Raw genomic sequence first — 71,861 nt, forward strand, 5'->3', positions numbered from 1 at the left:
AAGTAGTTCGGTGATTAGTAATAAACTCGGGAAACAGAGTTAACAAACTTATTATCCCACTATCTATGGACCTGCGAAACAGCAGTTGAAACTGACGATGAATATGCAGGGTAAGTTTGGTCAGCGATGACGATAATAAGTATAATGTAGCTGAAGGCCTGATTGAACAAAAGGACAAAAGGGTCATCTTGTTCAACGAATTGCCACGGGAACTTAAAAAAAATACACCATCTCCCGCTAAAGGGAACCATGTGTGGATGCGAAGCAGCGGGGGGATGGTTCGCTTGAGCGGGAAATAATGTAATTTTTTTAGGAGCTGCCTCGCCAGGTTCTTAAGCTGGAGCGATGTCCCGCGCCGTAAGCTGCATCCATCCATCGAAGCGTCGTGGAACGCGAACAGGAACGCTACGCGCGTCGTGTGTTCCTTCTAGCCTAGCCGCTAATTCTGACAGCGAGAGCGGGGAGTGCGGTCGACAGGCGCGCGAGAGGGGGGGAGCGTAGGAGAATAGAAGAGAGAGAGTAAGCGCGTGTGCAGTGGAGCGGGCACGCCACCGCCGGACACAGCCCCGAGCAAAAGCTGCTTAGCATCTAAAAAAGACGTCTCACATTTCAAGGAAGCTCGACGTGTTCCCAAAGACTCATAACAGAGGTTCCCTGGAACTTCGACGCTATTTTTTCCTTCATTCGCTTGATTTGGTCACAACTGAAATGATTTTTCCAGTCGCCAACGATCGCTTTACGCACAAAGTCTCCATTCATTGGTTTCGTCACCTTATCGTTGACCTCGTCCACCCGCGATGACGTCATTTCCGCAGCCTTTTCCGTCCACTTTCTAAACTCATCGTTGAACGCCGCCATGCTCTTAGCACTTATCGTGTCCAGGATCCTCTCCAGTATCTTCGGTTGATTTCGCAGTTTCTCGCCGTACTTGCTCCCCAGAAAGTCGGCGACCTTGATCACTTCCTCGCTGGTGTGTGATTTCAGTTTCTCGTACGTCACGAAGAGGACGTTGTCGTCGTGGATGTGGTCGTACCACGAGAGCAGCTCATCGAAGTAGTCGCCACAGTCTACTTTTCCCCGCAGAAACGCGTTTAAAAACGCGTCGAAGGATCCCTCGGCGAAGCGGTACTCCGGAAACGCCCTGGTATGGTGGTAGAAGGAAACGCAGCAGTCGTATGGGTTTCGGGCCACGAAGATGTACTTCGCTTGCGGAGAGTAAGGTACGCGGTTGAAAGGCAGGTGAGTCTTGATTGCGCCAGGTCGCGGCATGTTCTCCATCGCTTCGAGTCCAACGAGCTCTAGGAACGGCGACTTCTGCAGGAAGTCTCGAAGATTCTGTAATGTGTGCGAACTGCGTGTTATGAATCATCACTTTTTGTGTTTTTTTTTGCAATCCCCTCAGCAGCGTTCGAATCATCACCTCCACATTTTGGTACTTACTGGTAGTGCGAATGCAACAGTAACTACCTTGGTGTTATAAACTGCAAGATGACAAAAAATTACATTCGAGAATATCGGACAACACAAAAATCAGCTTCACCGCAAGGGCGAAGCAATGAATGTAGTAGCAGCAAGTTGTAATGTTATACGAAGTAAGGCTGGCAGCTAACTCTTTCAATCCAGTCTCGCGAAGCTCAACAAAACGCTTGTGTACGAGAATACGGCCGGTCCAGGGAGAGAACTGGATTTCGCAAAGTCTTTTAGCGTAGAGATCGTACCTCGTAGAAGGGTATACGAGCCGGACGCTGATGCCTGCTGAGAGAGCGCGCGCGCAAGCGATCGCGACCGCGCCCTTAGAAAGAAAGTTCGAAGTTGCTGCTCGAATGACGCACCCTCCCTTCCCTCCCTCCCTCGCGTCCGTTCATGCTCCTCCAAGACGGGCGACTTGCCCGTCTTGCAGCCATCTTTCGAAAGCGCAGCTTCGATGTATAAGGCGACGCATACGATGCTTGGAATCAAAGCACAAGCCGGCAGTCAAAACATTGCACTCAGAGAAGTTTGACACCTATATTCGTATCAAAAGGTTGCGATGGTATTTGCCTCACCTTTTATTATTCAGGACACTGATTCGGTGCACTCTGTATGCAAGCAAAACGGTAGCCTTTTGCTTGTAATGCTATGCGTACATGTTCGGCTGTACGCGAAAGTTGGTAAGGGTGACCGCTACACCTACCCTATCAGGGTCTGTCGTGGCGGATGAGCGGCTATGAGAGTGCTCTGATGAGCACGAAGGTACCTGTTTATTTGCGTGCTACTGTGCCCACATTTTCAAGGAAATCAAGGAACGCCGGTGCGTTTCGATTTAGATTGACATTATGTGAGCACACGTGGTTCAAATTAATGCGCCATTGCGCACAAAAGAGGGCTTCGAAAATTTTCGTTCTTTTGGTGCTTGAAATCTCAGAAATCTTGGATTGGCTAGTGTTTTGTGATACTTATGTGCCTCTAGGACACGAATAGTATAAAATTCGGCAGTATGTTTCGAGATGTGCCATGGTTTTTTATACCGATACACATCGGTATCCCTTCGTCTGCAACTCGAAATATGTTCTGTTCTCTTCCACTTAACTGCTGCTGCCTTGATAACCTAACGGAGTATGGGAATATTTAGACTAGCTTGAGAGCACGTGTTTTCTGTTTAGAAAAGAGAAATATACGAAAAAGCAGTATATCACACATTGGCCATTTAAGTTGTGAGTACAAGTACATTGCGCTCTGAGCGCCTCTTCATTCTCTCTGCTTGGTCTTAAATCCCTGCCTTCTACGGCCCGTCATACGAAACCAGAAACAGTGTGTCTTTACATCGCACTCGGGCAATAAAAGCAGCCAGGTTCCGTACACACCTATATAGTGAGCAAGAAGACTAAAGGGAACCAAGATGCCTTTTTTTTTTGGTAGTTGCCACTACACCGCTATCAATACAGCTTCAACGATGACTGACTTAACGTCATCAGCTAAAATACGAGACTTTAATGGCTTGTCCTGTGCGATTCTTAGCCGACGTTCTTCTTTATGCATGCGTATTGATTAATATACCAAATCAGCGGTCGTTGCAATCAGTGACACCGGCTATCAATTGAAGCGCTCGTACAAAAGCACACCACTGAATAAACCTGGAGTCTATGTTGCCACAACCACATTTGCAAAGAATCGCAAGCGCAATACGAGGCATGTGGGTTCAGTTCCAACCGAATGCAAGCGGTGTTTTCTTTCTCAGTTTTATTCTCGGTTTCTTTGTTATTGCTGTGCTCCTCTAAACGAACAATCAATATCGCACTATAATTTCGAGCCTCATTGTATGGGAGCGTTATGTATTCGGAAACTATGAACGTTGTGTAACATCATTTATGAGATAGCTCGACATTTTTAGCGCACTAGTAACATGTCGAAGGCAATGTTATATCTTCGTATATTATTTAGCCAAACTTATCTTTATTCCTTAAATATGTGTCCCCAGGGAACAGGTCTATTACATACTGGTGCTGTCCCACACCTTCAGCATGTGTTAATGGCAGGGGCGATCAAATGCCCTTTCCCGCCAGGTCTTTATAAATGAAGAAATATGTGCTTTCTCAACAACTTGAGTTTCTTAGTAACCACTTTGTCAATTATCTGCGCCATACGAAGACTTAATTTGCCGTCAACTTCCTCACATCCTTCTTTCGACATTCTACTGAACTCCATAGTTGTCGTTTGCCCATCCTGAAAACCTTTTGCCTGGACGAACATTCTGAAGAGCACTATATTTATTAACGAAAAAAGGTGTAATATTTGAATGCTAATTAAGAGGTGCATAACATGAGGTTATCACAACAATTTACGTGATGTACACCAACAGCTTTCTGGTCTTTTTAGGTGAAGTTGTCTTTTTTAGAAAATGTATTGAGACAGAGCAGTTTCGATTTGACGGCGAGACTTGCAGTAGCGTGTGAAATAACTTCTATGATAAATCAAAACATCCCGAGGTAGCTGATTCAGAGCATAGCTGAATGGCTTCCTTGATATTACGTGCATGCTGAAGTTTAAACCCGATAACTGTGACCAGCAGACACCGCTTTACAACAATTCGAATACATTTACTAACTTGAAACCTACGCCATAATGTGAATAACTGTAAGTTAGTTTATGGGTTCTTATAACTAGGGCACTCGGCAATGCGATATCTGTCATAGAAGGGCTACATCAATTCCCTAATACTCAGATATTCAAATTACACGACATGCCTCATGACCTCTTCTTAATGGTCGGACTTTAACATGTTGTGTTGTGGCGCAGATACATTATTCGAGCAAATTATTGGTGTGGGTGGAGATATAAGAACATCTAAAGTCATATGTAAGTACGAAACGCCATGCAGCAGGGCACCAGTGTACGCGATGAAAACAATCGCTAAGGAACAGGGTATCTCGACCGTTATGGAAATTGTTGTACGGCTGTCGCGGCATCAATACAACACAATACTGGCACCGTCGTTTCTCACACACTTAAAGGGACGCACTTTGATGAGGGCTAGCACTTTCACAAACAAGCCTGTACCTTAGGTTTCGCTCCATCGTTGTATATCGCATAGACGATTTGCTGCATCCACGTGCTCCCGCTCTTGGGAAAAGACACTACGAAAACGTCACCGGGCTTTGGCTTGTATTTGAGGGCTTCTCTGACGACTGGTTCCTGGAATATGTAGCTCAGGTGGAGTCCGCAGACATCTCGATAGACATTTTCACAGGCCATGGCCGGAAACACCTGTGTTGAGAACAGTCGATGATAAAAGCATAAGAAGCTTCGCAGAAAATTGTGGTAATGCCAACCTCGAAAATAGTAAAGTTAAAATCACTAGGAATAGGAATATCCCATGTTTTCTTTAGTATTTCATTGAACTGGGGTAAATTGAATGGTTATTTCATCTCGAATACAATTCAGGAAGGGGACAGGAGCTGAAGGCGGGCAAAGCTTGACAGAAGCACCTATAACTGCAACATACAGGTCTGCATCATTGAATAGTGGCACTTGTCTTTGTACTGAACAAACGCACGCGACCATGTATCCTGGAACGTACTATATTAAAACTAAACAGAAAACTTAGAACATAATAATCTCATAGAATAATAGTGTTACACTTATTTCTTTTAAAAGGTGTTTGATAATGCAAAGACATTCATAAGTAGTAAGTAAAAATTAAGAAAAAAACACACAAATGTAGCCATAATAAAACAATCTACACAATACTAACACATTGGTTGCGAATGTATATTGCCTTAATACACCCAAGTGTAGTACGTATGCATCTATATATAGGCATAGAAAACATTGGCACACATTCTTTCTCTCTCTCTCTCTCTCGGCACACATTCAATATTTTCTCCTAACAGTCACCTATTTCTCCAGGCACTCTGCAAGTAACACTTCGTACACATGACTTGTGAGTGCCTTTTAAATTACATTGAGTTTCATACTGCTTTTCTGCTTTAGTTAGAACTGCAAATACACGTAGTAACAAGTTATTTGTTCGTAATTGTACAACTAATCAAATAGGTGAATTGATGTTAAAAAGACAGCGCTCGCAAACACGCAAACAAAAGAGAGGTCAAGACACCCAAATTGCGTAAGTTTGCTTACACTAAGTTGCACGAATATTTGTTGGCTCACCGATTCGCAGAATTGTAAACTGAAAAGCATCTTTTGTGCAATCTTCTTGGTTTTTACGTAATACTACAGGTAAAATTTGTTCACAGCCGACTAATGCTGTTGTTTATGCGTGTACGAAGTGACCATAAAAATTCCGGGTAATGCTTAGAACGTTTTAGGATTGTGAAAGCCTACGCCTAGCTGGACCCATGGAAATGTGGAATGAAGCTCTGAGCCTACGCGGTGACGTATAGGCACGGTGCAAAAAGATTTTTCGAAAAGCGACAGCAGCGCAAGTACCCACAGCCCAACGAGGAGAAGCGGCCAACTTGGGCCCAGCCCCGAGTAGCAGCGAAAGTGACTCGCGTGCCTCCCCCCGTCTCCCCCTATCGTGCATGCTTGGCAGGGCTAACGCCGCAGGACCGGTTTGGAGCTCGCGCCTCACCCTTCGCGACACTTCGAACAATGCAGCAGCCATAGAGAATGAGTGCGTGAGAAAGGCTCAGTGAGGGGCTCAGTGAGAACGGTTATTTTTGTGCACGATATATTCGATGACATCTATCTGCATCTTAATCGACCTGGCAATATTTTTGAGAGTTATTTGTTGATTAAAGGCACCTTCCTCTGAATTATAATGGCGTTTCAGGTAACTAGGGTATAGCTTCAAAACATCCACGTTCGATTTTCAAGGATACAATCAACTACTATACTACTTTACAACTTTAGAAGATTGAGGCGCTTGCTCTTCGAAATGGAATGCACCGAAGCCTACCCCAGTGGGCGCACACTACAGACTGATTTCATGAACCTCCCGGTCACTGACCCTGCCTTCAGAGAAAATTGCCAAGTCTTTGAGAGGGACCTTTTTTTTTTTTTTTGAGGCGCAGAGGCGATTGGCTGCTGTGCTTAGGTCATCTGGCCGCGGCCTCGCAGGAGTTCTTAAGTTGTATCCCACTGTACTACTTTTCACTCTCCCTCTTATCAGCAATTAGGCAGCCAACATTGCAGCAATGATGAATGGAAAAGTGGCAGATTCTATTATTTTTATCTAAATAAATTCCTTTCATGACAATGGCTACCGCGGGTTTCATTCTTGTGCGCTGCGTAGAAAGGGCGCAAGCTTTGAAAACTTACCACTTTATAGCCGCTAGCCAGTTGCTTGCCGCAAAATTGACTCTGAAGCACGCTACCGTAGAAATTTACACGCTGCACGCCGAGCGATGGCATAAACAGGCGCCGGTCAACGAAGACGGATCGGACACGGTGAGATATCTTGTTTGTGGAAAGTAACCAATCGACTGACGCTGTGGGATATCCGATAAATAATGCGTTTCAGTACTTCAGGCTGTGTCGGCGTTCTTGCTGCTTAAACAATGCGTAGAGGGCGAGGAGAGCTTATCGTAGCGATGACAATATATCGATCATGAAGAGCGACGCCTAGAAAGATAAGGCTTGGCATCACGAAGGGTGACGCCAAGTCTTATCGTATCCACTTGTTCTGTTCATGCGTTTTGTCTGCGTGCACCGTCGGTCATTAATCGGCAGCACGTTTAAGGTCGTTTATGGCTCTGCGGGCGAGGGTCTTTTCACCTGATACTTTTATTTAACAAACTGCTGTTTTTTGTTGCAGCCTCCAATAAAATAATAATATGTGGGGTTTAACGTCTCAAAACCAGGATATGATTATGAGAAACGCCGTAGTGACGGGCTCCGGAAATTTCGACCACCTGGGGTTTTCTTATACGTGTACCTAAATCTAAGTACACGGGCCTCAAACGTTTTCGCCTCCATCGAAAAATGCAGCCGCCGCGGCCGGGATTCGATCCCGCGACCTTCGGGTCAGCAGTCGAGCGCCATAACCACTAGACCACCGTGGCGGTGCTTCTAAAAAAATTGTCACAGTGGCCGTTATCAATGAAGATGATTATTTCGATAATTATTAAGCTATACAACATTCACTTAGCACGTTTTTTTCCCCTTAGCAATTGAGCACCGAACACTTTAAATCCAGGCTAATTGGTCATTGATAATAAATTGCCTTAGACGATTTCAAAAAAATAACCTGACTTATTCAAGAGAACGGTGACTAATACTATTTCGGTTGCATTCTCGTAACACATACATCAGCTTTTTAAAAATCTTGCCCCCAATTAGCTGGAAGATCCTGTATAGCATCGACTATTTTTTATATAAAATAGAACACTAAAACCGAGTTGTAGCTCATTCACACGTCTATATAGACAGAGAAAGTAGGGAGAGGGCAAGCTGACCACTGCCACCTAGAGGGGCACAACGCCTGTCTACTCTTTCGGGAGGAGGGAAGAGACAGAGGAAAGAAAAATAGGAGGATAGAAAGAGGAAAGAAGACATGAAAGTAAACAAAAAAGGACGAGCTTTGGACAAAAATAAGTAAACACACGAAGTAAAGACACCTTAGAGGGATACGGAACGATAAATTTGCGGGCAGTGTTCTGTCGCAGAACAAGCGTTTAACTTTTAAAATGACATATACAACAAATATATTCGAAAAAAAGTACGAGAGACATCATTTTTGAGCGATTTTCGGTTGTGCCTAGCAGCCTCCGTAGCAGCTGCCATACATCATGATAGCCGACGGGCGCGCGACCGCAGCAGCCGCGGGGGCCGCGGTGCCTGTTCATTACTATCGGGGCTACTCGCTTGCAATTGTGGTATACATCTGAAACGCCAGAGAAACATATCTTTGTATGGCACATGCTTTCCAGGGGTCGGTCTTCGGTTTTAAATCATGCGTTGTGATGGAAGGAAAATTGGGGGACCCTTAAGCTTCGCCTCTAAGAGTTGAACGCGATAGCGATATCCGGCCCCTGGTGCGCACTTCAACCGCTAAGTGGATACTTATTAATGTGTGTTGTTACACAGACACACACGCACACAGACACACACACGCACGCGCGCGTTGTATATATATAGTTACGGTACAGGTTTTCGATCCAAAGCACTTCCGTGTGCTAGAACGGCGGAACCATGTGGGCTCTGCTGTAGTCGAGACATGTTTCTCACAATGCTTCACAGATGGCAGCACAATATCTAATGTTTGCTGCTTGTTTGATATGTTTTCCGCTATATGGACATAGTTGTCCATTTTTGGTGCTGTTTGCTAGTTTGTGTGTGTTTGTTTTTATCGGCGATGGGTGCACTATCTCGGCTTAGCGTCGCAAGGCGTCGCGCAAGAAACGTATTTTGATGGCCTCGCAGGTCGCTGAATGAGCTCATTTTCTTCGTAACAGCTGCCGAACAAAATGCGTTAAGGAGACTCCTTCCACTACATGGCATTTATGTAGTGTTTTTTTTTTTCGAAGCAGTTGCAAGTAACATCGTGGCTTTGTGGTAGGACACCTGCTTGCCACGCAAACGGCCCGGGTTCGATCCTCAATGGGACCGAAAGTTTTATTTTAATTGCATCTTTCTCGATTTTTCGGTTACGTACGATTTTTGGCTCACAAACGACGCCGTCACCGACGCCGACGGCGGAATTTCTGCGAAACGAGCTGTCTAACGCTATCGCGTTAAAATGCCTAGCTAATGCTGCCATAGAGAAAGGGAAACAAGACAAGATGGGTCGCTCAGCGACAAGCGGATCGATCTCTTCCCGCCACCTTCTCGCCCAATAGCCTTCGAGATTTTCGTGTCAAATAACAGGGACCTCGATCCAGGATAACGTAAGCGGAGTTCAGGTGGCGCAAGTAGCACAAGCAGAAAAAGAAAGAGGTGGGCAACATAAATGTGTAGCTTTTCCTTTTTTCTTTTTATTTGTTTCGTGCGCTTGTAAAGACATTTTCTTACACGATAAGTTGAAAATTCCTGAAGGAACATATTTTTTTATTTGCGACATAGACTTGCCCTTAAGGTATAACATTTGTTATGTATATTTGTGTTAAATGTGCGCCGTAAGGCCGGTGTTGTGTATGAAGTGAAGAAGTGCCTTGTGGAATTTGTTGTCATGTATCCATCGGTCATAACTGTTTGTGTCACTGTAGCGAAGACCAGCTTGCAGGAGATGACGGGAGCGTTCCGACTGTAATCCTTGGCATGTCCATATAAGGTTGTATGCATCTGCTTGCATCACTGGAACAGAACAGTACGGGCATGTAGCACCAACTGGTAAATGCGACCAGTTCCATGTTGAGATAACAGCTCAACATGAAAGAACATTCTGCCACCACGCGACATCGGCGATACGAAGTCATCGCCAGACCATCATGGCGCTTATTGAAGCAGGGTCGCTCTCATGCGCGTTTCTGCGGCATCGGTTTTTGCTAATCCACTCTGAAATGTAGTGGTATTCAGCGATATCTTGTGTGACAGTGGCGCTTTCCATCACGACAATACCGTGTCGTCTGATGTAGATGGCGAAAGCAAGGGGAGAACCCTCACTTTTGTGTCACTTGATGTACTGCGTAGTAATGTTGTTACCCGCGCTAATAGGCTGAGGGTACGTTAGATGTTGTAACTACAGCGTAGTTAGGAATCGGGCTCTTCGACGTAAACTTATGAAATGTACGTGACGATTTTCATATTCCCGAGATACGCATTTATTTTGGCACTCGCGTGATCAGATGACGGACAGTTCGGTGTAAACAAATTGACTAGCGTGTCGAAAACACAACTACACTGTAAACCTTTTCACACCCATATGGGTGTTTTAATCATTGAAACACCCTTGGTACACCCTTAATTGTGACAATTTTTTATTCAAAGGGTGTAAATGCAACACAAACGCCCTTTGCACGCCCTTATTTGAAATAAGGGTGGATGAAGGGGCTATGTTCAAATATAACACCCTAAATAACTGGTAGGGTGTGGGGGTGTTTCTTGAAATGTTACACCTATACAGTTTTGTGAAGGTGGTCGTTTTCACATGAACTTAATCAAATCTGTAATTATAACATTCAATATTATGCAACTTTAGACTAAAAAATGTGCTTGGCCAAGTGATAGCTACAATATGACAATGTCTGCGTACCTTGTGATGCAGCCATGAAATGTGAAGAGTTGAAGAAAAATGACGCATCGCTTGACCCACAAGGGTTGTTCGTAACTCACTGACTATATAAGCGCCACGCTTTCTATTAGGGTATGTGTTAACGGGTCTGTATATATACGCAGCTGTAGTGACTTGTTCATCTTATGGGTTGTATGCGTATGAGTGAATTCTGTATTGAATTGAGTGAGTGTGTACTATGGGTTGTATATGTATGAATGAATTGTGTACTGAATTAAGTGAGTGTGTGCTATGTGTCTCGCATACCAGTTAACGTGCGCTATCAATATAATGTACGTAAATCCTCTGCATTAGCCTTCTGTTGTCGCCGTTTCTCTCTTAATGGAGCGAGGGTCACGCGATTTTTTTAAGAGTGTGAATTATAGCTATAGTTCTACCCTGGAAGAACTAGCTATGTGATTTGATTTATAGTGCTTCAGAAGAAAAGGAGGAAAGGGGGCGGGTGTAACCGCTTTATTTATATTTTTGAAAGCGACCCGCCATGGTGGCCTAGTTATGATGCTCGAATGCTGACCCGCAGTTCGCGGGATCGAATCCCGGCCGCGGAGGCCGCATTTTCGATGAAAGCAAGAATGTTTGAGGCCCGTGTACTTTGATTTAGGTGCACCCCAGGTGGTCGAAATTTCCGGAGCCCTCCACTACGGCGTCTCTCATAATCATATTGTGGTTTTGGGACGTTAAATCCCAACAATCATTATTATTAAATTATTTTTGGAAGGGTGTTAGGGTGTATGTTGGCTTAAACACCCCATTTCACTTTTGCCACAAGGGTGTAGTTTTCATATTACACCCTTGAAAATTGATGCATAAAGGGTGTAAGTCCGTGAAGAACGCCCTTAAGGAGGGTGTAATCCTGCCTGCTACGCCCTTTCCGTGGGGTGTAAGGGTGTGCGTTATAGACACCAGAAAACACCTATATGGGTGTAATATGGTTTACAGTGTAGTGTTTGAAGCGATCAAGTGATAACGCGCGTCGCTCGCGTTTCTCAAACGCCTGGCGCAAGATAACTTGCAGTAGCAGGAAGATAAGTACCGCGTGCTTCGAAAATTCTCGCTTCGGCACGATCGAAAAAGGTTTAGCCCCGCGCATTTACTTCAAGCTCTTATAAAATATTTTCCCCTGTGATAACGTGCCTGTTGGGGCTGTACTACACGGCATTCTTTCGCAGAGGCCGGAACTTAGATATGCGTGCTCGTGGTTTTGAACGCGCATAGAATAAGGTCGTGTAATGTAACGCATTATATTAAGAGAACGTACAACAATCCTCACAATGAGATGTTCGTAAAATTAAATTGCGTTTGTTTCTAATTCCGCGCGTTAAACGGTTGTGCCCTATCGCATCTCCTCGTAGTATTTGCCCCGCCACGGTGTTCTAGTGGCCATGGTGCTCGACTGCTGGCCCGAAGGTCGCGGGATTGAATCCTGGCCGCGGCTGCTGCATTTTCGATGGATGCGAAAATGTTTGAGGCCCGTGTACATAGCTTTAGGTTGCACGTTAAAGAACCCCAGGTGGTCGAAATTTCCGGAGACCTCCGCTATGGCGTCCCTCATATTGATATCTTGGTTTTGGGACAATAAACGCCAGATATTGTTATTATCCGCATAGTTTTACCATAGATATTTTTTTCAGCTGACGCAGACTTAGAGCTTCGCGTGGCTACAACGGTTACGTTTTTTCGTGTGACTACAATGCAAAAGGACAGACTGCATTCAGTAAGTATTGACTGGGCGTTTTTTTTCTCGTTTTTTTTACCGTGGAAAATAAACATCGCAGGGCGTCTTCCGTCTATTTTAAGGAATTTCGCGCAGCCAAGAGATCAGCTGCAATGACGGTTATTGGAGCCGCTCGATTCGATAGTCATACCCAGAACCCGGAGGGAGTCCACCCTGTGAATGAAGGAGCCCTCACCTGTCCAAAGAGTGATGCTGATATCCTCTACTGGCTTCCAACTTTTCGGTTTGGGGCTCCTGAGCTTGGGCCTGTACAGCACGAGTTATGATTTACGCGACGAGCACCGAAGACCAGTCGGTTTTAGGTAGTTCTCCGTGACCTCAATAGCTTCCTGTAGCACAGCCTCTATTCATTCATCAATGCCTCCAGTACACCATATGGTAATGTCGTTGGCATAGATTGTGTGGTTAATTCCGTCGACTTTGGAGAGTCTTCTAGACAGGCCGATCATGGCGAGATTAAAGAGGGTCGGGGATAAGACGGACCGTTGTGGCGTCCCTCTGAAGCCGAGCCCGAGCGGGTCCGAAGCGAGGTCGCCCGTTTTGAAAATAGCCTCTCTGTCTGTCAGGAATGATTTCATGTAGTCCTGGAAGCGCTTGCCAAGCCCGAGGCACGAGATCTGACTCAGCACGAAGTGGTGGAGAACATTGTCGAATACCCTCTCCACATCCAGTCCCAGTATGGCTCTTCCATGCCTGGAAGCGCTTGCCAAGCCCGAGGCACGAGATCTGACTCAGCACGAAGTGGTGGAGAACGTTGTCGAATACCCTCTCCAAGTCCAGTCCCAGTATGGCTCTTACATTCCTTGTGTTGCGATCGATGACCTGGTCTTTGATGAGCTTCATGGCGTATTGCGTCGAGAGGCCCGGGCTGAAGCCTATCAGGTTGTGGGGGTAAACGTCGCGGTCCTCCAGGTATCCCAAAACCCTGTTCAGGATGGCGTGTTCGGCCACCTTACCCACGCAAGAGGTCAGCAAGATGGGCCGTAGGTTGTCGAGGCTGGGAGGTTTGCCCGTTTTGGGAATGGGGATAGTGGCGGCCGTCTTCCGGATCTCCGGGACTCTACCACTCCTCAGCGCCTGGTTGATGGCATCCGCCAGGTACTCCACCGACTTGTCATCCAAGTTTCTGAAGGCCTTGTTTGTGATCTTATCTGGACCCGGGGCCGACCTGCCGTTTAGGTCGCACATGGCCTGTCGGATCTCCTCGATTCCAAATTCCGCATCCAGTTCTGGGTTAGCGCCCCCCCACATAGTCGGGGCGGGAGGTGGCAGGCCGGAGGCGATTGGTAAGTACTTCCCCAGTTCTGCCAGTACCTAATTTTCCGAGGATCCTTGCCTAGCTGCATGCAATATGCGAGTCAATGTACATCTCTGGTTTGATTTGGTGGTGTTCTCGTTCAGCAGGTGATTTAGGAGGTTCCAAGGGCCACTCCTCCACATCTGCCCGTCTACCGAATAGCAAACCTCGTCCCATTGCTTCTTAGAAAGGACCTTACAGTGTTCTTCAATGCTTCTGTTGACCTCGGCTATCTTCTTGCGAAGCCTGCGATTGAGGCGCTGTCCCTTCCACCTGGCCAGAATGTACTGTTTGGCCTCAAGAAGAAGAGCTAGTCTGCTGTGATGATAAAAAAAATTCTCACCTTGGCGATTCAAAAATGTAACGCACAGACTGGCTGTAGCGATAAAAAAACGAAGAAAAAACGACTGGACACTCCAAAATTTCAAACTGCGCGCGCACGCAAACAAAACCGAAACTTGCGAACTATCATAAGCGACCACTTGGTCTCACAATGCATTTCACGAGAAGGGGAAGCCCTCTCACGATTCCATTGCTCTCTAATTCGGCCACATGGCCCCATGGCAGTGTCCACTCTTTACGTAGTTTCCCTTTCCCTATGCTGCTGCGCTAAAGGCTGTCATAGCAGCATCGTCGGTCGCGACACAACGTCGCATACCTTTCCTAGAGATGACAAGCAGCGTAGACTTTGGATACGTACTACTCAGCCATCCCGCGAAACCTGGACACATTTAAAACTGACTTCATTTGCTAGCTCGGACCACATCGTCGCTTGACTTAGCTGCGTCTGAAAAAAAAAACGAAAACAGCAAAATCACGAAACGGGGGCATCCTCTAGCCGTAATGCGCGCAAACGAGGTTTGCTTTCGAATATTCCGCGCTCTCAATCGTGAGGAAGTCAACCGATCTCGATTAATTCAACCAGTAAATGGCTTGTAGTGTGTGTATGTGACAGTAGCTGCGGTATGCGCAGTGCTATTCCACACACGCGAAATTCCGCACACGCGGTGCCTCGTCGCGCAAAAACGAACTGCGCAGCGCTCGAACATCCACCGCAGAGGCAAACACAAAGAGATGAACTGCGATGCCTCTATTCAGCGGTAATAACTACCCCCCTGCCTCAACGAAGGAGATGAAACCACGCATTTTACATTCTCGGTAACATTAATTTATCTTCTGCTTCCGCTGCACGTTGGACCGTGTTGCTGGCTCGGACTGCCTGACTGGCACGTCCGCGGCCTACTGCTCCTCTTCGCCGCTTGGTGCAGAATGCTCGTAAATGTAAGCGGTTAGGTTGAAATGGTGTGCATCATCGGAGGTGAATTCATCGCTGGTACAGTGACCACGACACGAATACATACTGTGCAGTTATGCGACGGCACGCCCTTCGAAAGGCAGCGGCTGGCCGGCTGGCTGTCCAACGAGGGCGTCGTGACGTCACGCCTTCCAACTCGCGTCGGCCGAGTGCCTTGGCGCACTCTCACAAAAACGTCGAAAATAAGACGAACCGCTCGAAAGTTTGCTAAGTGGTGACTTCTTTTCGATGTAAGCGCACACTGAGATTTCAATTTGAGCTTTTCCGTAAAATTTTAAGATTTTGGTTTAGTGTACCTTTGAGCTGCTCCATAGGCCCGGTCACGTCGAGTATTACGCCCTCTCAGAAAGAGGCATAGGCGTGCGTGCGCAGGATTCTTCATTAGCGGGCCCAAGTTTCACAGCTGATCCACTTGCCCCCCTCGCCCCCCCCCCTCACCCCGTTTGCCGAGTCCGACAGAGAATGAGGTTCGCAATGAATGCAAAAATGAAAATGAAGTGAAGACAGGGCTTCTCACAAGGGTCTGCCATTGGCCCCCGGCATTCCGTGAAAAGGTGCAAAGTAAACGGTTCTCTGCATGGAAGATCAAGGGTCCTTAGTCGACATTTTCGTCAAAAAAAATAATAAAACATGCGCAACCGTAACCCTGCGCATAAAAAATGACGTGAAAGGTCCTACTGAGTAATGGCATGGTGTAGAATTCACGCCCCCCTTTAGATGTTTAGGGGGGCTTCCGCCCACCCTAATCATCTAAAGGGGGTTGCCTATTTCGCTCTTTAACGAGCTCGTTAACGCTATTCAGTTGAAACTTAACGCAGAACCTCCATTGGGATTTGTTTGTGATGTGCAAGCATAGTTGGATATTTTCAGTAATTTTTTTGTACGAGACTGCGATTTCATCTTTTCTTGGCAAATTGTGGTCGCGCGGCGTAAGCACGTTTTTCATCATGGGTCTAGCGCTCGCCACCGTCTGGAACGGCCCAGTGCAAGGGCCGTTTCGCGACTGCGGAAACGCGCGTTGGCTGTACGTCTTCGCCAAGTCGGATTTTTTCTGACCCGTAAAAACGCTCATGCCAGCTTTACATATTGCTCTACAGATGGCTTTTATTCAACCACCACGCAATATTTGAACAGGCACTTACAAGAAAAACCTCACGTTTTATTTTTCAGTATTTATACAACGTATTCATGCGGCTCAGGTACATTTACATTCTGCAAGCGCCAGTGGTTAAAGACACTAGCCTACTGAGAGTGGGGATTCGGGTTAGAAAGACAGCACCGCATAAGAGTTTGTATTTTTCATGCCTTTAGTTCTTTACGGTAATTCGTCTTACATCGCATACGGACGGAATTTTACGTCCCAGAACCACGATTTGATTATGACAGACGCCGTAGTGGAGAGCTCCGCAAATTTTAACCATCTGGTGTTCTTTAACGTGCACCTATGTTTAGGTACACGGGAATCTAGCATTCTCACGTCCATCAAAGATGCGACCCCAGCGGCCGGGATTCGATCCCGCGACCTACGGGTCAGCAGCCGAGCACCATAACCACTAGACCGCCGTGGCGTGTCTATAGGGATGGACGAACAAATAATCTTTAGTTGAGTTGGTGTATAAATGCTTGCGCGCTTAAAAGCTCGTTGATAGTCTTGATTGTGCACTTGCTGAGGTATTGGAAGCTTATATTCAGACTCTGTGGGTGCGCTCAGATTACGTTTACATCACATGAAGTACATTAAAGGGAAGCTGAAGTTGTTTTAGAATTCGGTAAAACTTTATTGTTAACAAGGAACCACATTATTGTCGAAGATGGCGCAATTTTTTTCGCCGTTGTGGCAGCAGGAGCTTTAACATACGCGAAAGAAAAGTTCGTCTTGCTCCGCCCTCGCGAACGCGCCGAAAGTGTGGGCGTGGCCGGAACTACGTCATCGTCGGTAGCTTTAGCAGAGCCGCGCAGCACTGTCGTATCTTAAACCGTGGCCTCCGTTACGAGTTCCGGCTGCGCGCGTTGGTGGAACTGATCGCAAAGGCCATGCTTTAACAGTGATAATGGTGCCGATGACGTAGCATACCGAAGATGACGTCACCGCGTTCGCTCAGCATCTCAAGAAGCCCTGCGGCTGCACCGCTGTTTTTTGCCAAGAAATGCTATTTCCGTTCACTTCTGTGAACTCTTACATTGGTTTTCGAGTTCAGCAGGGATAAAACTACGATTTTACACTCCAAAGTCATATTTTTTAAAAGTGCTTCAGCTTCCCTTTAATGTTACGAGGCTTTGCAATATAAAGCTTCGGAATCCTGTCAACTTTTTTGTATCACTACTTATAACTTCGGTTTCTAGACGCGGAATGAAACAGCCCCTTGTGCGACGAGCATCGATCACAGAGGTGGACCTTACAAAGTACAGACGTGAGCGCGCTTAGTGTGAACACGAAAGCGTGCGCCATTGTACTCTCAGACACGCACACCTATACCAACAAGAGGCTTGGTACTTGCACAGTTCGTCTGTGGAGTGGTTATCTTACTCTCCTGTACATCGTGTCAACGGTGCTCGACGAACGTGCCCTCAGATGACGTGGTGCGCGCGATCATGCTCTAGTATTGACGCTAACGCACTGCGCGTGTGGCGATCCTCGCGCTGGGGCAGCTGGGCGGGGCCAACATCGTTGCGCGGCATGCGCTCCCATTTTCGCGGTAGAGCACTGCACGGGCTCCGGCTTAACCGTAAACCTGGGCCCGGCCCGGCCCACGGGCCGGGCAGGGTAAAATAGTTTTCACGGTGGGCCCAGGCCGGGTTCGGGCCTGAAGCTCGGGGCTTAGGGTCGGGCCCGAGTTTGAGGTGGCTGGCTCGGGTCGGTCTGGACTAAAACTTCGCCCAGTTATTAAGATTCCTAGCTCCACATACGTTGTGCATACATATATGTTCGACATATTTTGTCTAAGAAAACGCTCTTTTTATTTGGGTCAAACTACTCGGAGAAGTTTTATGAGGGACAGGTACTGGACTTCTTTCGCTTCTTGCATATGGGGCTACTTGATTTATCTGAAACGGGCGAGCTAAAAGTAAATAGACCTGGCGCTTATATAGATAACATCTCACTATTCTGTGCTTTATTAAATGCATACCTATATTTTCTATCCCAAACGTTATTTTGTAATCGGAGTAATAAAACTTATATAATAAATTTGTATGTATAACTTGTCATCGGAACAGCGATCACAGAGCTCCAAAGCGAGGCAAGTTTCTTGAAAGTTTCAGCACTGCACGAAAACGAAAGGTCCGCGCGGACACTCGTGACATGTAAATCCTATAAAGACATTCTTTTTCCGTGTCTCCGTCACGGCTCCCAGTGGTCAGGGGACGCGACATGGACATGCACAGCCTGCTTTGTGTGCCCACATTGTTAACGTCTCAGCTTTCTTCTTGTTCCACTATGTGGCGCGAGAGCTACATGATAACTACCGCAACAGCGCTGGAATGTGCACAAATAGCAAGGATCTATTAAACAAGGTGTAGGTCAGACTATACTCACTTGATGAAATATCTGGCCTGAAAAACGACCATTACGATATTCGTAACTAAACTGGAAGGAGCCCTGAAAATAGATCGAAATCTCTTCGTCCACTTCCTGCCGATCCTACCCGCGTTCTGCAATCGCCACCTTCTACAGATACAACATCGTTAGCGAGGCATGCACTATTATAATAAGAACAGAAAAAAAAGGAACAGAGTACAAACCATGCGTGACATACACTCCTGAAACGTGCAAGAAGAAGCCCTCAAAGAGGGCTTTTATAGGTTATACTGAAGAGTGGCACCACGTGCGGGAACAAGAGAAATGAAGCGATCAGCTGGACAACTATATTCATTCTTCAGTGTTCCAAAGAGACGTGCGAAATTTGCTTCAGTGAGAGGAGTCTGAGCACGACTGCCGACGCCTTCACAATTCACAAGGCAGATTTTGTGCGCCCCTGCGAATAGCGCAAGCAGTTCAAGAAACTTTAGTGTAACAGGATATCTGATGCAACAGCACATGGCGCCCTCAGAGCAGGAATATCTTGATAATTTGACTTTTCACACAATAACATGTCAAGAAATGAACTGTAAACTATGCTACAAAAAACGTATAGATTGTATATACCTGCAGGGGTGTGATAAATGGAAAGAATGGTATCACAAATAGTTTTTTTTTTGCTTTCGGCTGTTTATTCGTATTTGGAACAGTATACGTGGTGCTCGCAGTTCGTTGTAATTTTTATCTAGGTGTGCGTATTTCCAACAAAGGCAATAAACTTGCTTTTTCTCCTGTGTTTATCTTGATGTGGCAAGGTGCTACTATGATGAAGACAGGTGCTGCATATCCAGAAGGGTGCACGATTGGGTTGGTTGGTAGAGCATGCTTTAAATTTTAATAGGTAGCACAATAAAAGCAGAGTGAAGATAGCGTTCTGTTCTCTGTCTCCTGTGTTCTTGTTGCGCCCCCTGTTCAAACTGAACTCATTGCAAATCAATTTCCTTTCTACAGTATCTGCTACCTAATGCTCTTGATGATTCCCTTTGTATTTTCAGAAAAATAGTTGCAGTATACAGCTGCCGAATAACGGTTCACCGTACGCGGTATGTCCACTCAACTGTTACCACAGTGAGGCCCTCTTGTACGTTGAATTGTCATAGAATACAGCACGTTTGTTAGCGTAGCATGCTCCAACAAAACCTAGGTATTTGCTACTTTAAACGATTTGCTGTCGATTCCATTTTCGCGCAACACCACCTAGATTATTGGCTCTGGCCCCTGTCGGGCCCGATCTGCGGTCGGGCCGGGTAGGTGAAAATTTTTCCTGGGGTAAAGACGGGCCCGGGTTTCGCTTTAAGTCACCTGGCCGAGTTCGGCTGGGTAAACTTCAACGAGTGCCTGGCTCGGGCCGGGTCCGGGCCTAGAATGACGGCCCGTGCATAGCTCAAGTTCGCGCTAAGCGTGCTCACGTAGAGTCGAAAAGATGGCTCTTATATGCAGCGAAAAATGGCTTGACTCGATACGCAGGTATGAAATTTGAGCACAAAATTGTTGTTCATTACGAGTGCAAATTTACTCTCTAGAACATTTCAGTTCGCACTGAAATTTTAACAGCAAAGCTGCTTAAGTTCGCCGCAATTTGTCTGTCGCAAACATTAATAATAATCATCATGAACCGGCGCTCTCTCTACATTACAGTGAACTAGAACTTATAGCGAACGGGAGGTTTCAGGCGTTCCTCTTGGCAAAGAAAAATCCAGGTGGCGCCAGTTCAACTTTTTCTAGTCGCACCCCCCCCTCCTTCTGCTGTAGGCGCTGGGCCCGCGTTTCTTGTGTGCATTTCTCCGCGTTCCGCGTCATTGAGCGGTGCCGTGCATTAATAGACAGCTTTAGTTGAGCGCCCGCTACATATATGTGGACGCAGCCTGTCATTGAGAATGGCTGGCTGGCTGCGTCCGCAGAGCTGCTGCGGATGCATCCCGAATAGACGATTTTCCGCAGCTGGTTTATTAAATCAAACTAGATGGCGCCACTGGCGCCACCACACCGTGGCCGTCCCCCAACCATGGCCGTCTCCATGGCCATCCCCCTGCCGTGGCCTTTGGCAGCGCTGCTCAATATGTCTCCATCCGCGTCGCGTCGTCTGCTCGGCGTTCCCATAGCGTCTGCGCGCACACGAGTAAAAGCGAGCAGACGGCGCAGACGGCAGCGCCGGAAAAGTAAACATGGCGGCACCTGTGGATGTAGTTTCCTTCCGCCTCGAATTTATCACGTCGTCGTCCTGCGCTGTGTGTCCCGTAAGTACAAAACCTCCGCATTTATTTGCTTTATATTCGCGTCCTGAAGCTTCGAGAGCGATGTACTCGTCGGTATTTTGCAGTATTTCCAAGATTCATTCTCATATTGTCCGAGACAAGGCTTAGCAGGCATGGCTGAACAAACACAGCTGATCGCAATAATAAAGACAAAGCATACCTGACGTTTCTTCTCCAGCGTGAGCTGACACAAAGCGATGGCCGATTTTGCCATTTATTTATTGCTGTGAGGACAGTGGGTGAGTAGCAAGCGCGAGTTTGGATCGAAGCGGGCTGTCGCGTCTGCATGGGTGCTGCCATGTTGGCTTGTAACCCCAGCTACTGGCGGTTGCTAATACAACAATTAAAGACATACACCATAAATACGACGCAGATTAAACCTATCCCTTATCGTTGTGGCATGGTACGTACCAAACAAACGCAAATGTCTCAACGTTTTCAACTCTGAGGCGATTACATGTAGAACTATGTTTTGCTGCGCAAGCATGTGACTTGCTTACACCGTGCAGCAACCGGCTTGTGTAGTACGGCCAATGTAGTACGTGTTCACAATTGCGGTCGAACACACGGCTTGTGTAGTACGGCCAATGCGTTGGCTGGGGCAAATGGCTGGGGGAAGGCCAGTTATGATCACGTGATCAAACATGGCAGCGCCCGTGCGCCGCTGCGGAAAATCGTCTATAAAGCTGTCTAACGCGTGTAACAGAGAACGTGTACGCCGTTCGCTTCGACTAACATCCAAGGAATATCGTACTCAGCTCTTTCAGCAGCTACCATATTTGAGACGCCAGTGATACATCAGCTCACGGCGTCTCACCGTTCTTCAACGGACGCGCCGAGCAGTGCTGTCAACACTGGACGCTTGTAAAAAAAAATAATAATAATAATAGCTGCGGGGTGGCAACAATAAGAGCAACGCATAGTGAGTCCACTATAGGCGAACGCATCGGAGCGCTAGAAAAAAGTGCAGCCGCTATCCTTGCGGCGAGGAGACGCGTTCAGTTTCAGCCGCTGCATTGCCAGGCTCCTCCGATCGCACCACTAGGATACATGTTCTAGTTCACTATACTCTACATCCTTTTTCTAATCTTCATCTTCTTCTACTTCGCTCCCATGCGCCGATTTTTCTGGCGGGCTTGAATTAGCCGTGATGGGCGATAGAACGAGTATAGAGAAAGAAAGGAAGAGAGGGAAAGGAAGAAATACAAAGAAAGAGAAATAAATTAGTGGAGAACAATATTCTTCAGGAGACGGGATTCGAACCCACGTACCCTTCATCCGAAGGCGAGCGTCCTAACCTCATGGTTACCCAGGCATAGCATAGTGAATATAGCGTAGTACAGTGTAGCAAGGGGTTCGGAAGGGGACGTGAGCGTGAGGAGGAGGGAAAGGAGGAGGGGAGAGAGTAACGTATACTATAAAAAGAATAGAGAGAGAGCTAAATAAATAGAAATAAACAGAGAAATAAAGACATAGAAGAAACAGAGAGAAGAGAGAAGAAAGAAATAGAGGAAGAGAGAAGGAAAAAAATTGGAGAACATAGCAAAACAGCAACAGCCATGACTACCTAGGCGCCCTAGAGCTCCACTTTCTCTTTAGCATTGCACTTCCACTGAAAACTACGCTAATTTTTTTTTCAGATTGTCCACAGTATTTTACCAGTGACACGAGTGCACTTTGAAAGAGCGTGCACATGTTATGTTGGTTTTTATGACGCTCAAAGAACAGTGGCTGGAACGAGCGCAAGTGCGTCGGCTTGCTATGAATTTCGTAGACTAGTAGTTCATGCGCACAATTTAACAACATTGCTGAAGATTCACGTGTATGATTGCAACAATTCAGAAAATTATGCTATGCTCTAGGTTGTTGCTTGATAAGTTTCTTATTGAAAGAAAATAGCCTTAGGCTCAGGCAGCCGATTTTTTAATTGCGTGTTCGACGACCGAGCTAGCGCAGATTTCACCTGCGCTCGCTCAGTCTTCTAAATAAGGAAGACTGCTTCTCGTCGCTATAGTGACACTAGGTTCGAGACATACAAAGATATACAGACATACGAGATATGCACAGGCAAAGATGCACACAAGAGTAGAAAATGTCGTAGTTTCGCCGCAAGGGCGAAGTAATGAATGCGATAGCAGGAAATTGAAATATCGCACGAAGAACCAGAAGCAGCTCTACATTTGCAGCGCGCCGCTGAAACACAAAGGACGCCCTAAAAGAACGCACAGGCATGCGTGAACTAACAACTGTTACAGCTGTTACGTCTGTGTGTTTGAGCAACGTGCTACAAGTGTCGACAATGGAGAATCAGACGCTATTTGATATTTCTTCTTCTTTGAAACTGCGACGCGTGGAGTGAACCCCTGCATTTCGTGACACAAGGGGGCGTCTGATGCAAGGTGTGCATAAAGCTTTTCGTGTGCACGGTGTTCTTTGTTTTTTTTTTCCTTCCACATCACGAGTGGGTACAGAAAGTGGCCACTTTGTTGTGAGCGTCTGAAGGGCAGTATTCAAATTGAAAGAAAATTAGGAGCGCTGCGTCTGCAAGTGTCGACAATGGAGAATGAGACGCTCTTAGATATTTTCTTTTTCTTTTAAACTGTGGCGAGTTGAGTGACCCCCTATGTCTCCAGCCACACGGGGGTGTCTGACGAAAGCTGCGCCCGGTGTTCTTTGTTCTTTTTTTAGGAGCGAAGCTCCTTATAGCATCACCTGGTCGCTTGTCGCTCCGTCCGGCGTTCCCCCGCCGTCGCGACTCCCATATCATTCAATAGATGGCGCTGTCCCCTAGAGATGCATGCAAACTGCAGTTGGGTGACGATATACTAGATGGCGCTGTCCCATAGAGATAGAAAAAAATAAATAAGAATAATAAAAAAAATTAAAAATAAGAAATAAGATAAATAAAAAAAAGAAAAGAGATTATTTTGTCGAGCCAGGTGGCCCACTTGTCACCGCCCCGTTATAAAGGGGATGCTCATAGCAACCATTCATGTGCAATATGGCGTTTGGGTGAATGCATGCTAGATGGCGTTATAGGTGCCGCTGCTCTCAGATTGGCTACTGCGCCCGTTATCTCTCTTTCTCCTTGATCGTCGCCGTACGTGGAGGAGTGCGCTTGCCGAATCGTGCTGCTTGGCGCACCATGGACGACGCTGAGCGCCTGGTGCGGAAGGCCTCTGCGTCTCCTGCTCGTCGGAGGATCCCGATGTGTGAGCTCGAGAGGCTGCCGGCAAGCGCGCTTGGCGGCGGCATCGCGGGCGCTCACCGCCTCGAGATCGGCCTGGCGCCGCGCTCGCTTGGCGACAGCCTCTCGATCCCGAGAGGCTCGCTTGCTTGGCGCTCGCTTGGCGGCAGCCAGGCGGATCCCGAGGGTGCGAGCCAAGGACGCCGCTGCGAAACGGGCTCAACGAAAAGCGGATCCCCAGACCATGATTGCTTCAGGAGCTTCACCCAAGCTCGTCATCATTCACCCGTGGATATGCAGTAATTTTTTCCTTCCACATCACTAGTGGGTACAGAAAAGGGCCACTTTGTCGTGCGCGTCTCAAGGGCAGTTTTCAAATTAAAGAAAATTAGGAGCGTTGCGTGATAGAAAACACGCTCACGCTTCTCCGAGATTTGCTTACCACCAGCGCTACATGATGTATATAAATAGCTCGCCGTTATTTCGTTGGCGCACCAATGGCGTGTGGCTGAGTTGTCTCATGCAGCGCGCTGGGGAGCGAGGGGTTGCTGGTTCGGATCCGCGGTAGGGTCCTTCAGAATTTTTTTTCTTCTGCTTTTATTTTCTTTGTGCCTTATATATATATATATATATCCGGGCATGACGACGACGGTGCCGGCAAAATCAGCGGAGAGTGTGCATATAGGTGCTATCGCAATAAAACGGTACATAACAAAGGCAAAGAGCAGAAATTTTGTTAGTTTTTTTAGGGGGGGGGTTCAACCATACTTTAAGTATGTTCGTGCGGGCGTTTGTATGCGTGCGCGTATATATGTAAGCGAGCAAAATCGAATTTTTTTTGGGGGGGGTAGTTAGGTTAGGGGGACATTTCACCAGTACGGATCAACGGTGACTAATCGCAGACGGCGCCCGACGGAAAAGGGGCGCTCAGAACGGCCATTAGGCCGTTCGCCTCTACCCGCGCCTTTGTAGCCGAACCCCGCGACCTTTTGTCGACCGCTCCTTTCGCGGCTGAGTCACCTGTGCGGCGGAAGCGATCTCACGGAGACTGACAACGTAAACAATGTGTCGCCGTCGCGACGGTCCTCACTGAATGAGCACCGATGTGGCTTTGCGGCGGCATCTTGCCGCAGACAAGGCCCGAGACGGCATTGTAAACTGGGCACGTTGGCGTGGTGTATTTTAGTGTAATTTGACTGTGTATGTGACTGATGGCGTGCTTAGTTGGCTTGCCACATGTGAGGAGCAAAGCGTGAGAACGTGGAGGCGGAGATGCGTCTCTGAGAGAAACAAAGTTCTCTCCTTCATTGATGGAGTATCGAAAAGGGTTGGTCCCGCAAGGCGGTCTCAGACGAGACAGGGTGGATTTAAAGGAAGAAATAGGAGAGGAGAGGAGAGCTGGGTGCTCGACGGAGAGATCGCGGAGGGGACAGAGGTCGTGCTTGGCGCCGACTCTGATCCAGGGACGAAGGACTTAGAGATTTTCTCTTAAGGGCTTGAACGCTTGGTGCGGGCCCAGCCCAGTTGTTGTCGCGAGAGCTGTTCAGTGGCCGCCGCGGCCTTTGTGTTGTCATACAGTGTAACAGTGTGTAAATAAACTCAAGTTTGCCAGGATCTGAACAACCGGGCCTCTCCAGTCTTTCAACGTGTCCACCATCATCCTAACCATCGGGATCACCTCCATCAACCCAAACTTAGCTGGCGCAGTCGACAGGATGACGTGGCGGCTTTCTGGAGGACAATGAGACATCACACAGTCCTGTGTATACACACATAAACATTAGTAAAGAAAGGCGTGAGGAGAACCGAAAAAAAAGAAGGTACCTCGGAACGGTGCATGCAAGTATGCAGTTCGAGAAGGCTGAACGTGAGAAAACACCGAGTGCCGCAATCAACTGAGCTGCAGTCAAGATCGGCAGCGTCCTCTCCCCGGACATTGGCACCTCACCCGGAACGGCTGGCGACTGCTGGAGCGACGAGGATTGCAAGAGCCATTGCACGATCGACCGTCGTCCCAACCAAGAAGGCAGAGACTGAACGGTACGAATACGTCCAAGTACATTGGAAAGCGGCTCCCATGATCTACTAACTGAGGCCTCGACGAGGAGCCAGCGTGGCGACGCAGCTACCGACAGAAATCACAGGTGGGTCCCTGTTCTGTTTTCTCCGGGAGCCCCATGGCGACTACGGTAACCAGAAGTCAGAGGGCAGATGGGACTAGTGAGAACCACGAGCTAGATCGTGATGAGGCATCGGTAGATACTGATAGCGCAGATGTGCGTGCTGTAGAAAGCGCCGATCCAGCTGTACAAGTTCGTGTAAAGGAACTGGAAATAGAAGCGCTAAAGCTCCAAATCGAGCTGCCAAAATTGAAGCTTCAATCGCACGCGAGCAATGAAGTGGGGCGGAGCGACAGGTGCGGTTTGGAGCGGTATGCGAATCAGTTGCGAGCAGTTCTTCCGCCAATGCCGGTTTCCGATGAGCTGGTGCCCGCGTGGTTCCGGAGCGCAGAAAACATGCTGAGAAGCTGCGACATCCCTGACGAGGTACAAGGCGCTATCATAGTGTCATTTTTGAATGAAAATAGCCGCACATTGGTGGCAAATCGAGCTGAGGACCGAGTACTTTCGTACAAGGAGGTTCGCGACCTCGTCCTGCATGAACTAAAGCTCACCCCTGAGAAGTACAAACACCGCCTTTATGCCTGTCGGAAGGGAGGTGAGACGTGGGGACAGTTCGCCACTCGGCTCGAGATTTTGCTTGATTATTATCTCCGTAGTAGAGAGGTCAGTAATGTTCAGGAGCTGCGGGCATTGCTCATTTCAGACCGGGTCAAGCAGCTGATGCGCGAAGACATGCGCACATACGTGCTACAGCACGAGACGGCGGAATGGCTTCGACCTCATGACCTGGCGAAACTGGCGCAGAAATATGACGAGAGCATGAGTAATCGAAAGTAAGGTAAAACAGCCAACGGTAGTTCGAAGAATGGTTCGATCGCCGCACGACAGACAGGCTATCGCAGGGAAACGAAAGAACGGGTGTCCGATGCTATGCATGCGGCGAGAGCGGGCACTATCGGTGGCAATGCTCGCAAACGACACCTCCACCCGCGGAACAGGGACAAGACCGTTTCCCTACGGAGAGACTCGCCGCGAGGGTAGCGTGTGAACCGGCAGTGGAGAGCATAATCCCCGAAAGGTGCTATGCCGGTGTGTCGAGATTAACATGGATCGACTTGATAAGTGCGGGGCGCAAGTTCACCGCGTGCTTAGATTCAGGATCAGACATAACAGTGATCAGGAAAGCGTTAGTTCCGAAAGGGGCAAAACTACAGGGAGTAGGCAAAGTGAGCTTGAGAGGGGCATTTGGGCAGGCTGTCCCCGTTGACCTGATGTACGTCCCTTTGGCACTGCATATCCCAGGGGGAGGCACTACTCCGGAACTTATGGAACTGTGCGCGGTTACCGAGAGACTCGCGGAGGGAGTAGACGCCCTATTAACGCCAGACACGCTGGAAAAGCTTAAACAAACGCAAAGAGAAGCGCGGGAATTGGCGGTTCACATAGTGATAGCAGAGCAGAATGCCGCTGAGGAAGTCGATCGTGAATGTGAGATTGGTGTTCAGGAGACGCCGGAGCACCAGTCAGATTCAACGGGATCGCGAACAGTGTCTGCGACAGAAGGACACGTAACGGCGAAGGAAGCGGGTAATGAGATGTTTACAAAAGAGCACCGGGAGGACAGCTCCCTGCGATTGCCATGGGAGCAGGCGCGTGAGGGTACACACGGAACGTTCACGCATGGGTTATTGTTCCATCGGGAACTCTTGAATGGGAGGCATTGTTATCAACTTGTCTTACCTGAAACACGTCGCAAAGCAGCGCTGGAGCTCGCTCATGATGCACCTGGCGGTGGGCATTTTTCAGAAAATAAATCGAAAGGGCGCGTTCGTAGTGCATTCTTTTGGCCAACAATGGCGGCGGACAACAAAAAGCGTTGACAACCTTACCTTACCTGGCAGAAATTCGCGAGTAGAAAGGTGGCCGATCGAAGGCCAATCACTTAGTGCGTCGATGCCTTGTCGCGGTTGGACAGCGGAGATTGCTAATGGAAGCTGACTGCAGGGGAAACCGTCAATGTAAATTTTGTTTTTGGCCAGTACTTTAACACAGACCCCGTTGTGAAATAAGAGTATGTTAGTTTTTTTTAGATTAGCCAGACAGCAACAGCATTGTGCCTAAATGTAGACTAATTGTCATGGTGCTTCAAGGAATGTACAGTACAGGGTCCAACCTGCGAGGACGTTTCAAACAGGCGCGGGTGTGCCTGCTTGAGTGCATTTTGGTGTGTGTGTGTGTGTGTGTGGATGTAACAACCCGCTCGCGCGATTATGCGTGACTTCATTCGTTGGACTGAACACAAACATTAGGGAAGGGGTGCATCCCGCATGACGCTCAGTAGTGATGTTGGGGAATCTTCTATAGCGTGTTTAGTGTTTGTCTTTGTGTGATGTTATTTGCTTACTTGCCTAAGTTGTGATGAAACTGGACCACAATCTCGAAATGTTGTCAGCGCCCTTGAGGGTGAATACCCCCCCCCCCCGCCGCATGGAATTTTGAAGTTGAATGTACAACAAGCGTACATACAACATTCTTGGGTTGGAAGGAGTTATGTTCGGGGGAAGATTTCACCAGTACGGATCAACGGTGACTAATCGCAGACGGCGCCCGACGGAAAAGGGGCGCTCAGAAGGGCCATTAGGCCGTTCGGCTCTACCCGCGCCTTTGTAGCCGAACCCCGCGACCTTTTGTCTACCGCTCCTTTCGCGGCGGAGTCACCCGTGCGGCGGAATCGATCTCACGGAGACTGACGACGTAAACAATGTGTCGCCGTCGCGACGGTCCTCACTGAATGAGCACCGATGTGGCTTTGCGGCGGCATCTTGTCGCAGACAAGGCCCGAGACGGCATTGTAAACTGGGCACGTTGGTGTGGTGTATTTTAGTGTATTTTGGCTGTGTATGTGACTGATGGCGTCTTTAGTTGGCTTGCCGCATGTGAGGAGCAAAGCGTGAGAACGTGGAGGCGGAGATGCGTCTCTGAGAAAAACAAAGTTCTCTCCTTCATTGGTGGAGTATCGAAAAGGGTTGGTCCCGTAAGGCGGTCTCAGAGGAGACATGGTGGATTTAAAGGAAGAAATAGGAGAGGAGAGGAGAGCTTGGTGCTCGACGGAGAGATCGCGGAGGGGACAGAGGTCGTGCTTGGCGCCGACTCTGATCCAGGGACGAAGGACTTAGATTTTCTCTTAAGGGCTTGAACGCTTGGTGCGGGCCCAGCCCAGTTGTTGTCGCGAGAGCTGTTCAGTGGCCGCCACGGCCTTTGTTTTGTCATACAGTGTAAAAGTGTGTAAATATACTCAAGTTTGCCAGGATCTGAGCAACCGGGCCTGTCCAGTCCTTCAACGTGCCGCCACCATCATCCGAACCATCGGGATCACCTCCATCGACCCAAATTTAACTGGGTTCAACCCCCAACGCCTCGCCCCTCCCCTGGCTCTTTGCCTCTGTTTGTTATGTCCAGTTTTTTAATCTTGTATGCATGCTAATGTTTTCTAATAGCAGTACTTTCTGAGGTCTTACGTGCTAAAATCGCCCTATCATAATGAGGCACTGGGGGACTCGCGATTATTTTGACCATCTGAGATTCTTTACCGAGCACATGACCGAAGCACACGGGTGTTCGTGCATATCGCCCCTTTAGTCGAAACGCAGCCACTTTAACCACCTTTTGAGCCCACGTCCTAGAGCTTACTATCGCCACACCTTACGTGCTAAGCTAGCACAGCGGACCCCTCGGTTACAAAACGTTTTTTGTTTGCGCCACTATGGATGTTAGCGTCAAGAACAAATGCGAGTTACGTTCATCTCTGACTAACGGGTGGACAGCCGGGTTGAAGGCCAGAAAGTGACCTTATGTGAGCCGTCATTCATGCCATGACATTTTTTTTTTCGTTTGATGAGAACCCGTAGCAGTTACAAGCTGGAAATGCTATCCGGAAACATGTGCTAGTTACCGGTTACCGGTGTCCCGTACTTGGAGCATGAAACCGCGAAGCGCACTCAGCGTCTGTCTCTTTCGAAGCAGAAATCTTATGGGATGAATTGGGCAAGGCTCAACACATCAGGCCTTTTTATGGCGCGAGCCAAGCATCAAGAGCGTACTCTCTGCAGGGTGCACCGTAAGTAATGACGATTAGGTACCTGATAGTTGTGCTTGGTGCAACAGAGCCCAGCGGGACGTTGACAATGCCCTCTGCTTGCAATTTCAGGCCTCGCCGCTCTCCGTTAACGCTGTGAACTCGCATGCGTGTATGGACGGTGGGGAATAACTTATTGACGCAGCAACGGCAGACCAGCTGGAGCTTTAGTAGTGCTAGAGTGTACTAGAAGCAGGGGAGTGCTCGGAACGAGCTTCGAAAAGCTGAAGCCCAAACAGGGCAAATCCGCGTGCAGCGCTGCGATCGGTAGTCTGCAATGTGTCGTCGTTTAAGATGTTGCCCGCTGCTCCGCCTAAGTGGTGCAGGGATAGACGACCCACTTCCCACTCAAAATGCCCGGGTTGGAATCGCATTTGTGGATAGGTGGGTTTTTATTCTTAGTGTCAGCTTTTATAGCTGTATTGGTTTGCCTTTGTTTCTTAAAACTAGATTCAGTTGCGACGTGTCGGTTCAAAAAGTAACGCAACATGTAAGTAAATAGAAGAAATTCCACAGTGAGCGCAATTATTTGTAGCGGTGCCGCCCGGGATTGAACAAAACGTAAAGTATGGCCTCAGAGATTTTTGCGAATACGAGAACCGATACGAGATTTCACATTTTACTTTTTGTAACAATACGTAGCAACAGAAGCTACTTTTACGAAACAAAGGGAAACCAACACTGCTATAAAAGGTGACACTAAGAATGAAAACACACCATCTGCAGCTGCGATTCGAACCAGGGCCTTTCGAGTGGGAGGCGGGCACTCTACTTCTGGACCACATTGACAGAGCCGCGCGCAACTCTTGAACGACGACACCTTGCAGACAACCGATCGCAGCGCTGCAAGTGGATTGACCCTGTTTGGGCTTCACTTTCTGTACATTGGTGCCGCGACCGTTCCGAGCACTCCCCTGTTCTAGCACACTCTAGTAGTACCAACCTTGGGATCGCGAAAGCTGCGGCGCATGCGGTTTCTATCATCGGAGCGGATAGCTACGAGAGGAATGCTCTGTGGTCATTTCTTCAGTGAGCTTGGTGCAACGGAAAAAAAAGAAAAAAACTACGAGACGTTCACAGTGTGCGCTGCTTACCTGTTTCCGGTTAGCTACCCTAGTACCTGTCGATGTGACGATAGTGTCCTAGTTATTTGGAAGCCCTCGTACAGTGCTGTCCTTTGTATGTGATTGTATCCATGGCAGCACTGTACACTATTACTGTAAGGGGGGGGGGGGTTGATGAAGAAAATCCGTGTCTGAAGCTTCTGGTAGGTCACGAGGCTATCTCTATGAAAATTGAAAGAATAGAAACTCAAGCTTAAGGAAATTGTAAATATTTTAAACACATGTGGTATCCGGTCAATTCAAATAGAGTACACCGTTAAAGATGCTTAGAAAGGCGGCGGCTTGGGCTGGTTGGTATGCCATGGTGATTGCTATAGCGGGAACTGAGAACTAGTACAAGGATACACATGAGAACGCGGCCCCGCCAGGGTGGTCTAGTGGTTACGGCGCTCGACTGCAGACCCGAAGGTCGCGGGATCGAATCCCAGCCGCGGCGGCTGCATTTTCGATGGAGGCGAACATGTTTGAGGCCCGTGTACTTAGATTTAGGTGCACGTTAAAGAACCCCAGGTGGTCGACATTTCCGGAGCCCTCGACTGCGGCGTCTCTCATAATCATATCGTGGTTTTGGGACGTTAAACCCCAGATATTATTATTATTGCACGAGGACGTGGGCTCGTCCTCGTGTATCTCCTTATACTAGTCCTCAGTTCGCGCTGCAGCAATCGTCTTTAAAGAAGCGCGCAAAAAAGTGCGTTATTGATAGTTTTGCTCGACTAATGAAACTTCGACACACGTTCGTGCAGAAACAAAGCATGCTTACTGTACAGGATGACCAAAAGCGTCGAGGAAACCTCGTTGTTGTTAAGGCTGCGCCTGGGCCGATGGAGTCTGGCGACGTGCTCCAGCACTGTTACAAAGGAACTTTCTTGCGATGCGCTCAGTATAAATGGCGATTGCTTCGAAGTATCTAGAGAATGGGGGAAAACCCCGTCAAGCCACTCGGCCATTCTTTTACTTACAGGACAACCTTGAAAACTGGAGCGTGCCCAGCATCTCTGCAACGTTAAAATCGACAAGAAGTTCTATTCAAAATAATTACTTGTCTGAAACCCTAAGAAAAAGAAAAGATGTGGCAAACTAGGAAGAATAAAGGAAATAATTCAGAAACATTTTGTCAAGCATAAACTGGCCTTGGGAAGGCGCTTTGCGTATGGGATGATGCTCACCTGAAAACGGACAACACAACAGGAAATATGAGGCACGCAACCTACTAAGAATTATGCCTTCCATATGTACTTGGTGAGATCGCATTGCAGGTGTCCTAGCGTAGAAAGTGCAAATATGTACAACCGGTTGGTAGGCAACGCACGGGAACGTGATCGCAGCGCGGAGTCTTTGTTGTTGTTGTTGTTCGTGTTGGACAGATTACGCCCGTTTTGAACAGCTCCGCTTTTAAAAGGACACACAGAGCGACCATATGTCTTCTCTCATTTTTCTGTTTATGCTTTCGTGCGCATTCCCAATATTAATATGTGAACATACAAACTAGCTTGGACCAGTACCTAACTTCACCACAGGCATCGCAGGGATGCGGTGTCACCTGGAAGCCCGTCACTCTGGTAGTGACGTAATATTTAAGCTCAGGGCTAAACCAAAACATGCCGATGACCTTTACAACAAAAAAGTTTGTTCCCCAATAAGAAGCGCTGAGAACTCGTACTTACTCGTCCGCAACGCCTACGGCAACCGCACTCCTGCGAGGTCCCTCACACCTGAACGACAGCCCGCCAATAGCTAACAGTCTGATTGGAAGACTGCGGTGCCCACGGTACAACGGTTTATCACAGCCATGCAAATAAAGTGTCTACAATCTAGAATATCTAGAGCATTCTAGAGATAAACAAAGCCAGCAGTTGCAGGAAACGTACAAGAATAGCATCGCGCAGGGCGTGACAGTAGAAGCGTCGACAAATGCTGGCCGTGCTTTGCGCGTCACCATCCTCAGAAAAAGGTGTGACTAAAAGAACAAAAAATATTACACCATCTCCCGCTAAAGGGGACCATGAGGCGATGCGAAGCCGGAGCACTTGCACGATCGCGTTCCGTTGGCGTTCGTTGGGCATGCTACCGACCCCGCGTCGTGGAACGCGAAGAGGGACGCTACGCGCGTCGTATCTTCCATCTAGCCTGGCCGTTGATTCTCACAGGGCGAGCGGGGAACGCGGTCGACAGGCGGGCGAGAGGGGGGCAGCGTAGGAGAGGAGAGAGAAGGGGAGGGGACGCGCATGCGCTCGAGCTTATCGCGGCGTTGCGCAGGAGAGAATTTCGGCATGTCTAGCCCGCGTTTCAGAGGAAGAGTGGAAAGGGGGAGGGAGAGGGGTATGGGAGAGGGGGAGGGGAGAGGGAAAGTGGAGAGGGGAAGGGGAGAGGGGGAGTGGAGAGGAGGTGTGTGGAGAGGGTATGCGCATGCGCAGTTAGTGTGGTCACGCCGCACACCACCGGATTGAGCTCGGCCTTAAGATACTTCGCATCTAAAAACAAACTTCGAGGATGCAAGACCGTGCAAATCAAAATAGCCTCTTAGGGCAAAGAATGGCAGGCGCTAAACTAGGTTGAGTACGAAGATAGATTGGCTATTATTGCTGACTAATTATTGTCTTCGCCTTCGCGCAGTTGAAGAAGAGATGCTTGCACGCGGACTGCAATACGGCTTCAGGAAGAAATTTTTCGTTCGCGCTCTTCACTTTGCAGTTCTTTATGGTCAGGTCAAAACGCAACCCTATCTTGTTGAATTCTAGATAATCTTTAATTCGTAAAAGGAAGAGGCTAGTCTAGATCTGTTTACTGATAGCTTGCACGTGACGTCGTGTACGCACAACATGGCTCCAACATGGGGGGTGAGATGACGTCAAGGCAGTATAATCACGCGACGATTAACCTGCTTCAGTGTCATAACGACGTCACTGGAACGTTATTGGGCCTCTGTGCATGAATAGCGAAGGAACCAATATGCAATGTACGGGTAACACTGACGTGGCTTGACAAAGTTCATGACAAAGCTTCAGTGGCGTCAGTGCAAGCCATTCATATATGTATACACACAACGCGGTGAGTGATTTCTTTTTGTTCTTATGGTACGCGTAATCAGGAATTTTTACTTCGCATGTTCCAATTTCAACTCAGTGTTAGGTTCGAAGCATTCAAGCCAAATTTTGAAACTTGGAAGTGTTATGAAGGTATTTGCTTATAGTCGCGGTAAGTTATGTTATTTATGATGAAAAAAAAAACATATGGACGCAAACTGAACTCTGTTTGCCAGAATATTAAGATAGTGTGCGGAAAAGGGGCGTAATCTTATTGACGGTTATTCAGTTTGAATTTGCAACCCTGGCGCTAATTTGGCCACAACTTATTTTATGATGGTTCCGCTCTTCGTGACACGATGGAAGGGCATGCGCGACACTGCTGGGAGCGATGCTAAATATCATACAGCTACTGGCACGGCCACTCACTCTGCGCAGTCTCGAAAAAGCATCCTTAATGCATGCAGCGGTGCATTCAAAGTTGGTACGATGTTAATATTGGTTACGTCAGTTGAACTGGTGATGATATACTCGCAGATGTTACTTCAGCGGCTGTGACAACGCAAGTTAAGAAATAATGTTTGGCAGGTGTTACACTCTTGTAACACAAGAAGACGAGAGCCTGGCTGTAATCTGGTATTAAATCGCGCTATCGAAACGGATTAAAACGGATCAAAACGGATTCAAAGCGGATTAAAACGCGGCATCAAAACTTTTAGCATACCGACTTGTATGCGCAATTGCTCGCGATAAACTTGTCATATCGCAACGAATCTGGTCTTTAAAGATAACGTTGGCTATAGCCTACGCGTTCAAGTCAAAATCAAGCCGATATGACCCAAAATGAAGACTAGAAATGAAAACATGTGAATTACTTTAGCCCTAAATTCCCCTATTTCAATCCGTGAGTACTGTACGTATGGTTTACAATAAATCGACCATTTGAGCACCACTTGTGGGTACATTTGTCGGTTCACGTCATTTTCAAAAGTTTGCACACCATAGAGAAGTGCCCAGCACGCGTCTATAAGCCGATACGAGCACCAACGTAGCTGGACACTTCGTTCAGGCTCTGGCTGATGATGATTATGAATTGTTGGTCAGCCTTTTTGATGGGTTGCTAGCTTTACGCCACACAGTGGTTACGCAACTCACATGACGTGACGACTGGTGCGATTCGCTTCTGCGACGAAATATTACATCTGTCAATGTCAGTTCTCGCCTCACACGACGATAACTATTGCATAGGGTGCTTTTCGAAAGTGACTTCGAGCACTGGCGTAGCTCTGTGGTAGAACACTAGACTCCCGTGCAGTGTGCCTGGGTTCTATTACTGCTCGCAGCTTCATTTTTATGCAATTTGTATTGAAGTAACGCACGTCGCGGTAGCGCACGCCGCGTCTTTCAAGGCCAGCATCTGATCACGCACTTCAGGCCTTAATAAGGACTTAAAAATCTTATGCACTTGAAGTTAGGGTGCCTAAGTATGTAGCGACGCAACAGCCGGCGGCAGTTGCGTCGGCGGCTTCTCGGCACTGTGAGAAGTAAGAATGTGGTTTATAAGATTCCAGGGTCGAAGGCGCAGAAAAGTCCGTGGCGTGTAATTACCACTTCCGAAAAAAAAAGCGCGATAATAGAACAGCTTCAGGAAAAGTGCTTGGATCGTAAGGTAAATTTATCAAGTAATGTTAAAGATCATGAAAGGTAAAATTACAAGAACAATATTTCTGTTCGAGACATTAGCGAGCTAAAATAAAGAAAAAAACAAACAAACGTTATCTTAATTCCACTGAGTTTATAAGTATTTTCTCTGACAGAAAACCGATGAGACGGAATGGCTTATCTTGTAGCGAGCAAGACACTAAATAACCGAATAATTAGACACCAATCACCTAAATTCTGCGACGTTACAAAGTTAATCAATAAACTGAGATACAGGACGGAGTAGACATCCTGGACTTTCACACCCTATCATGATTGAATAAGTCTATTCTCTTATTTTCATAACTGCGATGTCAGCCTTCATCGTCAGTCTGGTACAGGCCTTCAAAACCAGCTCAACCGCTCGAAGTCGTAGCTTCGCAGAAAACAGGAAAAGCAAGAACAAATATTTTGTGTGAGCTGTTTATGAAGTATTCTTCCGTGGTTCATTTTGAATGTAAGGCCATCTTACAGTTAGGGCTTCTTATTGTAGCACGATATCTCATATACAAAACGAAGCCTCCCATCGGCACTTGCAGGCTGCAGAAGCCCTGGCGCCTAATCTCACCTGTGCTGGATGCCCTGCGAGAACTCCACCAAAGCGTGCCCTACACGTTAAGAAAAAAAAAGAAGAGTCCTGTGACTCCTTTTTGTGAGTACTCAATTGCTATGTATACTAAGAGGCACGTTAACTCTCTTCTGCGTCCCACGACTCTTCAACGGAGAGTCTAATTACCACCAAAAGGAGTTCACGTGTCGCTTTAAAGAGAGTCAGGTACGTGGCAAGCAAGAACTCACAAAGAAGAGTGAAATGACTCTCTTTTTCTTATAGTGTATGTGGCCGGCTCTTGCGCCTAAGGTGAACAGTAGTCGTGTTTCATAACTGCGTCTAGGCGCTTAGAACATACGTCAAAAGATGATTACTGAAGCCAAACTTACTCCGAGTGTTCTGTTCTATGCGACTGTGATAGTTGAATAACTGAGAGAAATCCGATGGCTGTAGTAATGCCTGCGTACAATCACGGGGCTATATGTATATTCGCTCATTTGATGCCAGCTAGAGTGATTTCATTAGTACGCATATATCAGTTGAAATGACAAAAAAAGAAAAAGGCTGGCTGTCCCGTTATCGAGAGTACATGAAAGCATGAAATTTCTACCGGAAAAGCGAATTGGTTGGAGATTACACCCGCCACAATGTTGTGCATGTTCTCAAGTGCACACCTCACCAAACTCCACAATAAACTGCACGACAAAGCACTCTGCGCTCGTCCATATGAAGGCAACTGTTTGCTGTCGGTGTAAGAGATAAATCTTGGGCTTGCCTAGCGTACGCGGCCGATGCGGCCGCGACGCGACAGCAATCTGGGTCGCCAGACGCACCGTGGCGCCATCTGTCGAAGAATACGGCAACTCACGCCAAGAAACCCGCTTATTTGCCCACTGTTGGTGTTCAACAGAGCACACGCTGGGAGCTGGCACTTCAAAGAGCAAGTGTATGTTGTCCTATCTGCCTTTCGAACATCGCTATTGTAACAAGTAAATGAGGGTTCGGCGTACGAGAAGTTACACCTTGAGTAGTAGTATGAACAAACACTAAAAAAGAATGCTGAAGCAATATGTTTGGACTGCTAGCAGGGTATGTAATGCTGTCCTGTAAGAAGTGGTCACTGGCAAAGACCGTGCTCGTTCAAACGTTTGGGCTGATTGCCCGAAGGCCTCCTCTACAATACCTGGATGAACTCGTCCTAACGCCAGGCAAGCGACGCTGACATTTGGCTGAAGGTCGCTTCAAGGCCGGTGGCAACGGGAGCTAAAGACATTCTATGCTGAAAAAAAAAACGCCAGGCCTGCGCTGAAACCGCAGCACAGTCACAGCGAAAGCTGGAAGAGCGGCGTTTCTAGAGCCCGTTAAGCTCTCTTGGGGCTACAATACAAGTACACTAGAAAGGTACCCACTACACCATAAATCACAATTTTTGAGAAGTTGGGAAGCACCTACTCAGCCATTATTCGTCATTCTGCGGAGAGCGAGGCACCAGCTACACGTCTGTAAGGCATTATGTGCAATTTGTTGACGCGACGACTGATGACGATGAAGAATTATGGCTCAGCCCTTTGTAATGGGTTGGAATCTTTAAACGGCCCACCAGTTACGTAATATGCGTTGCGTGACGCCTGGTCGCTATTTCCCTCTCCCGTCATGCTGTATAACATACGTTGACGTGGAAGAGAGACGGAGGGGGGGGGGGGCGAAGAACTTTTCTGAGACCCCGAGGAAATGGATCATGCGCTTATGGTCTTCCTTGGCAACCAATACAAGTGCACTTGCGAGGAAACCACGACGCTATAAATCATTGTAATTTCACTGAGATCCCGAGGAAGTGGATCATGCGCTTATGGGCTTCCTTGGCAACCAATACAAGTGCACTTGCGAGGAACCCACTACGCTATAAATAATTGTAATTTTTGAGAAGTAGGGCAGCAAGCACTGTGCCATTTTTCGTCATTCTACGGAGAGCGTTGGTACCTGCTAAACGCAGGTAAGGCATTATGCGCACTTTGTTGATGCTGTGCCTGATGACGATGAAGAATTATGGCGGAGCCCTTTGTAATGGGTTCGAAGCAATCAACAACCTACTCGTTGCGCAATTCGCATTGTGTGACGCCTTGTTACAGAATTCGCGTTGTGCGACGTTTGGTGCTTATTTTACTCTTCTACCACGCTATATTGCATATGCTAATGTGGTTCCTTCCCGACATGAAGCCTGTATGGGACCTTTTTGCAAAGCAGTTTCAAGCACCGGCATGGCTCAGAGTGTAATTTAAAGAAAAAGGTTTTAACCCCTGGTGCTACAAGCATCCTCTTTAAATTACACTCTAACTTTACCAGTTAAAACATGGTTGGTAGATAGGGGATTATTCGTACCTTGGGGCACACATTGTTTCTTATGCAATACACCGGAAACAATTGAACACGTGTTTATCGACTGCTGGAGTGGGGTGTTCTTCTGGGACATATTACAGAGAACTTTGAAAAAAGAGTTACCGTTAAGTCCACATGGCATCCGTTTTCTTTCTGTTAAAAATGATGATGGAGTACCTTTTGATCTAGTCATGCTCCTGGGCCTGCATAGTATATGGCAAACTCGAACTGCCTTTGACAATGCGCATGTGCAAGTGAGATCTGTACGGGAATATTTCTGCGAATCAGTGTGCCGTTTTCTTGAAGTGCTGAAAGGGCAGGAGGATGTACCAGAGTGGATTTCACGAGTGGAACTATTGTTGCGCATGCCAAAGTTTTGATTGTAGTCAGCTCAGTGCTGACGGTTCATAATTGCACTTTGTAATTGTATAGCTCTACCCTTGTTTTTTCGTAAGTATGTAAATAGTCTTGATTTGCAAGCCAATAAAGAAAAAAAAACCGGCATTGGTTGAATACTGGGCTCCCACGCGGAGGTTGAATACTGGGCTCCCACGCGGAGGGCCCAGGTTCGAACCTCGTACCATCCTGGAATTTTTGTCTTATTTCGTTTTTTTTCTTATTTCGAGCCATACTGGTTACGGACACCGGCGGCGGCGGCGGCGGACAACTACGGCGCCAAAAACGGCCGGTGAAATGATCTCATAACAGCTTTCGCTGTAAAAAATTGGCAGATCCCACGTGCCGTGGGAGTCGATGTTATGCGAAGCATGCAGCAGGAAGGTGACTGTGGCGTATTTTTTTTACTGAGCGAAACGTTACAAAATCACGCTAAAGATTTTTTAGAAATTTATACGCACCCATATATGTTGAAAAGCCGCATATGTGTTATATAACCAGTTGTTTACAGTTGGGTAACGCTGCCAACGGCAACGTGGATATTGCCAATACCAGAAGCGGTAAGCTGATATGTAGTGCTTATACTTGTCCCTTATGATGGAGAACGCACGCACGTTTCACGAACCCGTGTGCAGGTGTAGAACAATTTCTTTGACAGTTCTTGAACAACGTCATCATCACCGTGGTCAGTGAGTACGAGCAGCTCGGCATGACTTGTTATTGGATTCCGTCGTGATCGCGGTGACGAGGGGTCCTTGCGTAGTGAAGTATGAGGTATAGTACAGCAGCTGGAAAACGTGGATGCCTCGGTCATTTCGTCGACAAATTGTCTGTCGATAGAGCCGGCGACATGTCGGAACCTGAAGTCACCATTCGCGTTTGTGAGGTATAGGCCGTTGAGCCTGGTAGGTCTGGATAGTGCTAAGTAGACCAACATCAGTGGATGGCGCTTGTCGTATTTGTAGCCTATCCGGGCGTATGTGGCCTACGTAGCCTAGTCTACAAAGCGGCTGTCAGTCAATCTGGCATCATCCTCGGTCAGCATGAGGCCATAGCTCAGCCCCGTAAGAAATAAAGATGACACTGCGTCGTTCTGGCGGACTAAGTGCACTTCACGGTGCGACGATGTGAATATCAGAGGTAACTATCGTTGACGTATTCCTCCGGGGTGAAGCAATGCTTCAATATAGCTTGCTGAATCATAGGAATACAAGTGTAATGTTTGTTAGACTGCTATAAAAAGGGAGCCAACACTGGAACCACAGACGTTAATCTGATATGACGCCTGTATCGTAGGAGTATCATGTAGTATTATTGCTTTCTTGTAAAATTTGATAGCAAGCACCCCAACCACAACCGATGTTGCACCGATATTACGCCTGCATAGGCTGTTTTTCCCAAGCAGTCTATAGACTTGGCGTGGTTTTGTGATAGAATACCCGATTGCCACGCAGAATGCTTGGGTTCGATTCCTGGTGGGATTCTAATTTTCATTCTTTACATTCGTCGGGTCCACGCTGCCGATGTCTGTTTTTCTTAACGCTCTCCCATTTAAGTTACCAATGTCTGTTCTCGCCGTTCCTGGGTAGATATAAACTGTCAATCACCTGTGGCGCATACCTGTGCACCGCGGCCCGTGATAAACGGGTATGCGCCACACGTGTCTAGAGGAAAGGGTTTGACGACGTACGCGACAGGATTTTCATGTGATTCATGTCATGACCCGACAGTCATATTCGTCAAATGCTCTTACCCTCCCATGCCAATTTTGGTCTACACCAAGTTAAGGAGGCGATCATGAGAGCACCCAGACGTAGGCGGCTAGATAGATAGATAGATAGATAGATAGATAGATAGATAGATAGATAGATAGATAGATAGATAGATAGATAGATAGATAGAAACGCTCAAAGTGCCAAAGGTTCGCTAAGAAATGCTTCGCATTTAAAACTGGTTCTCGGACATTTCGTAGGAAGACAGTAATTTTATTCCAATCAGAAAAACAAGCCTAATAAAAATTGCATGTGGCAGCTGCTGGCGCAAGCGCCATCTATCAGGTAAGTGTGTGAGAGTGTCCGTCGATGTTACTCTCTCATCATTCAGTAGACGACTTGGCGGGCGTAAGCGAAAGCAAGCTGCTTGTCCCACAGGAAGATGCCAGTCTTGAAGATGGTGTACACACGGCGCAGGAAGTTCTGGCCGAGCAGCCAGGTGGAGGCACCAAGCAGCTGGTGCTCCTCGTCGACGACGAAACCGCTGTAGCAGGTGGAGTTCACCTGTGAGCATATGATTAAAACCTCGTTAGAGACGTATGTGGGCCTGAATGGCCTATGGTGCATAGAGCTGGCGCAGCGCGTGTCTTTTCCTTAGCACCGTTGAAATTCAGCGGACAAGACAAAAGCAAAAAGGCACGAACGTGCCAGAACGCCTTTTTGTTCTAAGGTCTCAGTTAAGCTAAGAACAAAGAACTTATGAGCATTAGGGCACGTGTTCGCAAAAACATCTTTTGTTAGGTTCTTCCACAAGAGTAACGCTAATTCTAGGCCTATTCTTAGTGTAGGCGGATGTGTGATTGCCATGAGAACTAAGAAAATGAAACCTGAGTGAATTTAAGCCTCGATTATATTGGATTGTCCAGGAATATATAAAGTGCGCAAAAGTTGACAATTAGTTGACTGCTGCGATATTGTCATCCTTCATTATTTCCTGTTTACACGCTACGATTTCACTGAGCTCTGGGCAATCGTCGTTATAGATCATTGCTAGTAAAGCAAAGCCCGTTCAAAACAAACAATGTTACATTTTAGTGAAGAATTAAAACTCAAAAGGGAATTAGAGGTCGCAGCGTTGTAGTAGACCTGACGGGCGTATGGTGACGCTATTGTTTATCGGAGGTCGTTAAAGTCGGCGTGCTTAGAGATCGACAGTATATTATTTTATGGTTTTTGTAATAAGCGGATTGGTAGTGCATTACGTCATTTAATATAGGATGCACAGCTTAAAGCAACATTCCAATTACCTGATACACCGGGAAGCGCTACAGAATAGACCACCTTGAAGCAAAGCATTTAGACGCGTTCAGGTATGAAACCACCTATTCAAGTTTATCTTATAACACGCTTAATCGACAATTGATCGAACATTTCGGAGAAAGGCGTTTTATTTTTTATGCACTTCTTTCGTGGCAACCAACAGCAACACGATAAAAATATTATTGGTACAAATATTTTGCAGAGAGCAATGCTTGTAAAACAAACTTTCATTATCACCATCTTTGTCAGAGTGTTATACGCGCATGCGTGCTCGTGTTGATAATACTCTAGCTCTCGGGAACTCTTTTAAATCGGTGGTAAAGGTGGGCTACGGGCTCACCTGGACAATGTAATCCTGGGGGCGGAGATCGAAGCTCTTGCCGGAAATCTTGATACTGATGATGGGCAGGGACGTGATGTTGGAGCACTCAACGGTGTACTGTAAAACAGGAAACGCAGATCAAGAGGTAACTAAAGTGGCGCAGGCCACAATACGGCAAATTATTAGCGTCGTATAGTAGTTATTTGACAACGACGCGAAACACACGGCGATATTAAACAAAGAAAACTCAAGCTAATGGCTAAATTTGTCCTAATTTTGTCCTGTGTTTCAATGGTGCCATGAAGTCTTCCATGTTAGCTTTTCGACTCGCCTAGCCTTAACATTACTTCAAATTTGCCAGTCATATCGACCCTCACGCTAACTTACCAACCCTGATCTAGGCAAATCACTTAGTAGTACATTTCACATGCAGTAATCCGAACAAGCACGTGAATGCGCCAGTGACAAACGGGGAGCAATTCTAGTCAAGGCGACGCCAAATTGAACAATTTAAACTGTAAAATATGGTTGTTCTACATAAAAAATAAAGGAAAACTTTATCAGTTTTACATCTGTCATCAAGAACATACGCGTTAAAAAAGTACGAAGAAACATTGTGCCCCGTAAACTAATATTAGTGGTATAGCGAAGAGCCGCTAAATGGCTTGCCATGTTAACAAACTCCGGTGTCTCTCGGCAGGTAACTTACAGCGCTGACGTAGAGAACACGGTAAAGGTCCTGCGCATCATACCAAATTTGGGCGTACCGCTCATTGTGTTCTATATATATTATTACTACGATGTGAAAGCCTGTGGTAGCGTTTTCAAAATCCGAGCGCTACGTGTTTGCCCGCACAATGTCCTCACCTCGTCGCCAGAGGTCTTGGAGGCGTTCAGGACCTTGTTGATGGAATCAATCTGCGACTGGGGACCGTAGATGTACGGAAGAGTAGAGACGGGCTTGGCGTAGATGTGTTCGGTCTGCAGCCAGCGCATACCGATCTTGATACTGCGTTAGCAAGTACACAGGGTTCGTCGTTAATAATCGGCACGAATCTAATACCAATCCGCGCAGAGATTGATCCTTTCCCTGGTTAGCGCGCAAGCCAAATTCATACTTGCTGCCAAATTATGGTACGTAAAATCCAGTCAATCGATGCTGGCCAAAAAGCCTTCACTGCTCTTAACCTTGAGAACTGTCCAGAAGAGCAGTTTTCGAACAAGCCGTTTTAAGGTAGGGTCTGAAATGGCTTCATACGTATAGCCGTTTCGCGCTTCGGACCATCACAATTCATTGTATCCATCGTATTGATGCAGTTCAATGTATTCATGCACGGTTGTTCACGTTGTAGCGATCGGTCGTCGGAACGTTTGCCTCGGTACCTGGAGGGGACTGACGTACGGCAGCGGTTCCAGCACCCCTGCAGCACTAAATCCTGTTTAGGAAGCATCTGGTTTTTCTCTCTGCACTGCGCTGTACCTGCTTTTCAGGGCCGTTGTACCTTTTTGGTATTCCCTTTCGATCGCTCCCCTAAGGCGGTAGTGCCTTCTCGCACGCCTCTCGGCGAACCTGCTTCTGCTCGTTATTACAAGCCAAGATACTCTGTGATCTCGTGAAGTGAAAGCGCATATTTCTCGTCTCTGCTAAGCCTAAATCTGGACAAACAATTCGCATCCCGTCGTAACCAAATGCACCCACATCTCATCTAATTCTGAAGACTCTGCAATGTTATAGTTTACCTACTGAGGGCGCATTTATGGTTGGGCGTTCGCAGATTATGTTGTTTTATGGACCTTCTCATCTGAACATCAGAATTACTTCAAAATAGAAAATGTCACCGACGAAAGGTCAGTGCGCATGAATTTAAAATATGAGAAAATAGTTGAAGGTCTAGAGAGGAAAAAATCTAAAAGAATGCATTCTTAAGAAAGACAAGCGAAATGAATGCGACAACCGTTTTTTTGTAACTCACGGAGGCGGGTGTATTCTGAAAGTGCAAACTCAAGCACTCACCCCTGCAGGCGGATCAACCACTCGTCGGTGGTACTCTGAGCGTAGGTGAGCTCTCCCTCGTAGTGCGACGTCTCAATGCCGCCCAGCACGAGCTCACCGTCGCTGCCGTTCAATGTCGGGTGGAAGTAGAAGGCGAACACGGGCTCCGGGAGAAGGTGGTTAATGAACATGTGGTCAAAGATGGACCAGTGCTGGGACAGGTAGCGCGACTCGATGCTCAGACCGACAGAACCGTCGAACTGCGTGCCGTTGTAGATCTGCACAACGTCAATGAAGTGATCAATAAGAAACCCAAATTAAGAACCCAAGCGATTCCTAAATGAAGAAACAATGCTACATTTAACGGTTCTGCTGTTTTCTCACCACAAGCTTGCTCGCTTGTGGTTATATTGTCCTATCGCCAAGTCTATGATTCTAAAGGCGACTGAATAACCTGATTTTGGGAGGAGCACGCGCAGTGGTGTGTTTTAGCGAGATGCTGAATGTGCGCACCAACATATCACACAGTGATAATTTGCGATTTCAGAGTGATTCGACAATTGATGCGCTTCTGTATATTCAACTGTGTTGTCGCCATGTTAAGAGATAGCAGTCATGTTTTGTGTTATTACTGGATACTTTTGTGCATGTGGCATCTTGACGGTGGTGACGAGGGACACTATAAAATGCACCTTCATCGAGTAAAACCCACTTGGTAGTTCAAGACTGGTCCTGTTGTACATGTGTATTTCGTCTCGTCTTTCGATCTGGTTAACTACGCAAATGTCGCACCAGTTTGCCCAGACCAAAGCACTCCTAAGGAATAATCAGTTTTCAAATTGCTGCTGGGGAAGTTCCAGGCTTTTAGCCAAAGTCGCATGGTCTCAAACTGCACTACTGCAACATTCGCTGGAACTACGCGTAATGTAAAATCTACCGAGCTGTGGAGATGTACGGGTAGACTGCATTATTTCGGTTGCTAGCAAATGAGAAAGGACAAGCTTGATCATTGTCTGAGGCGTGGTTGAAAGCTCTAAGTTGATGGCACACTCGACTGGTACTGCGGTGGTAATAATACGCAGCGTTATAGCGGGACCGAGCAAGAGCTAAGCCGTCCATCGGGGAAATCATGCAACCTTCCGCATCACCGCCTCCCTGTTATGGGCATAGTTATCGGTGTGGTAGCGCAACTCGTAGTCAGCACACCTTAGGATCAATGACGGTGGCCTCCACAAAGAGCTGGTCGGTGACGTTGATGCCAGCAACGGTGATGGTTTCGTAGGCAGCCGTTCCAGTGATGGCACCACCACCAATGTACGGGGCGGTCACCCAGATACCATAAGGTGCGTACGTCGAGGACTTGCGGTTGTCGTACAGAGGGCGGTCCTCTGCGAAGCGCAACCAGCAACGGCACACATACGTGAAGGGCTTTCGAAACAATGCTTTTCGGATATTTTTATTTGAACGGGTGCTACAACATAATGTTTGTGCACCCATATTACGTCTGTTAGAAACACCCGACTGGACGGTTGTGTCCACTACTCAAGGACAAATATGTATACCAGCGAGTGACAGCAAACAGATGCAAAGCGGGCAGACCAGCTAACAACATAGGTAGCCCAATGAAATTTCGGGCCTCGTAAAAGCACGCTATAATTTATGAGATTGCTGGCGCATAGGGCGAATGTTGGCGTTTCCGTGTGCACTTTCATGCTACTTATAGTTACTGCAATGTATTTGAAAACAAAATGCGCCCCTTCCTCTTTCCTCGATTTCATATGATTGTGTCTGACGATGACAGGAGTTTACATTACATCCGCTTTATTCGATCAAGGGCTGGTGAATATAGACTGGTTAACAATCTACAGGCCCGACGAACGAACCATAACTTGATTGCATCGTATAAAATAAGCCTGTGCTTAAGCTTAAGACTTCTGTATATTTGGAAAAGGTGTGTGTAACTCGGCTATGTTACACGAAAACGGGTACTCGTACTGATTGGTATTTGTATGGTAAGTACGGATATTTCGCGTCAAATGTTTTCCGCGCTGGTTATACATTTTCTGCTTGTACTCACGGCATTGCTCGACGCTGCAGCCAACCGAGGGCACCCAGGTCAGGTTCGAGGCAGTGTCGAAGATGACCCTGAAGCTTTGGGGAGGAGTTCCGATGGTGATGTTACCATAGTATTGCATCTGCAAGAGGAAGAATTAAGATGAGACTTTGAGCATATGAGAGTTTAATCATGCATTAATACAAAGCCGCGAACGCAAAAACATAAGACGGGGCTAAAGTAAAACACTACTGCTGTTCGAGGTGGCTTTTTTTGGGCGAGGTCACTATTTATTAAAATTATATTATTATTATTATTATTATTATTATTATTATTATTATTATTATACTATTATTATTATTATTATTATTATTATTATTATTATTATTATTATTATTATTATTATTATTATTATTATTATTATTATTAATATTATTATTATTATTATTATGCCCAGAAAAGTTCCGAAACGACGACTTCAGCATGTCAGTGTGATGTCACATGTTTTAAGGTACCCTATGGGTAGCCAGCGTTGCCCAGGTGGCGCGTCTAAAATTTATAAGATGCACCGCACTGGCGAGCTAGCTCGGAAACATTTAGTAATACAGAGCTGCCACGAGGCGTTCGACGGCACGTTTCAACGTGCCCTCACATACCTCGTGGCACGTTGAAACGCACGCTGAACGTCATTCGACACTACCGCGGCTTTTGCTCGATGTGCGTCGTTTTGTAGGTACTTTGGAACGCGCACGACTAGCGAAGATCGGGACACTTCGCTGCACTGTGGCGCAGCGGGCGAGCAGCGATGCCACCGATTATTCTCCGCTGCGGTTTCAGTGATGTGATGTGTGCGGGCGGCTACTTTCGCGAGAGTGTGCTGTCGAAAGGACGGAAGCTGTCCAATGCGAAGTATGTCTATGACTTGGAAGAAACTGTTTTTCGCAGAGAGCGATTGTGACCTTTCGGCAAAGTGTCAAGCACCGCACGACGTAAACTTACAGGTAAGTGCGTTCAAATTGCGCTAGCGAAGCTCGACGGTGTATGCAGTGTACTCGTTGTGCGCCTGCTTTGAAATAAAATTAGTGCCTCAGGCAGCACTGAGAACATTCAGCCCAGTGAGTGACAGCTGTTTTCAGCGAGCATATCACATTTACGTAATCTGTAGTTACAGCTCTCGTACTGAAGCTGTTTCGCTACACGCTTTCCTTTACGGTGTTTTTAACGGCTTGCATGCGCCCACTAAATGCTCGTATCGCAGTCTTTAAAAAAAAACGTTTTTGAAGCTGACGGGAAAGCGTTAAATAAATGTAAAAAGGCCGGTGTAAAGTGGAGATCACTGGTGTTAGCGGAAATAGAAACATGTTGCAGGTCTCGTGCTTTAACAACGTCGACTCGAGATCGTCTGCAGACCATTTGCAAACTTGCGATTGGCCGTCGTCTAAGCATGATAGTTAAAAAAATGGCTGTGCGGAACCTAGTGGTAATTGACATCGTGGTGATTCCGAGTTTGACATGCAGTGTGTGATCAGCAATGGGACATGAGTAGACAACACGGTTTTTCTAGCGGTCATGGATTTGTAACCGGTCTAGAGCTGTGCACGTGACAGTGACGTATAATACCGTTTTACTCGAATGTAACGCGAGATTTTTTTCTAGATTTTTGCAACCTAAAAGTCGACCCTCGCGTTACAATCGAATACCGAAATTCTATTCTTTTTTTCTTGGACGTAATGAAATGTCACCCCTCCCCTGGCGTTACAATCGTGGTCAGGATACAATCGAGTAAATGGTATGTGTAATGTATGGCGCGATGCTTACGCAACCTAAGCTGTCATGTGCTTTCTTTAACCTTTTCAAGGCCAGTTTCAAATAGAAGATTTGTGATGTTTTCCAGAGTGCCAACCCATGTGCATCGGTGGAAAGCAAGGCCGAAGGGAGTCAACTATGCTCTGGAGTATTTCTTTTCAGTTATTAAACTCATATTTGATTGTGGCATTTGTGAATACAACAATACCGCCGGTCTCGACGCTTCTTTCTCCTCGTTTTATGATCGCGCACGGCGGCATGGTTCACGTTAGCAGCCACTCGTATTTGTTTGTATGCCCGAGTGCTTCTGGCCGTGCCCGGCAGGGCGAAAACCCTGTCGGCGGAAACTCCAGCGCTGGTTCCCCATATACGAGAGAATTTATCCAGGTACGAGCACTACGCTTTTCACTGGCTGCTTGTAGGATCCCAATACCATGATCATACCATATCCTATCTTTTTTTTCTGTTGATCTGTCGGACCTTATACGTGTCATGAAAGCTGCGTTTTGACAGATATTTTTTTTTTACATGTTCGCTGCGTTGACTCAAGAAAAGTCCCTGCAACTTGCAATGGCAACTTCCTTTGAACGCAATGGAATTTGTTGTTACCGATAAGAGAGAGAGAGAATTTAGTTACAGAAAGGCAGAGAGGTCGGCCTGAGCTATAGTTTGCTCTGGCCTGCTACTCTAGACTGGGGAGGGGGGACAAAATTTGTGTAGGCCTCAGCCGATGCTGTCAAATTAATTTTGTCACCGCTGTCTGTAGTGGGAACATAAATTGGGTGTGGCCACCTTATTTTTTCAAAGTTTAGTGCCTTTACGCGAATCTTCTGGAGAAGAGAGCGGTTATATTTATATTGTATAATGAGTATGCATGATTATTAAGCAAATTATTTGCTAGCGTTATTCTGCCTTTACTAACGAAAACAGATGATACATGTGTTTTGCGTGAGGAAGTTAAAATGTTATGTTGAATGTTCAATCATTAACGCTTGCAGTGCTGCAGTTCATTTGTTTCTTTCGCGCGGGCTAAGAATCAAGAGGCAGTAATCTTGAAAGCACTTCAACATATGCTGCAAATATACAAGAAGTTTCGCGACAATGCCGATCGCTGCGAATAAGTAAGTGTGCGCAATTTGGAATACTGCTTCTACTTTAGTGTGATATTTCCTGTTTTTGCCGAATTAGCTTCACAGCATATTCTGTAAGATGGTATTGTGTTCAGTTGCTTCTTCAACACCAGTATATTTATATTCAAGACAATGTGGGCCTCGTGTTAGCGTGTCATATAAATCCGATCACTTGCTAGCTCTAGAATTATTACGATATATTTACACAGCGGGAACCTTGGTTTACAGGAACACTAAAATTTCATGACAGAGTGAAACGGCCCAGTTGATGATGGTAACGTAAAACATTCTACAGGGTCAGCAACGCTTCCGAAGCACTCGCGTATACGCGAGCCCCACGACATTAAGTAACGTCCATCGCACGGCGTCAAGTTACTTCTACCTGAAGCTCATTATATCAGGCCAATCAAAGGCACTGCGTTTTAAAGTCGCGTATAAAGGACACGTTGTAAGTAGATGCAGCACAGTATATCTCACCTCTGTGTAGTTCAGCGGCGCGATGTGGCTCACCTCCTCGGAGCTGTTGTGGTACATGTTCGACGTCATGATGATCCTTTCCTTCCTCAGCGGAATGCTGCAAGCAGGGTCGCATTAGCGCGAAGAACAAGCGCACGCTGTCGCGACAAAACTGCTCCATGTTCAGACACAGACGAGAAGCATGCCATGTCATTATCTTCCGCGTTAGGCCACTTTATACAAAGCGCATAGGTTCCGTAACTTTGCTTCATCCCTTCACTTTGCGGCCATTGTAACGAGCTTAACGCGTACATGCCGCGAACACATTGCTAAGTAATAGATGCAATAAATTATGAAGGAATTGCTGTAAAATTGAAAGGTAATAGTTTGAAGAATATTTTACTGTCCCAACGATTTATTTCACTAGTATGCGAATGCTCCCTAACATGACTGCTTGGCGACTACATTGTCTCCTGAGTTCGCATTTCCACCGGAACTAAAGCAACCCTGTTTCTGAAACCAAGAGCCAGCTTGTAGAGTATCTCACAACTAACGAACATTAAGGCAACAAGGAGAATTTCGTAATTATCATTAAAAATTCCCAATTGATTCTTAGCACAAGATCACTGGGTTTTTTTTTACAAAACACTTGACAGGACGTAAATGCTACAATGCACACGAGTGCGACATAAGACGAAATAATTCTTGCGGTAATCTGTTTTAGCTGCGCTCGATTAAGTAGTATATTCAGTGACAAAGTAACAAGAGCAGCAACTCGACGCTGTGGTCTACTGGTTATGCTGCTTGACTGCTGACCCGAAGGTAGCGGGATCGAATTCCGGCAGCGGCGGCCGCATTTCCATGGAGGTGAAACGCTAGACGCCTGTGCGCTCAGATTTAGGCGCATGTTAATGAACGCAAGGTGCCCTCCTCTACGGCGTCTGGCATGATCATATCGTGGCTTTGGGACTCAATATTCTAACAAGTATTAAGTAAAAAGGAATCAAAAGCAGCTACTTCCCCCGCAGCTCTCAAGACTGCAACGCAATTGTTTACTTTCCTGACATGCATGTTACTATTATCGTGTTGTATAAAACATCTCGTGCTTCGAGATGTGGGTCAGATCTATCCCGCCTTGTTTATGTGCGCATGCACCGCTAATGAAATCTCTAAGGACAATAAATGCAACTAGAGTTACCAATGCTTCCTTTCAATTTGCGATTGCAATGGACTCACAGAAGCGTCAGTATTACCTGATCTTAGCGGTGGCCACGCCGGCCAGCGCGATCAGCGCTAGACACACGATTCGCATGGTGTGATGTCTGGAAACTTCTTGGCCGAAAAACCTCGGTGTGCCTCGGTGGACTGCGGGGAGTCGTAGAACGTACTCCTCTGCCGGAACACGGGCTTTTAAAGGGTGGCGCCATGCGTACGTGGCGTGCTATCGCTGCAGAGCTGACGTCGCAGCAATGTCAGGCGTTGTCGAACCGTGCGTCGCCGTGAAAACAACCGAAAGCGAAAACGGCGGTAGCCCCTTGTGACGTGTGCTTGCGCCGAGCTGGCCGATCGCGCCAGTGCTGACCTGTGCACACTTCTCCAACGCCTGGTCGAGTGGGGATGCTTCTGTGCTCTGTTGAACGGTTTGTGAAGAAACGATTGGCTGCAATGAGCATGGTTCCACAGAGTCAAGACCTAGGCAATGGGCAGGCGGAATCGCAAACGCTCATTCTGCCTCGACGAAGGTGGATATTTTTTTTTTCGTAATTAAAATACTGGTGAAACCACCTGTTCGAGCTATAAAGATCCGTGGCGTGCCATAAGCTCGGTTCCACCTGCTGCAGTGGCTTCCTGCATATTTCAGAAATGGAGGACGAAGTTCTGTGGGGCCTTTTATGTTCATGTCAGACTCTCCCAGTGAAGCGGCTACACGCGGTATAAAAATTTGTTGCAGAAGTATTTGTCGCAATATATATTGCGGCATGCCATGGCATCTGTGAAAATGGGAGGAGGAGCGTTGTTTGCTGCAGGCGGAGACTGCTTTGCGAAGGTTGCGGACAACTGCTTCACAGCGAGACCGTGGGATGTTGTCTAAGGTGTATGAAATTCTCACTTCTCAATTTAATAGGTTCACCTTGATATAGTTCCGCATGAATTTCCATTGGCCTCCGGCATGAATACATGGCTTTATTGTTGCTGTCATGCTTCTGAGAGGAGTTAAAGAGAAGTAGCAATATAATGCAGCCTGGTTGTCATGAACATATTTAATGTTGGGTTATTGACAGATTAAGAACACAAAGTACTAGTGTAAGTGGAGTAGCAGTTACAACAAACCGCAGCCGTAACGCCTGTCGCGCCACGGTAAGAGGGGGTAGTGAATAGGTGAACGCAGAGAAAGTCTGTAGCGTCGACGTAGTGTATTTTACACATTGTAGGACACATGATACGGCGTCATAACAATGTAAAGTGTGACGGGCAGCTGATAGCTTAATATTCAACTGAGCACTCATGCGACACGGAGGCAGTTTATGTGCATGACTGTTTGAACAAAGGGCAGAAGGCGGCGTATGCAGACCGTTCCACGAGCAACCACGTTTCTGGTTCATATTTGATGAGTGGAGCTATATGTCCAAAACGACAGCCCCGTACTGCCTGTCAAGTCTCATTTGCAGTTTATCATATCTGTATGCAAGAATGAGATAGTCGGTATCTATAAGCAGGTCATAGTTTCAGCTTAAGCACACGCCAACCATTATTATTGCACTATATGAATCAGAATGCCACACTCGTGTGTTTTCTAACTTTGCACTTCAAAGGCCGACTACTGGCGAGAGGGAATTACCATGCCTATCACTCTTGCGCGTGAAACTTACGTCTGCAATTCCTGATAGATGTGAAACATTCTACCATTTCCTATAGCCGTGTCGCAATCCGAACAATGACGGAAAGTTGGCACGAAGACGATTCAGGCCGCATGAAAAACGCGTTTTGAATCATTATTATTAGCGATGGTGTTCAGCGATAGGATGAGGAACAAAAATGAATAATGCCTTCATAGTTGTACAATTTACTCATACACACCAAACTCAACGTTTTTCTCCTACGAGAAAAAGGTTCGTTCTTCCGTTGAGGTAGCTATGCACAGAATGCTGCGTTTTGTTTAGCTCGGCCCCACCACGGTGGTCTAGTGGTTATGGCGCTTGACTACTGACCCGAAGGTCGCGGGATCGAATCCCGGCCACGGTGGCTGCATTTTGGATGGAGGCGAAAATGTTTGAGGCTCGTGTACTTAGATTTAAGTTAAGCGCATTAAAGAAGCCCAGGTGGTCGAAATTTCCGGAGACCTCCGCTACGGCGTCTCTCATAATCATATCGTGGTTTTGGGACGTTAGACCCCAGATATCATTATTTTGTTTACCTCTACTACATGACATAGTTTCAAGCAAGAGGCTGCCGCAGCTTCAGGTCCTTGTGCGCAGCGATCCGTATGGGCAGACAAAGCAGAATGTCATACTTCCGAATTCAGGAAAATTGTATAACTAATTTATATTTCGCGTGTTAACAAGGAAGACAGTCACTTCGCACAGACACATGAATTTTCCAATATCCTACAAAAACAGATCAAGAAACGACGAGCGAAGTCGTTTTCCTTTCCTCACGGAAGACGTGTCGTACGAGGACTTTTGTGATAGCCTTATCTACACGGCGTCGCGCTTACGCTGTCAACCGAGCGGATCGACAGTTTTCCTTGAGAACGGTGTCAAGAACCTGGCCGCAAGCATAGCCGCGTTAGCAGGAGCATTTTTTGCACAAACGATACGTTTTTGAGCCTTTGTTTTCTGTATGAAGGTTTTTCACTGAATTGTTTGCAAATTCGCAAGCACAAAATTTTACACATTCATGACGCAACAACGCTGTCGACGTGTTAATACTTAGAGCAATAATTTTTATAAGATCCTCAGCCCTATAATCTTCGCGAGTAGTTGACAGAGCGCCGTTATTCGGTGTAGAAACATGAAAGGTTATGGATTTTATCACCAATAACCACAGATTATGGTGGACCATGAAATAATGTATCCAAGTTGTCCATTTCTAGTCTAACATGCTGAAGTCCTATTCGAAAATTCAAGATTATAGAATGGTGCTTTGCGAAGTCTAAATAATAGATAGACTGCAATCTTTAATGATATTCCGAGAGATGTTAGCCTCGTTCATTGCCTGGCTTGCTGCTCCAGGTGTCGGGTGATGAATATGACACACAGTGACCACGTATACACGCAAATAATAAGTACAGTCACAAACATGCATATATTCACAAAAAAAATGATTCATAAAATTTTGTTAGTGTGAGTAGTCCTCAGACACACCAAGAGCGCTTTTGTATGGCCCGTCCCACAAACTCTGCATTGCCACGGGCCGAGAAAGTGCCCCAGCTCCAAGCTCAAGTCGCGCGGCAAATCCAAGGGCTGCCTTCAGAATCTACCGTTCTGCGTTATAACGGGAACAGTCACACACGACATCAGTCTTCCCAAGCGTTACGTGTGCACGTGCGCACGTGTGCGTCGCGCAGCTTTTATATGCATCACTGACTAACCAGGCAAGATGAAACATGCATTGACCGGCTGAGATTTGGCGTTGCCTATATTAATTACTTAAAGCACAAGATCAAGCAGTCGGACTCTACTACGTTCATTCTTATGAATTAATCTGATGAATGAATTGGGTAAGGGTCTGATTACGCGTTTTATGCATTGACAGACTGGTATAGGCAGCACAGTTAATCGCCTTTCAAAATGGGGCTCTGTTTGCACCACCGTGCGCCGTGTTTTGCTGTGTGTCACATCACCAAAGCCATTAAGCCTCTCGACAAGACACAGAATGACTTGAGTAAAACTTTTTCGCAAGTTCGTTGGGTACTATAAATTACGTATTAGAGTAACAAGAAAAGACAGTTCTACAAAAAAGGGTCACGAAAGGAAAGAAATAATGTAACAAGGAGGAGGAAGAAACAGAAAAAGGAGAAGGCAGGGAGGTAACAAAGTTGACCAAAAAGCACTTATGATAAACACTGTTTAATAAGGTGCGAACTTGGGTCCAGAAGAGTGCTACCAGTTCCGCTTGTAATAAGCGGATAAGGCCTTCTTTTCGCGCCGAGTCGCTTTTAGAATTTTCCAGACGCTTGTCGCGTTTTTGGGCTTATTTGCATTCTTACAGCAAATATAGTTATTTTAGTGATCGTCACGTTCACCAATAGCGCGTTTGTCGATGACTTTGTGTGGTTGAGTGTTGAAGTCAAACATACGTTGGAGGAATCAACAGGTAACGTTAATCGTGCACTGGAAATCGTGCATTCAACCGAATAGAGACTACCCTGAGGACAACAGTAATAATAATAATAATAATAATAATAATAATAATAATAATAATAATAATAATAATAATAATAATAGTAATAATAATAATATGTGGGGTTCAACGTCCCAAAACCACTATATTATTATGAGAGCGGAGGGCTCCGGAAATTTCGTGGAGGGCTCCGGAAATTTCGACCACCTGGGGTTCTTTAACGTCCACCTAAATCTAAGTACACGAGTCTCAAACATTTTCGCCCTATAGAAAATGCAGCCGCCGCAGCCGGGATTCGATCCCGTGAGCTTCGGGTCAGCAGTGGAGCACCATAACCACTAGACCACCGTAGAGGGGCTAGCCTGGAGACAATGCTAGAAAGGAAATATGTGCTTTCGTTCATAGTTGTACATAATTTCGCTGTAAAAAAATACTAAAGTGATTTTTTCAACTTTCCTTCGTACTTGAGGAACATTTTTTTATTGTATTTAAAATACTTTCAAGAATGGGAAAATTCATCACGTTTCCAATTCTCTTGTGCTTATTTGAGATGATTACTTGCTTGTTAGCTCGGGAGCATGTGGAAACTCTGGTCCAGCGCTAAAGTACAACCACGGGAGTTATAAGAGGAACGAAAGTCTGCCGATATTCCGAGCCACTGGCTTCTAACATCGCTTCCTTCCTCCATCACGCGAACTGGCTCCTGAGCCGGAGCTCGCGCGCATGCAGGGCTGGCAGGTGAGCTCCGGCTGGCTTCGCTTGCCCTAAGGGGACAACGTTTTTAGAGCCAGTTCTAGAAACGTTCGTAACGGGGCTGTCGGCGTTTCGCTTGGTTCAAGACGCGTGCATTGCATAGAGTGCGTAGCGTTCGAACGCTGGCCGTTTCTGTGGCATTATGATAGCATGAACGAAAGCAGGCGAATATTAAGGGCTCGTTTTTCTCTGCTAGACACAACGTTAATTAGAACTAACAGATAAGAAAGCCAAGGATAGAACATAGGCCTTGTAGCCTTGTGTGGTATAGTATAGAAGGTGATGGAAGATATTGTGGCTTTTTGGAAGATATTGTGACTAGATTGTTTGAGAACCATAATCTGTTGCACACACCGCAACAATGGCCGAAACTGTTATCAAGGAAGTCCCGCTGGAAGCGCGCGTCGGCGCCTTCGGGCAGAGCCCGCCTGATGCGTTTTGCAGCCACTTCACGTGCTCGCACAGCCTCGGGCTCTGCCTGCCGGTACGCGCGCTTTCTCGCCGCTTCACGGTCCTTGACATGTTGAAGATCCGATTCGCGCCGCAGCCGTGCAGCTTCGGCCTCGCGGGCTCGAACGGCGGGGTCTTCGCGCCGCAGCCGTGCAGCTTGTCGAGCAGCTTCGGCCTCGCGGCCTCGAACGGCGGGGTCTTCGCGCCGCAGCCGTGCAGCTTGTCGAGCAGTTTCGGCCTCGCGGACTCGAACGGCAGGGTCTTCTCGGCGCAGCCTTGCAGCTTGTCGAGCAGCTTCGGCCTCGCGGGCTCGAACGGCGGGGTCTTCTCGCCGCAGCCGTGCAGCTTGTCGAGCAGCTTCGGTTTCGCGGGCTCGAACGGCGGAATCTGCTTCGCGGCGTCGACGTGCAGCTTCGGCCTCGCGGGCTCTCACCTCAGGATTCTGTCTGCGAGCGCGCGCTGCCACCGCCTTCCATGCCCTCCGTTCCGCAGCCTTGTCTTCCATCTGGCGACGCCGAACTAAAGAGAAAGCGTGCCAAGAGGGAGCCTCATGGCGCGTTACTTCTGAAATGTTGTCTTCGGGTGTTGTTGAAAACACGAGACGTAGTAAAGAAGAAAGAATGCCACACAGGCGAACACGCACGAGAGTCTCGCTCATCAACGTCGTCTTTTTCTACTGCATACCAGAACGCGCGCTTCTCACGAGGCAGAGGTGGCTACTACAACTCTACAAACAAACGGAGGATGGACAGACCCACGGCATAAGGAGCTTCGCCCCTAAAAAATGAAGCGAAACAAAGAAGGCCGCCCAGCTTCGTAGTTCCTTCAGGCTTGGCACCACTAATACGAAGCTGGCCTAAATTTTTTATGGTACCGGTATAAATATATACTCAATGCACTCCTAGGCACGACAATAATCTCTTTATTGTTTGAAATTAGAGAGCTGCTGCATCACCTGCTCGTGCAAGGACATGTCATCACAATTCAGTGGCTCCCAAGTCACTGCGACTTATTGGGCAACGAACGCGCAATGCAGCTGCTCGATCTGCAGACCAAGATGGCGAACAAGACTCAATGCCATTCTCAAGAACAGATGCTGCAATAAAAATGCGCGAGATTGCTAGTGAATACACAAAATCGCTGTGGAACACACCAAGTTCACCGCGCACACGGCTGCACCGACTGGTCCCGTCTCGTTGACTTCGGCTTCCATCAGGACTTTCTCGACTCACAAGGCTGGTTTGCCGACTGTGGCTTCCTGTGGCTTTCACGAAATATTTTGCCTTCCGAATCGGCATGGAAGACAGTGCTGCTTCCAACACTGCGGCAGTGAAGGAACGATAGAGCACGTTCTTTGTCGCTGTCCTCACTACAGCGCGCACAGACTGCCGCTAGCTGCTTTGTTGGCCCGCCTTGTCGACCGAGTCCTATCGAAACAGTCAGTCCTGGAATGGCGACCCGAACTGTCCTTGCACCGGAAATCAATTAAGGCCTTGTTGGACTTTCTGCTTGGCAGTGGCCGATTGAATAGTCTGTAGTACTCTCGCTATGCACCTTCTTTTCGCTTGTTTGTTTTTTCGCCCACGTGCTCTTATCTCCGCTTTCCTTTCCATCTTTCTTCCCATTTCCCCCTCCCTTTAGTGTAGGGTAGTAAACCGGATGATACAATTCTTATTAACCTCCCTGCCGCTCTGGCATTGTATTATGTATTTTAAGGTTCTCGGCACCAATGTGTTTATTTAAAGCAATAATCCAAAAATATTTAAAAGTTATGTCAGCAGTGCTTTAGACCCCTTGAGGCGCCAAGCAAACTTGCATCTGCAGCCTTCAGTGTATATATATATATATATATATATATATATATATATACGTATACATATGCGGTGCATGACGGCGGCGGCGACGGGGACGGATAAAAACCAGCCGAGACTGTCCACACAATTGCTATCGCAATAATAACGCAGAGCCAGTGCCGACAATACGTGACCGTTCTTCGCACACGCTTCAAGTAGTTTTATTACTGCTTACAATTAAGATGCTTCCGGAAAACCATGATCTCATTCGCAAATGTACCGCGTCTGAGCTGCGCGCAGAAATGTGTAGTAATGAGTCGGGTATCCAAGACTGCTTGCGGAAATATCCAACATCCATCGCAATGTTAAACAAGAAAAAGAAATAACGGAGAATATGCCTACGCTTTTAACTCCGGTATCACAGACGTAAGTCCGTGTTTCGTCATTAGTATTTGAACGCACCCGGTCAGCTGCACCTGAGAAATCGCGCGTGCGCGAGTGAGCGAGTGTAACGAATGAAGGAACAAGCAAACAAACGGCAAATTTTGAAACGTAGCTCTCAGGCTTAACGTCCTGTTCGTGGCAGCAATTATAAAGCCGAGTGAGATATAAACTTGAGCTTGGGTTCCCCATGATAGCTCGCACCGCGTTCCAACAACCCGCGATCTGTGCGTTGTAGACCCGCTAAGGGCGCAGCAGCATCGGTGCTGCGGCGATAAGATCGCTGCGAGGAGATATCTTTTTTTCGATATATATATATATATATATATATATATATATATATATATTGGCCCTTTACGCGCCCCCCCCTCCAATGAAGGCCACTGAAGGGAGGTATTATGCCCTGCAACGGCCACAACCACCACAGTATTTTCCCACCTAGTTTCGCTTCGAAGTTCTTGCACACTGTTTTGTTGATTCGTTGACAATGTCCTCAATATATCCGAAACTTATATTCTTTAGTGGGGTCTCTAACCTACTCTTGTCACTCTGCAAACTCCCTTCATACTCCTCTCCAAATGAAGACACAAGTCTGCAGTACCCGAGCTCTGGTGTCCTCTTTCAGCTGCTCGTATGTCACGAACAAGACTCTCTAATCATTCCAATGTTCATACTAGGTAAACAGTTGGTTGAAGTAGTCGCTATAGTCAACCTTGCCTTGCCAATATGTCAACGAATTCACTGAATGTTCCGTTTTAGAATTTGTACTCAGGCATGCCCCTGTTGTGGTAAAAGAAAAACACGCAGCAGTTGTACGGGTTTCTCGCCATGTACATATACTTGGCCTCCTTCGAAAATGTTTCGAGCCGAAAGGGCAAGTGACTTTCTATTGGGCGCGGTTTCTTCATCTCATCGATCGATTCGGCTCCTTGCCCTTCGAGGAAAGGCATCTCTATCCAGCTGAGCAGCTGGTCTCTTGGAGGTGGGCGTAATTGTCACTTGTCCCGTTAATGGGGATGGCAATCGTTAATCATCGTGGCATCCGTTAATGGGGATGTCGACAACACAAACGAAAACGAAATGTATTCTCAGTTAAGGCAATACAAATAATACAAACACATGCACACTCGGCTGGTACCAGTTACAATTTCACAATATAATTGAGATGGTGTTTACACAACGGGAGCTAAACAAACGGATCACACGCTACGAATGCAATCGCATGCATTACAACTATTCAACGACAGTTGAAGTCCTGAATAGATGGCGTATTCAGTTGATGGCGAATAGATGGCGTATTCAGTTCGCAATACTTGGACGGTAATCGAATGCTTCTCTTCAAGGAAACACTCACGCCAGCTCCAGCGTTGATCGTCGTAGCTCAACCGTCGTCGTGACTTGTCACGGCTCACACGGTGTCGTCATCGGATTCTTCCAGATCGACGATCGACTGACCGCACACCATCATAAACATGTCTTCTTTGGCTAACGGAGCCACATGTAGCATAGCTTCACCATCACCGGGCCGACTGACTCACTCCTCCACGGACTGTCCCCACTGTCCTCGTCGTTTGCACGCTTTTATCCCTTCTTCCCCGGTTTCTAGAAGCGTCGGGAGGGTTCTTCGGCGTGCAGTACAGCTAAGGCTGGAGAAAGGGCGAGAGCTTTCTCGTATGTTCGAACCGCGGCGGCATGATCGGCGATGCGTCACCCTTTCCTTCTAGATGTTTCCAGGCATTGCTGGGCGTGTGATCGCGTTGTCTGCTTCTGGCTCGAGTTGGTGAGGAGGATGCGGCGCGCCGGCGTCTTTTAATGCTTGTTTTTTCGTCGTTCGCGCTTCTTGGGCGATCGGCTCGCGCCGCCGGTCTCGCAGCCGTTTGAAAGCGGCCTCGCGCGCGCTTTCTTACGCGCTAATTTGTGACAATGATGTAGACAATATCCTGCATCCATGTTGTTCCACACTTCGGGTAAGTGGCGATGAAGAGGGCGCCCGGTTGTGCCTTGTAACGAAGTGCCGAATGAAGGCATTCCTCGGAATAACCGTTGCTGAGGTACATGCCATCGACTTCATGATAGTGAGACTGTTCCAGGCTTTGGTCCATGTTTTAGGGGCTGGATCTGCACATACAAAAGCAAATAACGGAACATTTTTAGTGATATGAGTACGGACCGGCCACTCTTTGCTATCTTCCAACCCAACCTATCAAGCGCCGGTGCGAGTTGTCTGTAAAACGGGATAAAATATAAAAATCCACAGCATATGTGCGGGGTGAATGATGATGAGTGGGGCGAAGCTCCGGAGGAAATCATCGGTAAACCGTGAATACTCCGAGTAATTCGCCCAGTATATGATCAAGTAAACACGTGAGAAACAACGTGTATATAATAAACATCAAACTTTTATTGTACTGTTGGTTTACGTGGTCCCTTCATTACAACGGTCTCCCTAGCGTACGTCGCCGCACTAAATCGAATGATTGACTTCCACCAATGACACGCGCCATGTGTGAATCTTCCGTGAATTCTGCCCAGTACATCATCAAGGACGTCAGATCGGGCGCGTTTATACTAAAGGCTTGATGAGAGTCATTGCGACTTGCAGCTCACTTTAATTTTACATGCACGCTGTGAATTTTTATTGTTTAATCACGCGCATGAGAAATCTCACACAGGCACTACTTTGGAGGTCAAAATCCAGTGCCTATATATACAGGGTGGTCAGTGAACAGTTGTGCAGCGCGAGCAGTCGGTTTTTTCAATCAAGAAACTCGCTAGCAGACGCTGCCTGCGTCGGCCTCGCGAGGCGAGAGAGGGGGGAGAGACTAGAGCAAGCATCTGCAACGCAGCGAGCGCCTCCGCGCCATCTAGAGATCTTTCTGAGAACTAGAGGTGGCTACGACAGCGCTATCTAGTGAACACTCCAAGAACTAGAGGTGGCTACCTACGAGGAGGGACAGACCCAGAGCCAAAGGAGCTTCGCCCCTAAAAATACATAATTAGAATGATATTGGTTAAGCTAAGGGTTGTATAGTAGTGTGGTCATTAAGGTATGTCATAAAGTGAAACTGGAGCAATTTAGCTAACATAAATTAGTATAAACAACAGTTAGTTTATACGCGCTTCGGCAAACTGGTAGAAAAAGAATGGCTGTGTTTCAAGCGAAGAGTTATACCTTAAGCCGAGAGCCTTAGACTTATCACCGAACGATAAAAGTGACCGTCGGTGGCAGCGTGAACACAAATGATGCAGCAAGTCAAGTGATAAGATATTGAGGCTTGATGACGTCATAGTGACATCGCACATCGTAAATATTTGTGACGCCATTGTGACAGTATCATGACATTACTAAGACGTAACATATGATGAAATCAAGGGACGAGGTCGTCACGCAATACCAACGCGTGGTCAAGGTTGTGCCGATCCCGGAGTCAGTGCTGTACCAGGCGAGGTGCAGAAAGGCGAGGTGGAGAGTGCTATACCAGGCAAATATCAGTACATTAACTGAGACGAAAAAGTGAAAAGGGAGAAAATGGCTCACAGTTAATCACATATTTACTAACAAGTCTTATATGTGAGTGCGTTGTGACGGGTATGCCGTTAAACCACCCACTCGTTGCAGGATTCACATAGTGTGGCGCCCGGTGCAATTTTACGCATCTGCTACGAAGTCCTGCGTCTGTTAAACCTACTCTTCGCTCTACATGACGCCTTTATGCGCTTCTTTTTCCGAAGCAACTTCAAGCACTGGTGTGGCTTTGTGGTGGACACGAGACTGCCACTAAGAATGCCTGGGTTTCATTCTGGCTTGACCACCTGATTTATAATACTTGCATTCATAATGATTTTTTCGCTGACGGACAACGCCACCGACGCAGACACCGGTATTTTCGCGACACGGGCCTTTTAAGGCTACCATGGTAAAACATTTTCGTATAGCCGACGTAGCTTGGTGGGGCTAGATCCGACCTAATAAAAAACATGGAGCACGTTTGATCTTCGCCTTCAAGCATAGAGCCTTCTCAATTGGCCTGAGAATCGCCTTCTCAATTGCTAGCCTAGCTTCGGATCTCGGTTCATGCCTCAACCGTGCCGTAGGAAACGAACGACTGTGCGTGTAAGATTGGCCGTTTCAAAGTATCTAAGAATGCCTACTGCAAGTGCAGCTGTCAAGTGCCCACTATGCCATGATTATTCCTTTTGCGAATCAGCGAAGGGCCTACTGCGCGTCCGTAAGGGAACACGCGAACCTACGCAGCCGTTCACTTTGTTGATGCTTCTGCTGATGATGCTGATGATGAAATAGGCCTGAGCGCTTTGTAATGGGTGGGCCTGTAAGACACCCACTCGTTGCGCAATTCACATGTTTTGACGCCTGGCGCCATTCTACGCTTCTTCCACACAATATTACACACATTAAGCAGACTCTTTCCCCTACATCACATTCGTATAGTGTTTTTTTTTGAAGCATTTTCAAGAAATAGCGTGCCTCTGAGGTAGAACATTTGGTAGCCGCGCAGACAGCCTGGGTTCGATTCTCACTCGAACCCGAAGACTTTTATTATTTATGTTATTCGCACGTTCATATATTGGTTTATGTTATTTGCACGTAGTCACGTGCAAGATGATGATTTTTCGTTTACAACCAACGACGCCGACACCGACACCGGAATTACTGCGAAACGAGTTCTTTAACGCTCTTCGGTTAATATATATGACAGCTGTTCTCGACGCTCCTGCGTTACGTTCGTCCTCACACAGGCAAAAAGATCGATCCAGACCCACAATATCGAAGAGCAATGTGAACGTAGAAGCATGTAAAACAAAAGCGTTTTGAAGCAGCCGAAGTGCTACGTTTCACTGAATCGCGGTAAGCTAAATGTCAGGGGGGACGGACGAAAAGGTGAGAAAGTAAAGCATGCTTCGATGTTTCATGAAGCACCCGCAAGCAGCGAAGGAATGAGATTGATGTCAACAATGCAAGTGCTGGCAAGTGCTGGATATTTATTTATTTATTTATGTATTTATTTATTTATTTATTTATTTATTTATTTATGTTTTATTTACAATACTGCCAGTCTCATGTCGACACCATTGCAGGTGGGCGTATCGTTGTATACAAATGCAAATTTGAAACAACGGACAAAAAGCAAATACGGCAATTTTTCAAAGTCGAAATACAAAAACCTATACTACAGCAAACAAATGCGACAAATTGAAATGAACTGAAACTGGAATCTTAAACACTGATATATGAATCAAATATGAAATACAATTTTACAACTAACATATGCAACTGAAAGTATACAAAAAAACAAGAAAATCACGTATGTGTGTATACGCTCACACGTGCAACCGCTTACTTTGTGCACTTTGAGACACATGATTGCAAGTTTGAAGACTATACGTTAGATAATAGAAAGAACATGGGTAAGGCACGGGTATTTTCCTTGAAGCACCACAGGATGGAGGGGCAACGTTGCAGCTCGACAACCGCCTGTGCGTAGCCGGCACTTGAACAATAGCATCTCACAGCTGAAAGCCTGTATCTCATTTTGCATGAACGATAGTCGCGTCGATGACCCTCCCCCCTACCCCAAAATTACAAAAAACAAATGTGTGCGTACGCCAGCGTCGAACCATCTCGTGCCACTCGACGATTATCAAGAAAACGCACTCGTCAGTCGAGATACGAGGCGCGTGCCGAGAAAACACTGCTTAAAGAGGCACTGCAACGTTTTTACGACTGCCTTATTTAGCGCTGGAATGCGTGCAGCAGTAAATGCCGAGACGAGCGCAAAAAGAATTGTGAAAATTGGTGCACGAAATCTGATGGTATTAGTCTTCAAAGTTCAAAACTAAAAAAGACGGCGACAAGAAACGTTCCCTTTCGCATTTCGCTTTCCCGATGACATCAAAGGCCGTTTCCAATGAGAGCGCACTTCTTATAGAGACATATCGGAAATCTCGTCTCATGGTGGCCTTCAGACAGTGCCTCGCCACGACTCTTTTTGACGGCGTTGCTACCATGGCTACGACGAACCAGCTGCGTCAGCTAGCAGACGCTCTCATGGTTTGTGGTGTAATGCACACACGGAGTCTGGAAGTCTGCATTGCGCGTGAGCAATGTATGCATCGCGCCATGGCACTACTGATCGGGTGCAACCACCAGCCATAACCAGCAGCTCCATCAGCATGTCCGGGGATGGCTAACCCCCGTAGTCTCAAACAAGCCTCGACTCGAAGTTCGTCCTTCACTTCACTGAGCTGAGCACAGCGCCGCTGCTCGACTGAAAATGACGCCGCGCTTCTCAAGAATCGCTGCAGGTTATCGCTGATATGCAGTAACTTGTTCTGCTTAGACACGGCGCTCCCATAGACTTTCTCAATCAAGGTGAAGCGTTGTATAAAGGAACGTTCTAGAATATGGGTGTCGGTACCGTATATTTGTTTATATAGGCTTCGTCGATACCCTGATTCCGCAGTGCTTGCATGACTGCTGATGTCTCCACCGAATCAAATGCCTTCTCGTAATCTATGAAGGCTATGTATAGGGGTTGGTTGTATTCCGCGCATTTCTCTATCACCTGATTGATAGTATGAATATGGTCTATTGTTGAGAAGCCTGTACGAAATCCTGCCTGGTCCCTTGGTTGATTAAACTGTAATGTCCTATTAATTCTGTTAGCAATGACTTTTGTGAATAGCTTGTAGACAACGGACAGTAAGCTGATGGGCCTGTAATTTTTCAGGTCCTTGACGTCCCCTTTCTTATGGATCAAGATGATGTTGGCATTCTGCCAAGATTCTGGTATCCTCCCTGTCGAGAGACACTTCGTATACAGGGTGGCCAGTTTCTCTAACATAATCTCTCCACCGTCTTTCAACAGGTCTGATGTTACCTGATCCTCACCAGCGAACACATCTACAGCGCATCCACAGCCACTATAGTCCTTCATAAAGAAAGCGACAGAATCCCAATAAAGAAGGGCGTACGACAGGGAGACACGATCTCTCCAATGCTATTCACCGCGTGTTTACAGGAGGTTTTCAGGGCCCTAGATTGGGAAGAATTAGGGATAAGAGTTAATGGAGAGTATCTCAGTAACCTGCGATTCGCTGATGACATTGCATTGATGAGTAACGCGGGAGACGAATTACAGCTCATGATTACTGAACTGGATACGGAAAGTAGAAGAGTAGGTCTGAAAATTAATATGCATAAAACTAAAGTAATGTGGAACAATCTTGGCAGAGAACAGCGCTTTGCGATAGGTGGCGAGACGCTGGAAGTTGTAAAGGAGTACGTCTACTTAGGACAGGTAGTAACCGCGGAGCCGAACCATGAGAGTGAAATAACTAGAAGAATAAGGATCGGATGGGGCTCATTTGGCAAGCACTATCAAATCATGAATGGTAGTCTACCACTATCTCTCAAGAGGAAGGTATATAACAGCTGCATCTTACCGGTACTTACCTACGGAGCAGAAACATGGAGACTTACAAAGAGGGTTCAACTTAAAATGAGGACGACGCAGCGAGCGATAGAAAGGAAATGATAGGTGTAACCTTAAGAGACAGGAAGAGAGCAGAGTGGGTCAGGGAACAAACGGGGGTTAAGGATATCATAGTTGAAATTAAGAAGAAGAAATGGATATCGGCCGGCCACGTAGCACGTCGGCAGGATAACCGGTGGTCATTAAGGGTAACTGACTGGATTCCAAGAGATGGCAAACGCGTGAGGGGGAGACAAAAAATTAGGTGGGTAGATGAGATTAAGAAGTTTGCAGGTATAACGTGGCAGCAGAAAGCACAGGACCGAGTTGATTGGCGGAACATGGGAGAGGCCTTTGCCCTGCAGTGGGCGTAGACAGGCTGATGATGACCGTATATTTAAAATGTAGAGCGGCAGCAGAAATATGTATTACGTCACTGGCTGTCAGTACAGGTTCAGAAACTGGGTGCGCGATCTTGCTTCGTTTGAGCCGTACAAGCAGCACTGTCATTGACGACCACTTGTAAACCACACCAGAGAACAGGCGCAATCACAATCCCTCGATAGCTGACTCCCAGCAATGACAGGCTTAAAAAATCCTCGGCAAGGGCGGCACAGTTAACATTCACTATAAGAACAACGCCGAGCTGTGTCGCAATGAATTTATTCATCAACAAACTACCAAGTCGCCCGACAAAGCTAACTCCATACGGACTTGCGTTTTCTGTACCGATTTCTTATCATTCTATGGCGCTAATCATCACTCGTTACTGCTCGTACGCAACTGAATGAAAATTGCTTTTCTTACCTCTTTCGACCTTTCATGGTTGGTATTTTCAGCATCAAACACATGCAAAGACGCAAACTCCGCGTGATTTCTCGCAACGACGTTGCTGGTCGAGTTCATCGCCTTACGTGCCCTGCTCTTCTGACACGCACGTGCCATGATGCGTGAGCTTTGTGATGTTCTAAAGGAATGTGCAGGGTTAGTGCTGGTTATGACAAGAAAGGTGTAACTATCTTCTTCATACCTTACGGAGCACGGCTCAGCGCCACAGCGCAAGGCAGTGAGAGAATAAATGAATCCGAAAGAAACGAAATAGCTAAAATTGAGTGGAGCGCTTGACCAGGAAAGCATTTTTCATTAGCACTTACTGCTGTCCACTTGGTTTCACTGTCAGAAGTTTCCAGCTGGAGACCAGGATGGCTGCAGTCTACGCCACCACTTATACAGCTAGAGATGACAAAGATATAACGAATCTGCTTATATGTAAAGCTAAAAATGTAACTGCTACAGATGGGCTGGTTAAGTTACCATTATCTGCAGAGCTGCACGATTAAATATTCCATAACTTTTAGGGCCTGAATTTAACAATAATTTAATGAGGGCAGTAGCATTCCTCAAACATTACTCAGTTCGCTTATACTGTAGCGATTGTCGATTCTTTTGCTCAGTTTTCATAATAATTGCAGCTCTGAATACGGGAAGTGATACGAAAATTTTACCAGTTAAAGGCATTGGTATTTGGACAATTTCTAACAGGACAACGTCCAATTTTAATACCGATCTGAGATTCTACCTAATAGAAAGCAATTGGTAGAGTGGCTCAGTGCTATTCCACCGTTGCAAATCAGTGCCGACATTAAGAGTGTGCGCGTGGAAATATGACATGGCTATGCTCATCTGGCGACGAGACAGAAAAAGCTCATTTGAACAGGAACTATTTTCAACGAATAGCGCCAAAGCTTAAAGAACGACGCAACAAGGAAGTACAATGAGCCCGTTTGCCAATTCACAAACGCCTGACCATTCTGAAATTATCGTGAACAGAGAATTCAAGCACCAATGTGCCCACACATTCTGCAAGCACTCGCTTAGTACATTGATATGCACAATACCCATTCTTCATTCGGAACTGATAGCACGCTTGCAAGTATACACAGCATATAATACTTGCGAACTTGTGCCGCGCGCTTTTAGTCCTAGAAGGAAAAAAATGCAGTAATTTTCTGCAGACAATTAACTACCCAATTATTCAGGAAATCATCCACAAGAACGTTCAAGAACACACTTTATTACGGCGAAGTCCTGTCGTTGCTCGAACATACTATGTGCATTGCCTTTCAAATGAAGAACGAATTACAACGAACTAAATTAAGGATAAGGATAGAATGCATGATTCAATCGCATTTCATTAAAGGACCCCTAAAGAGTCTTTGAAAATACAAAAAAAAGAAAGAAACGAACGCGTTATTCTCTCTCGGCATTTCTCGCCTTTTTAGCGCATTTCGTGACGACAGAACGGTGATTCAGTGACGTCCCTAGGGTACATACTCCTGATTGGTTCATAGGCCGGAAATATCAGTCGTAAATTGTCTCTTACTCTGCTTTACCATGCAGTAGCCCACCCGTTCTTTCTTGCCTCACAGCCTGCAGGACTGATTTCACGTCGTTTTTGAGTCTTTTAAACTTTTCAAGCGGAGATAACACCGTGTAGCCGAAAGGCGCGAAATCCTGATAGGCTCAAAGCTTAGTGCTTACGTTTCAGACGTGATTTATGAATAAATACGTGGCGAGGAAGACCTATCGCGAGTAGGAAGGGTAGTGAATGCGAGAAAGAAACCATTCCCACATCTTTGAAATCGGAGTGGTTTAGGGACTTTTTAACGGTACGAATTTCTAGAAATTCTCTACAGTCAAGGAAAAACTTCTAGTGCGGAATATCTACGTCCTCCCACAAGTGCATTACATTAGATCCTCGCGTCTTTTCCTCAATCCTATTTTGTAGCCGCTTGACCTGGTCTTCCGAAAAGTGGTTTCGCCAATCACCTACGACGCCCTTGCGAACGAAATCTCCGGACATTGGCTTTTCACAGGCTTCGGCTCCGACGGCTTCCTTCAGCAGAGCGATCCACTTTGGCACGTTCCTGCCGATCGCAGCCTGTAGTACATCGAATGAGGTTTGCATGGACTCATTCACACATTCTCTCATACTTTTCAAGCTAATGTTCGTCAGCACGTTCTCTAACCGACCGTTGTCATCCCGGAGCTTCTGTCCGTACTCATCCCCGATGAAGTCGGCAATTTTGAAGACCCACGCTCGCACATCCTTCTTCAGCTGCTCGTAGGTAACAAACAGGACGTTCGGATCATCTCGATGTTCATACCACGATAGCAAATGGTCGAAGTAGTCACCGAAGTCGACCTTGCCCTCCAGGAACATCTCGAAGAACTTATCGAAGGTGCCGTCTTGAAAGTTGTATTCGGGCATGTCTCTCGTGTGGTAGAAGTAGGAGACGCAGCAGTCGTACGGGTTTCTCGCTACGTAAATATACTTGGCGTCTTTCGAATAAGGCTGGAACCGAAAGGACATGTGGGTCTTGATTGGACCGGGTTTCTTCATGTCGTCGACTGATTCGGCTCCCTGTGCTTCGAGGAAAGGCATTTCCATCCAGCTGAGCAGCTGGTTTTTCGGGGGAGGGTAATTGTTTATGATATTATAGACAATGTGTTGCATCCATGTTGTGCCACATTTTGGGTAGCTGACGATGAATAGGTCACCCGGCTGCGCCTTGTAGCGGAGAGCTGAGCGCACGCACTCCACGGGAAAGCTCTTGCTGATGTAGAAACCGTCGACTTCCTGGTACTGCTGATAGAATCGCTCCTTCCATTCCATTCTTGAGGAACTTGAGCTGCACATCAAAGTAAAGTAAATGAAAAGATAATTAATTTTCTGTACAGCCACAAACATGTGGTTCTTGGCTATTGAGCAAAAGCTACCTGATGGAACTCCGTTAACAACGAACTGGATGCTGGCACCACGAAAAAAAGTTATGCTTCGCATTCAATGGTGCTCTTGCACTATCGTTGCGCTTAGAAACGTTTAAACGACGAGTGCGTCTGCAAGATTATTTTAGGTCGGAAGGACGGACTGCTAAGCGAGTTAGTAAGTCATGTTTAAGTGGTGGAGCGCGAAAAAGATGGTAACACTAGCAAGGACAAACACGAACACAGCGCAAACTATCAACTGAGAATTTTATTGAAGCAACAGATATGCATGGACAGATATTCACATGCTAAAAACTAATTTTTGAACTGACAAAGATTAGTCCCATGGTGCGCATCCATGGAGTCCAACTCTGCGGCATGTAGCGTCACCGAGGATTTCGCGACACATGGCTTCATGGAAGCGCACCATTGAAGTAATATTTGTCTCCTCATAAGTATAACTCGCTATAGATCAAAGTAAATTATAGCGCAAGAAAAATTAGGTGCGCCAAAAATTTCAGGTAGTACTTGCGGAATGAATATTTCGATAAACTTATCAAGACATTTAATAATATTTATTAATAATAATATTTATTTCCTACGAAATTCAAACAGATGTAACCCTGTTCGCAATGACTTCATAATCAAGAATGTTCATCTGACTGGTCGCTTTTTACAAAGACAGTATTGCTATAATTGAATAAAATCGGGAATATATCAGATTTTAAAACGCGTGCGCCCAACGGCCCGTCATGGCAGATTGACGGAGGATACAGCATATATGTTCCAAAAATGTTCCAAAAGCCGGGTGAGTGCGTGATTCTAAAATATATACTCCAACGTAACGCAACAAAACTATAACAAAGTTACATAGACGTTTCGCCACCTGTGCGGGTGGCGTCCTTAGTATACACAGGCAGCAAGTGAGCGGAGGTCGCCCAGTCCACTGTTAGTCACTAATGCCCCTGTAAATGTCCGGTAGGGGGCCGCGGTTGTTATTGCAAGCCGATTTGTTGGTGCCAGTCTATGTTGAGGACGCCCCCCGCATAGGTGGCGAAAAGTCTATGTATTTTTGTTATGTTTTTGTTGCGTTAAGTCGGAGCAAATATTTTAGAAGCGTTTGTATAAATGTTCAGCCCAATGACTATTTTGATTTTCGAACATAGCAGTAAACTTCCCTTCGGGATCGGCGAATAGCTTCCTTATGAGCTGCAACCCATTTTAGTCCTCATGTGGAGGAATGTGGAGGAACGGGTTGGAAACAGCCTAAAGGCGTATATACGCAGTTGAAATTGTTTGAACCAGACTGCTTTTTTTTTTCTAGCGATCTCGAGTAGTTGAAAAAAAAAAAACTCTTAAGATCGTTTAGCCGGGCAATATGTTTTATAAGGGAACTATAGACTATCGTCGTCGTGGCGAAGACTGCGTGCAGTAACAACTTATTATTCCAAGTGCTTCCACATGATCATGGCTATCAATTAAGCTCTTAATAACAAACATAGCGGAACGACAACCATTGTAAACGACTACAGCTGCCATTCTATCACGGGAGCGTGAGAACA

General features: G+C 46.7%; 3 protein-coding genes across 6 annotated transcripts in view; all 3 read right to left on the bottom strand.

The window, feature by feature from the left end:
• Positions 1 to 485: 485 nt before the first annotated feature.
• On the bottom strand, positions 486 to 32,277 carry LOC119373706 (sulfotransferase ssu-1). 2 transcript variants are annotated; one of them, XM_037643772.2, is made up of 3 exons: positions 32,181 to 32,277; positions 4,537 to 4,743; positions 486 to 1,335 (listed from the first exon to the last, which is right to left on the bottom strand). In XM_037643772.2, the coding sequence occupies exons 2-3, from the start codon at positions 4,729 to 4,731 to the stop codon at positions 610 to 612; spliced, it is 921 nt and encodes a 306-aa protein (XP_037499700.1). In that variant the 5' UTR covers positions 4,732 to 4,743; positions 32,181 to 32,277; the 3' UTR covers positions 486 to 609. The 2 variants fall into 2 exon arrangements, with proteins under 2 accessions (XP_037499700.1, XP_049266943.1); XM_049410986.1 differs by lacking the exon at positions 32,181 to 32,277 and adding an exon at positions 30,298 to 30,399.
• Positions 32,278 to 41,532: 9,255 nt separating this feature from the next.
• LOC119373383 (uncharacterized) lies at positions 41,533 to 47,018 on the bottom strand. The gene is made up of 6 exons (XM_037643405.2): positions 46,891 to 47,018; positions 46,020 to 46,201; positions 44,835 to 45,091; positions 43,688 to 43,829; positions 42,839 to 42,937; positions 41,533 to 41,742 (listed from the first exon to the last, which is right to left on the bottom strand). Exons 1-6 carry the CDS (start codon positions 47,006 to 47,008, stop codon positions 41,566 to 41,568), a joined length of 975 nt encoding a protein of 324 aa, XP_037499333.2. The 5' UTR covers positions 47,009 to 47,018; the 3' UTR covers positions 41,533 to 41,565.
• Positions 47,019 to 68,585: 21,567 nt separating this feature from the next.
• The window catches only part of LOC119374550 (sulfotransferase ssu-1), a 459,957-nt gene continuing 456,681 nt past the window's right edge, over positions 68,586 to 71,861 (bottom strand). For all 3 annotated transcript variants that reach the window (XM_049410983.1, XM_037644696.2, XM_049410984.1), the window contains exon 2: positions 68,586 to 70,223. In XM_049410983.1, coding sequence (XP_049266940.1) covers positions 69,242 to 70,207 — 966 coding nt within the window. In that variant the 5' untranslated portion in view covers positions 70,208 to 70,223 and the 3' untranslated portion in view covers positions 68,586 to 69,241. The remainder of the gene's footprint in view (positions 70,224 to 71,861) is intronic.

The sequence above is a fragment of the Rhipicephalus sanguineus genome, chromosome 11 (assembly GCF_013339695.2).
Source record: "Rhipicephalus sanguineus isolate Rsan-2018 chromosome 11, BIME_Rsan_1.4, whole genome shotgun sequence".
In the NCBI taxonomy this organism is placed as follows: Eukaryota; Metazoa; Arthropoda; class Arachnida; order Ixodida; family Ixodidae; genus Rhipicephalus; species Rhipicephalus sanguineus.

Excerpts from the sequence above, each read along its gene's own strand:
- LOC119373706 (XM_037643772.2), bottom strand. The coding sequence starts at position 4,731 with ATGGCCTGTGAAAATGTCTATCGAGATGTCTGCGGACTCCACCTGAGC. Across the intron at positions 1,336-4,536 it reads ACGATGGAGCGAAACCTAAG|AATCTTCGAGACTTCCTGCA; the intron begins GTACAGGCTTGT and ends CACACATTACAG.
- LOC119373383 (XM_037643405.2), bottom strand. The coding sequence starts at position 47,008 with ATGCAATACTATGGTAACATCACCATCGGAACTCCTCCCCAAAGCTTC. Across the intron at positions 45,092-46,019 it reads CCACCGTCATTGATCCTAAG|ATCTACAACGGCACGCAGTT; the intron begins GTGTGCTGACTA and ends GACGTTGTGCAG. Across the intron at positions 41,743-42,838 it reads CCCAGGATTACATTGTCCAG|GTGAACTCCACCTGCTACAG; the intron begins GTGAGCCCGTAG and ends ATATGCTCACAG.